The following is a 67,434-nucleotide window of genomic DNA, read 5'->3' as shown; positions in this document are numbered from 1 at the left end:
GGAACTAATAAACGTTAGGGTAGAAATAAATCAGAGGGAAAAACTATTAAAAATCAATAAAACCAAGAGTTGTTTTTGAAAAAAATAAAACTGACAGACTACCTTAAAAAAAGGTGAGGACACTCAAATAAATAAAACCAGGAATGAAAGAGATGACATTACAATGGATGCATCAGAAATAAAAATAATCAGAAGGGACTATTGTTAACAATTATACAGCAACAAATTGAACAACCTAGAAGAAATGGATCGATTCCTATAAATATGCAACCTACCAAAACTGAATCAAGAAGAAATAGAAAAAGCATTTGACAAAATTCAACATTAATTAATGATAAAACTCTCCATAAAATAGGTTTAGAGGGAACTTAGCTCAACACAATAAAGGCCACATATAAAGAACTTACAACTAACATCATAATCAATGGGGAAAAATTGAAATCTTTTCCTCTAAGATCGCGTATAAGGCAAGGGTGATCACTTTTATTACTTACATTTAAAATAGTACTGGAAGTCCTAGCCAGAGCAACTAAACAAGAAAAATAAATAAATAAAGGATCTGAATCAGAAAGGAAGAAGTAAAAAATTATCTCTATTTGCAGATGACATAATCATACATGTAGATTTTATATATAGGGTATACTATATATGTATATTCTAAAGACTCAACACAGAACTGTTAAAACTAATAAATGAATTCAGTGAGATTGCAGGACACAAAATCAATGTATAAAAATTACTCATGGCCAGGTTGTGGCTCATGCCTATAATTCCAGCACTTTGAGAGGCCAAGGTGGGATTTCTTGAGGTCAGGGGTTCAATACCAGCCTATAAAACATAGAAAAACCCTATCTCTACAAAACAATTTAAAAACCTTAGCCGGGTATGGGGATAGCTAGTAGTCTTAGCTACTGTGGAGGCTGAGCCAGGAGGATTGCCTGAGCACAGGAGTTCAAGGCTGCAGTGAGTCGTGATTGTGCCACTACATTCCAGCAACCTGGGTGACAGAGTGAGACTCTATCTCTGAAAAAAATTACTCATGTTTCTATATATAAACAGATAAATTATTTCCAAAAAGGAAATTAAGAAAACATTCCCACTCATAATAGCAACAAAAAGAATAAAATCTTTAAGGAAATTTGACCAAAGAGATGAAAGACTTTCACACTGAAAATTCTAAACCATTGATGAAGGAAATTAAAGAAGACATAGATAAATGGGAAGACACCCTGTTTTCATGGGTTAGAAGGATTAATATGTTTAAATTGTCTATACTACCCAAAATGATCTACAGATTCAATGCACTCCCTATCAAAACCCCAATGGCCCTCTTTATAGAAATAGAAAAAGCAATCTTACAATTCATATGGAACAACAAAAGGCCCCAATTAGCCAAAGCAATCTTGAGCAAGAACAAAGCTGTAGACATTACACATCTTGATTTCAAAATATATTACAAAGCTACACTAATTTGAACGGCATGCTTACAATGGCTAGAAATATTCAAAACAAAACAAAAATAGCATGCTACTGATATTACAACAGATATATAGATCAATGAGACAGAATAGAAAGTCCAGAAATACACCCACACATTTACAGTAAACTGATCTCTGACCAAGGGTGCCAAGATCACATAATGGGGTAAAAATAGTTTCTTCAGTGGTGTTGGGAAAACCGGATATTCACATACAGAAGAATAAAATCATACCTTTATCTCACACTGTATACAAAAATTAATTCGAAATGAATTACAGACTTCAACATAAGATCCCCAAACTGTAAAACTAGTTGGAAAAACAAAGGGAAAAACCTTCTTGGCCAAAAAGACAAAAGATAAGTGTGGTGAGAATGTGGGAACCCTTGTATACCATTAATGGGGGTGTAAATTGGTACAGCCATTATGAAAAATAGCATGAAGTTTCCTCAAAAAATAAAAATAGAACTACCATGTGATCAGCAATCCCACTTCTGGGTATGTGTCCATGGGGATGAAGTCAGTCTATCCGAGAGACGTCTGCACGCTTGTAAGTGGCCTTGCAACATCACCCCCTCCTGGTTTTTGTTCTCTCAGACTTTACCCATCAAGTCTAACTAGCAAACTTAACTAGCCTCTCCACAGGACTCACGATCCCTCACTAGCAGCTGATTCCTGAATCAGACCGCCTGAAGACCCTATGACTGCTAACCCCGTGCAACCTGCCCTGCAATCACAACCCATCGTAAAAGCCCTTGCCTTTAGTCAGTCAGGGATGTGGATTCCAGACTATTTCTCCTGTTCTCTTGACAGACATCTTTCATGTTAAAATTCCTTTTTTCCTTGACAATCCTCGTTGTCTCATTAATTGGCTCTTTGTGTGGCCAGCGACAGGACCTAGACTGGACCCATTTTGGGGTTCAGTAACTCTCGTGCACGTTGCAGTATTATTGACAACAGCCAACATGTGGAAACAATCTAGGTGTCCACTGATGCGTGAACGGGTAAAACGTGAGAGATGATGTAGGGATAGCTACACACACACACCAGAATGTTATTTGGCCTTAAAATAGAAGGAAATCCTGCCATTTGGAATATGGGTGAACTCATTTGGAATATGGGAGGACATTATGCTAAGTGAAAAGAACTAGATGCAGAAAGACAAATACTGCACCATCTCATTTATGTATGAAATCTAAAATAGTCAAACTTGTAGAAGTGGAGAGTAGATTGCCAGTAGATTGCCATGGTGATTGCCAGAAGCTGAGGTGAAGGGAAAATGTGGAAATGTTGGCCAAGGGGTACAAATTTTCAGTTTTGCAATGTGAATAATTTCTGGAGATTTAATGTACACCAATGTGGCATAGTTAACATTACTATGTTGTATACTTGTCATTTGTTAAGAGGGTAGGTCTTAAGTGTACTTACCACAAACATGCACAAAGTGTGTAGTGTGACATGATAAATATATTAATTAGCTTGATTTGATTGTGGTAATTATATCACAATATATACATATATCAAAATTTGAGTTGTATACCTTAAATATATATGATTTTTATTTGCCAATTATATCACAATAAAGCTGAAAAATAAATATAATATTTAATTGGAGTAAATATAATATGTAACAAATTCCAATATATGTCAAATAATTTATATTTATTTATTTATTTATTTTTGGAGACAAAGTCTCACTTTGTTGCCCAGGCTAGAGTGAGTGCTGTGGCATCAGCCTAGCTCACAGCAATCTCAATCTCCTGGGCTCAAGCGATCCTCCTGCCTCGGCCTCCCGAGTAGCTGGGACTACAGGCATGTGCCACCATGCTTGGCTAATTTTTTGTATATATATTTTTTTAGTTGGTCAATTTCTTTCTATTTTTAGTAGAGATGGGGTCTGGCTCAGGCTGGTTTTGAACTCCTGACCTAGAGCGATCTGCCTGCGTGAGCCACCACGCCTGGCCATATGTCAAATAATTTAAAGTATACAAGTTTTAATGTCTAATGTCAAATAGGTGTGCCTAAAATATGTATCAAAATATAAACATCAATACAAACAGCAGAAAATTGTGCTCTAGATTCCCAGACAAATTTGGTAAAAAAAAAAAGTGACAAAATGTCACATATAGAAGAGAAGAAGAAACAATTTATCGCTATTTTAAGTAATGAAGTATAAAAGTTTCCTGGTAAGTATGTTATTCTCCTGGTTCAAAATTATTTTAAAAATTATTTGATATATGGCCAGATTTTATTTGTGAAAAGTCAAATATATCAATAAATAAAATTCACATTACTTTTCTATGTGTTCTTAATAATATTTTTCAATTTTTTAAATTAAAAAGATTTTTTAGCAAAAGTGGAGGCTCTCACTATGTCGCCCGAGCTGGCTCAAGCAACCTCCTTCCTCAGCCTTCTAAATAGCTGGGGTTCCAGGCATGCACTGCTGCACATAGTGAATAATATTTTTTAAATCACAGAACTTTATATGTGTAATAAAACTTCTTTTACCCTGAAGAATTGTGGATTACAGTTATAAACAGTGACAGCGGCCCATCACCTTCCCTCAGGACCAATCAATGACTGAGAAGAAATACAAGTGAGAGATGGTTTTCTTCATGGCACAGGTACCCTGACTTGCACAATTTGCAGGGTCATGCAAGTGCAGGGTAGGCCCTATTTTTACTTACAATGTTTGTGTTTTGTTACCGTGGACTTTTTGCATTATTTAAAAAAGTATATTGCACTCAAATATTATTTATCAAGGTAACGGTATTTTTAGCACCCCTTAAATTTTGTTCCTAAACCTCACTTGCCCCTCACTCTTCTCCCGATACTGATTAGTACACTTTTTATTTAACAAGGAAAGATCACCACTGCAAAAGATAAATGAGGAACATGAAAAATTGATTTAAAAAGGACAACAACACTGGGCACAGTGGCTCATGCCTAGAATCCCAGCACTTGGAGAAGCCAAGGCAGAAGGGTCTCTTGAGCCCAGTAGTTGAAGGCTGCAGTGAGCTGTGATTGTGCCACTGCACTCCAGCATGAGTGACAGAGCAAGACTCTGGAAAAAAACAAAGACATATATATGATAAACATTTTTTAAAAAGTTTAAACAGCATAGTACTCACAAATGTTCTTCTTGTAATGAATAAGAATGTTCATTATGTATGGACAAGAATGTAATGGTTTAGTGTAGGGGTTGGTGTAAATTATTAAATATCAGTTGAAAATAAAAGGAATCCTATCTAGTCTATTTCAGATTAAGAGGGTGCATGCTACTAAGACAATGATGCGGTGGTGAGGATTAACTTGAGAATTATCCAAATGATTGGATTAATGGGTGGGACTATCAGGCTGATCACATAAAAGCTGACTCCGTGTTAGCGACTTATTCCTTAGAGGCTCAGGATTCAGGTGTCTCCTTCAGCATGGCCCAAGACAGCTCTGCCAGCAGTAAGTTCTCTTCACACATGACTGAACTTTCGTTGGTTTGGAGAGGAAATTGGGCTTAAAATCCGGGTGGGTTTATCAGAATCGTGGGAGTTTCATTTTTTAAACCTTTAAACTACTGTACTAGGGTAAGGGAAAACCAGTTCCTCTGACATGATGTTATGAAAATATGCTGTTTTCTGCACACTTGAGCACTGGGAATTTTAGAAAGGTGCAGATGTTTAAGAACTAAAGATAAATTTTTGCCTCAGGAAGGAAGAGGGGAGGAAGGAGCAGATGAAAAGGAGAGAGAGAGAGTCTGAAGGAGAGGAACTATGGCAGACATCACCAAGTTCAGAGATCAGAACGTCTTTGGAATCAAGGCAGTTTACAGATTTCTCTCCAGGCTGAACTCTTCTCCTGAACCTTGGACTTGTCTATCTCACTGCCTCATTGTCTCTATCAAGCATCTCAAATTCAACATTGTCCCAAACCAGACTCCCTACGTTCTCTTCTAAATGATTCCTCCCACTGCTTTCTCCAGCTCAGGAAACACCAGTTGCTCATGTCTGACATCTAGGAAACATGGAATCCAGTTTTCATCCATAACATGCATCCGGCCAGGCCAGACACTCTGTTGACTTTAACTTCCAAATACTTCAGTTAGAAGGACATCGCAGTGATCCAGAGTGGTGGAAATGGACTGAGAAAGGTTCAGATTCTGTTGACTTTAACTTCCAAATATTTTAGGAATTCTCTGGACACTCGGGTCTCCTTCCTGTACTTGAGTAGGACGCTGGCAGGCTCTCGACCCAGGGCCTCTGCGTTTGCCGTGCTAGCTGCCAGCAAAGTGCATCTCCCCAATGCCAACACCGCTCATTCTTTAATCTGCTTCATGACTTTGCTCCTGTCACTCTGTCATGAGCCTTTCTCTACCACTGACTTGAAATTGTGATCTCTTTCTAGAAATAGTAGGTGATACAAAAAGAAAACAATGGTGACTTCACCTCTATTCTTCCCACTTCGTTCTTTCTTGCCATGGGAATAGTCACCATGCAATCTATTGTACATTGTGCTTGTTTGCTTTTTGTCTCTTGGCTCTCCAGAAAGTCAAAGATATCTTAACAGTTTTGTTTACTATTCCTAGAATAGGGTCTGTCTGTTAATAGGTGCTTGATATTTTTTGAACAATTGAAAAACTAGATGAAAATATTCTAGTTTATCCTACCAGGACCTATTTAGTCCTTCCTGGAGGTGAAGAATTAGAAATTAGACTTGAAACAAAGACAAAAAAAAAAAATAATAATATTTAGGGTTTTTTTTAAACTCCAGAAAAGTGGAAGTTGGGAAAAACACAAAATAGATTTAGGAGTAGTCTTCTGAGGTTGCCTAAATAAACCAGATATGATCAATTTCTTAATGCTTCAGGGCAGGCCGGGCGTGGTGGCTCACGCCTGTAATCCTAGCACTTTGGGAGGCGGAGGCGGGAGGATTGCTTGAGGCCAGGAGTTTGAAAACAGGCTGAGCAATAGCAAGACTCCCATCTCTACTAAAAATAGGAAAATTAGCCAGACTCGGTGATACTAGAACTTGTAGTGTCAGCTACTCAGGAAGCTGAGGCCAGGAGCTCAAGTCTGCAGTGATCACACCAGGACACTCCAGGCTGGGTGACACAGTGAGACTCTGTCTCAAAAAAAAAAAAAAATTGGAAAGGGGTGGTGTTATTAGAAATATATGGAAGAACAAATTTCCTCTAGGGCACCTGTCCGGGAGACTATAAGGCAGAGGCAATTTTCTTAATTATGCCAAGATATTATCTTCCTTTTCAGGGTGTTCACACTTGCACTGATGAGGCAAAAACAAGGGCGTACAAATCTTTTGGCACTTGGCACCTCCATACAAATCAAACCGGTAGTTCTGAACTGTACTAGTGGTTACTTACCTTCATTCTTTCAGTGCAAGAAAAAAAAAAAAAAAGACCAAGTTTTACACAGAAATGTCCTTGATGAACCAGTAACAATTATTGATTTTATTAAATCTGGATCTTTAAATTGCACATTTTATACAATTGTTGAGTTGCTAGCATAACTAGCCTCTTTGTTCATGGAACATCATTTTTACTTGAAAGCATGACTGACAAACTATAATTATTCAGACTTGGATATAAGGTAGGCATTTTTACTTAAAAATGAACAAAGCAAGGCTATAGTTTCCATGAAAATAACTGGCAAACTAGTGCTAAAATTTAAGCTTTCATAAGAAAATTAGAATTTTAGAAACTTGCATCTGCCACTGTGTGCTTGACAAAGTCCCAATACACTTAAGACTTTTCTGATGAAATCAGTGGCATGAATGTGATTTCTAGTTACTGTAAGATGAAATGTCAATTGTTGAAGGATTTGAATAACCAGTAAACCATTATTTTAAATTACCAATGCATGAGACAAAACCATGCATAGGTAAAAGATCCATTCAAAATGCAAGATAGACAAATGCATTTTAATATAACACAGTAGGAAAAGTTCACTGATGTTTTTAGACTCCATGAGCAAACTACCCTTTAAGAAAGTTTAAGAAATTTGGTGAGTTTTAATAAAGAATCAAAAAAGAAAACCTTCAGTTTTCTGGGTAGTTGTTAAAATACAACTCTCTACCAATTACATATCTGTGTGAGACTGGATTCACTCCATACGCTTCAACCAAAAGAACATATAACAACAGATCAAAACCAAAACCAAATATCTGAATCCAGCTCTCTTCTACTAAGCTAGACATTAAAGAGATTTGTGATAGAAAAAATTAGCCGGGCATGGTGGCGCATGCCTCTAGTCCCAGCGACTGGGGAGGCTGGGGCAGGAGGATCACTTGAGCCCAGGAGTTTGAGGTTGCTGTGAGCTAGGCTGATGCCATGGCACTCTAGCCCAGGCAACAGAGGGAGACTCTGTCCCAAAAAATAAATAATAAATAAATAAATAAATAAATAACGTGATTTGTGTAAATGTAAAACAATGTTACTTATGTCAGTAATTGTTGTTTGTTTTGGAAACTTGCATTTTTATCAAAATGTGTCATTTTTGTTAAAATGTAATGAGTTTATTAATATTTTAAAATAAATTAAGTGTACTTATTTTAAAAATTTTAACAAGGTAAAAACAAAATCTCCTTGAGTATGCATTAAATTTTAGGAATGTAAAGGAATTGAGACCAAAACATTTGAGAATTACTGATGTAAGGAAATTTTCTAGAGAAAAATCTGTACGACAATTTTCAAGTTTATTTTTTATCTAATCTTCAGTCACACACAATTTAGTGAATTATACTCCTAAAGTTTATGAACCTCTATTGTAGATCTAAGCAAGGTCACTCTACCCTACAGGGTTTATCTTTATCTACTTCATCCTCCGATCATTCCCTTTCCTTTCTACTTCACCCACAGGAATTCCTATCACATCACCTGTCCTTTAGGTATAAGTGCCTACTTACAAATAGCATGGTTTTGTGTAATTTACTTCATTTAGATATTATATTTAGGTAGACCAAATAAATTGTTTTCCTCTCATTTTTTATTGAGATATAATTACATACAGTAAAATACCCCAAATCTTTACTGTATAATTTAACTAATTTTTTAATGTATACTGGTATAAGTATATATGTTTTTAATTGAAAGAATACTGTTCCATAAATCTCATTCTATGCCTGCTTTTCTTGACTTATTACGGTACATTTTCAATCAATCTCTCTTCTCTCTGTAGTCTCCCCATTATTTTTGTCTTATGCATAAAATTCATCATGTGCCAGTTTACTTGAATATTACATACCACATCATGTTTTTCCATTCTGCTGGTGATGAACATTTAAGTTGCTTCAACTATTTGCTTTTACAAACAGCATCCTCCTCAATATATCATGGAGGTGTGTGTGAGATACGGATGGCAGCATCATAATTTCTCATTATACACAGTTTCTGGGAGCATAGTCTCCTTGCCTGATTATCTAGACTGAATTACTCCAACTCTGCCTTCACCCCACCCCCATCATTGCAACCATTTGACTTTCGCCTGGCTTTCTAACTTTTGCAACAAAGCTTCCAATTATGTCTTTAAATTCCAACAATTTTTCCTATTATCCATCTTGAAATCTTGTTTTTTTTTTGAGACAGCGTCTCACTCTGTTGCCTGGGCTAGAGTGCCGTGGCGTCAGCCTAGCTCACAGCAGCCTCAAACTCCTGGGCTCAAGCAATCCTCCTGCCTCAGCCTCCCGAGTAGCTGGGACTACAGGCATGCGCCACCATGCCCGGCTAACTTTTTCTATATATTTTTAGTTGGCCAATTAATTTCTTTCTATTTTTAGTAGAGACGTGTCTCACTCTTGCTCAGGCTGGTTTTGAACTCCTGACCTCCTGACCTTGAGCAATCCACCCGCCTCGACCTCCCAGAGTGCTAGGATTACAGGCGTGAGCCACCATGCCTGGCCTCCATCTTGAAATCTTACTTAAGTTTCTATCTCAGTGTATCATAGGTATTCTCATACATCATCTTTCATATATGTTTACCTTTCATATGTTTTTGTTTGGCATTTGTTTTTATTTGAATCCTAATAATCAAAGTATTTACTATGCTGTATATTATGTGACCCATCTTCATTTTTTTCCTGTTTTTTCTTTTCTTTTTCTTTTCTTTTTGAGATAAAGTCTCCCTCTTTTGCCCAGGCTAGAGTGCCATGGCATCAGCTTAGCTCACAGCAACCTCCAACTCCTGGGCTCAAGCAATCCTCCTGCCTTGGCCTCCCAGAGTGCTAGGATGACAGACGTGAGCCACCACGCCTGGCCATTTTTTTTAATAGCAAGCCATTTTATTCCCCACTAATTTTGGAGGCTATAGTTATCCCAATTTGGATTCTACTTGTCTGTTTACAGATTGGTACCATAGAAAAAGAATGATTTTATACTACTGATGTTTCATCTGGGTGTGTGAATCTGTCTGCTTTGTGAATCTTTATTCTCCTGGGTATATTTTTAGTAAGTTTTGGATTGCCTTCAAAAACCATAACCCCAGTCTGATCATGAGAAAAATGTCAGGCCCTAGTTGGGATTCTACAAATGTCTGATTTATACTCCTCAAAACCGTCAGGGTTGTCAAGAACAAAGCCTGTGGGAAACTGTCAGCCAAAGCCACCTAAGGAGACATGATGACTAAATGTACCCTGGTGTCCTGGGTGGGATCCTGGGGCAGAAAGGACATTAGGGAAAAACAAAAACAAAAAACTGAATAAAGTATGGACTTTGGTTACTAACAATGTACCAGTATTGCTTCGTTGGTTGTGGCAAGCCTCCCATGCTAATATAGAATGTTAGCATTAATAATAGAGAAAACTATTATTAAGGTATATAAGCCCTATAGAATAGGTCATACATGGGGACTACTCATACTGTCTTTGCGTCTTCTGTAAATCTAAAGGAATTCTAAAGCAATATCCTGTTGAGATTTTTGTCTGGAAATGCAGTTTCCTGTTGATGGACATTTAAAATGTTCACGGCCACAAATGCTGTGGCAGCCACTGTGGACTTGCACTGCTCGTGCGCACGGGCGCCAGGGCTCCTCCGGGGCGCAGACCCGGGTGGGGACTGCCGAGCAGCCCACGGTGCCAAGCCCTGTGCTCTGGGGCCAGAGACGGACTTTCCCAGATGCTGCGCTCAAGGAAACTTTAGCTTACTGGACTAAGACAGATTCTGGGTTGAAGAGAAAGATCTTACTTGGCCTTTCTTTCTTTGCCTCCCTCTCTTTTCTGCCTTCATATCTCCCTCTCTTGTTCATCTCCTCCTCCCAGCCCAGCCTCAACCTGTCAGTGTCCCAAAAGGTCCTCATTTGCTTATTCCTTCCCCAAGCGCTAAGGGAGCTGGCCTGGTACAGGAGCCGATAGAAGTCCTTCTATGTGTGTTTACGAGTTTAGGGCTGAAGGGGGATTGCAGGATCCTGTTTATTGAGCTTGTAAAACATTTTTTTGTAAGGCTGGGCGTGGTGGCTCACGCCTATAATCCTAGTACTCTGGGAGGCCAAGGTGGGCGGATCACTCAAGGTCGGGAGTTCAAAACCAGCTTGAGCAAGAGCAAGACCCCGTCTCTACTAAAAATACAAAGAAATTAATTGGTCAACTAAAAATATATAGAAAAAAATTAGCCAGGCATGGTGGCGCATGCCTGTCATCCCAGCTACTTGGGAGGCCGAGGCAGGAGGATCACTTGAGCCCAGGAGTTTGAGGTTGCTGTGAGCTAGGCTGACGCTATGGCACTTTAGCCCAGGCAACAGAGTGAGATTCTGTCTCAAAAAAAAATTTTTTTTTTGTAGAGATGGGGTCTTGCTATGTGGCCCAGGCTGTTGTTGAACTCCTTGGCTCAAGCAATCCTCCTGCCTCAGCCTCCCAAAGTGCTAGGAATACAGGCATGAGCCACTGCACTCGGCCCAGATTTGGGATAGGACATTTCAAGATGTCCTAGCTCTAAAATTATGTAATATGGTATTTTTTCCTATTGGAAAATTCTATTGAAAGTATGATATTCCTTTTTTTTTTCAAGTATTTTTGTTCTCCATGTAGTGTTTTTTAAATATCTTGTAAACTCACGCTGTTTGCCTGCTCTTGAACAATGCAGGTCAAACAAAAAAAAATATATACCAAGGAATTTTGACCAGGAAAATGGAAAAGGGTTTCATGGCATCTGTATCACAAACTCTTAACTTCTGTAGGTTAATCACTGTGATAATATATTAAGATGTGTTTTCTTGACTCATATTGTTTCCAATCCAGATGAACAGAACACACCAGTCTTTTACAGTTTTTCAAAACAGAAGACCCTGACTTTTCCCAGTCATGGCCTTCAAATCAACTGGGGACATTGAAAACTCTCCACTGTACATCCCAAGACGGTGTACTTGTCTGAGGGCAGCTCTCCAGTGGCGCCAGTGGGCTCCAAACAGGAAGAGGAAACGAGAGACACGCTTGAACCTGGAGTTTGAATGTATGAACTAGCCTATTTAATGCTTTATCTCTCCTAATTTTTCCACAGAAAATGTGGCAACAAATTGTAGGCGCAGTCGCACCAAATTCACAGAGGATCAATTGAAAATCCTCATCCATGCCTTCAATCAAAAACCTTACCCAGGCTTTGCCACCAAACAAAGACTTGCTTCAGAAATAAACACTGAAGAGTCAAGAATCCAGGTAAGTTACAAGTTCTGTATCTCCAAGATTGGAAATGGAAAGGAAGCAGGAAAAATTATTAATATTATTTGAGCACATATCATGTGCCAGTGCACCAAGGGCTGTGTGTGGTTTATCTCAACTGCACTCAGATAAACTCACAAAGGTGTTGTTCTTAGTTGTTGTTAAAAGTTGTTCTCACTTTGAAAATATAGGGATGCAGTGTGCAAGTATACCTTCAAATGGGAGGGAATGCATGAGCTGGTTTTAAACACATAGTAATTGTAGTAACTATTTATCAATTAAAAATAATAATTAGAGCAAATCCTACTGGGATCAGATTGTGAAGGTGCCAGATGCCAAGCCTTGATCTAAGACTTGGGACTTGACAGCATGTTGACATAGGTCAGTGATGATCTTGGGCTGAGGTATGATAAGAATCACTCAGGTGGAAGGAGCACTTGAGCCCAGGAGTTGGAGGCTGCAGTGAGCTATGATTGCACCACTGCACTCCAGCCTGGGTGACAGAGCGAGATGCCATCTCTTAACAAAATTTTTAAAAGGCCAGGTACAGTGGCTCACGCCTGTAATCTTAGCACTCTGGGAGGCTGAGGTGGGAGGATTGCTTGAGACCAGGAGTTCAAGACCAGCCTGAGCCAGAGTGAGACCCCATCTCTATAAAAATAGAAAAAAATTAGCCGGGCATGGTGGCACATGCTTGTAGTCCTGACTACTCAGAAGGCTGAGGCAGGAGGATCGCTTGAGGCCAGCAGTTTGAGGCTGCTGTGAGCTAGGCTGACACCACCGCACTCTAGCCTGGGCAACAGAGTGAGACTCTGTCTCAAAAAATAAATAAATAGGCCGGTATGGTGGCTCACACCTGTAATCCTAGCTCTCTGGGAGGCCGAGGAGGGCAGATTGCTCAAGGTCAGGAGTTCGAAACCTGAGCGAGACTGCGTCTCTACTAAAAATAGAAAGAAATTAATTGACCAACTAACAATATATATACATAAAATTAGCCGGGCATGGTGGCACATGCCTGTAGTGCCAGCTACTCGGGAGGCTGAGACAGAAGGATTGCTTGAGCTCAGGAGTTCGAGACCAGCCTAGCAAGAGCGAGACCACGTCTTTACTAAAAATAGAAAGAAATTGGACAGCTAAAAGTATAGAAAAAATTAGCCGGGCATGGTGGCGCATGCCTGTAGTCCCAGCTACTCAGGAGGCTGAGGCAGGAGGATCGCTTGAGCCCGGGAGTTTGAGGTTGCTGTGAGCTATGCTGACGCCAGGGCACTCACTCTAGCCTGGGAAACAAAAGTGAGACTCTTTCTCAAAAAAAATAAATAAATAAAAATAAATAAATAAAATCTAAAAGAAGAATCATTACTTTGAAAAAAGGCAGTGATGAAGCTGAAATTACATTAACATATTTAATTATCTCATCTTTTCCTCGTTTAGATATGGTTTCAGAATCGAAGAGCTAGGCACAGATTCCAGAAGAAGCCAGAATGTGAGGAGGTTTCAGAATCAAGCCAAAGCCTTGGACAAGGTCACCTTGGGGAGGAGAATCGAACTAAATCTCGTGCTTCTGTTCTGTTCCCCAGCACAGTCTGTCTTTTATGGAACCAACTGCCACTATGATTAAGAAAATAAAGTGTCCTCCTTGAGAACTTCCTATTTAGGGTTTGGTGGCAAAGGGTTCAACAGGGCCCTGGAAGTTCTTGAGCTATCTGGATTTTCCCTGCTGACGTTCTGCTGGGATCCAGAAGCCCAGACGTGTCACCCTGGGTCTCCTCTAGGACCTTCTGCCTGGGATGGGCTGGGGACAAGTCTTCTCAGGGGAGAGTGAACAGGTTCCAAGTTAGATGGAGATGAAGGATCCGTTTGAGTTCTAGGTTTGGATGTGAAAACTGACCCTCAGAATGTTCCTTGAATCCTACAAACTTCGCTTATGTCTTTCCTAGGAGGAGAAGCCCGACGGAGCCGCACCTGCTACAGTGCCACTCAACTGCACGCTCTCGTCCAGGCATTTATCAAAAACCCTTACCCTGGGATTGAATGCAGAGAACAACTTGCTAAAGAAATTGGGGTTCCAGAATCAAGAGTCCAAGTGAGTAATAAGGAGTCCAGACTGTTCCATTTCCTAAGGATCTAGATATTCAGGAAGGGACGCTGCACTGGCCCTGGGCGGTTCCCTCATGCGCAAGACACATTTCAGGGCCTTTCATGAGCTGTTTTTCTGCCCGGTAGCTTCTCCTCCCAGGTGCTACATGGCTCAATTTCACGTTCCCTATTTTTTAAGACATAGGGTCTGGCTATGTTGCCCAAGCTGGTCTTCAATTCCTGGGCTCAAGCAACCTCCCACATCAGCCTTCCAAGTACCTGGGACTACAGGCAGTTCCAGTGTGCCCGGCTCCTTTTCTCTCTTTTCTACCTGTTGCGATCAATGTTGTGTCCCTCGGGCCCTGAACAGTGCCTGGCACATGACATGCAACAAGAATTTGGAGGATGAATGAATCTTACTTAACATTTGAACACAAGCCAGGCATTTAACCGAAGTCTTTTTTTAAGACAAGGTCTTGCTCTCTTTCCCAGGCTGGAGTGCAGTGGCTTGATCATAGTTCACTGTGACCTCGAACTCCCCGTGCCTCACATCACAGATTGATGGAATTATATTTCACTTTAGGGTTTTTTCAAGAACAAATCCTCAGGCAGGCTGCTAAATGAGCTAAATGTTAAATTTCTCTGAGCTAAATGTTAAATTTCTGAAGTGGACATAATTATAACCTAAGGGATAATTAGAAGGGCTGAAGGGATGAACTGGACATAAAGACTTCAGTCAAGGCCAGGTGTAGTGGCTCACACCTGTAATCCCAGCACTTTGGGAGGCCGAGGCAGAAGGAATCACTTGAGCCCAGGAGTTTGAGACAAGCCTGGGCAACACAGCAAGACCCTGTCCCTAAAAATAAATAAATACCAAAGGAAGAATAGGGATCTTAAAAATACATAAATAAATAAAATAAAAGTAAAAAATAATGGTCTTGGGATTAGGCCCCCAAAGAAATAGCTGTCTCTGTCTGTCACAACAAGAAAACAAGCAACGAGGACATCTGCGTGACATTATCTGCTTTGTCTCTGTTTTACCCACTTAGATTTGGTTTCAAAATCGAAGATCTAGATACCATACCAAGAAACGTAAAAGAGAACCTGACCAATCCTTAGAACAAAACCAGGGACAAGATCTCTGAGGGAGTCCAAGGTAAGCATCCTGTGGTTCCCAACTTGGTCCACGAGAGGAGCCTCCAGGGCTACTTCATGGTAGGGTCGACAGCTCCAGGGAAGTGAGGTGTGTTCCCACCAGGTGCCTTCAGGCTCTATAGAGTCAATGGTCACCATCCCTGAAGACTCTTTTCAGGGTCTGTGGACCTTCTATGGGATTCCAGCACCCACTTTTCCAACTGGAGTCCAGCAACTCCATTAAGATTTTGTTCACTGATGTCTCCTTAGTGCCCTGGACATAACAAATACTCAATAAGCTTTTGTTGAATGTGTGATTGAGTGAATGGAGGAAGAAATCCTTCTTCCAGGGGCAGGCTGGGGCATGGCTTCCCCAGGAGGTAGTAGGTTCCATATTGGATTAAAAACACAAGAAAGGGTTAACTTCTATGTCTGTCCATAGAAACTGACCTCTGAGATTTTTTTCTCCTATATTTCCTCCTTAGGTATAGAAGATGCTCAAAATGGCACCAGCCTCACCAGAAACCCTCTTATTTCTCTGAAGCCAGAACATGGTGGACACAAACAAATTCAGTGTATTTATTTTTTATTTTCTGCAAGCTAAGGAAGATAACAGGTGGATGGCACAGTGTGTTTTGATATCATCAACTTGGGCCCCAGATTTCTCTTATAGTCTTGTTAGTCACCTGTCATTCTCCGGTGACTGCAAATGGAGCCTTCTGGGCGCAGGAGAGGGCTTCAGGAAGCAAAGACAGACACTGGGCACCACGCAGCCCGGAGCCTGTGGTCAGCAGACCTTAACAATGAAAATAAACTTAATGGTAATCATTTTTCAGCCATCACAGTATTGGTTGATTCAGCAAAAGTCATCAATGGATGTTAAATCTTTAAAAGTTTGATGAAAAATGAGATGTATATATCATTTCAAAGAATTTCCTCACATATACTCATTTATTACAAAAGGAAAATTAGTAATTTTTCAGTGGCAAAAACTGGCCAATTCCCCTTAACCAAGTGGCTGAGGTTCACTTCGTCAGTAATGGCACAAATCAACATGAGGTTCTTCCTGATATGATACACTAAGGAGGACATGATGTATTGTCTGTTGTATTACTGACTAAAAGTGAGTAAGCTGAGACTAGTCATTAGAAAACGTGAAGCAAACACTAATTTAATGACAGTTTACAGAGTAACATTCCTGCACTTGTCAATAATGGATTGAATAATGAAAATAGGCATGAAGAAAAAGTAGGCTAAATAAAAAAATATTTTAAAAATATAGGCATAAGAGTTCAAGACAAGCTTGGGCAACACAGCGAGATGCCGTCTCTACAAAATAATAATAAATCCAGGTGTGGCGACTCATGCCTGTAGTCTAAGCTACTTGGGAGGCTGAGGTGGGAGGATCTCTTGAGCCCAGGAGTTCAAGGTTATAGCGAGGTATGATTAGGTCACTGCACTCCAGCCTGGGCAACAGAGTGAGACTCTATCACTAAAAGAAAAAAATGCTATATTGGCTATATATTTTATTTGGAGACATGTTTAAAATGTTGGAAAAGAAAGAGGGATAAGTAGATATATCTTCTAACTCTGAGTCTCTGCCTCCTCCCCACCTCACTTGAGGTTTCAAAAGAAAGTTAGGATAATTTATCTCAACTGGAAATGGGAGAAAACACCTAGAAGTTTTGGCTGCAACTATTCTGAGCTTCCTGCTTCCTGGGATCTGTGCACAGGATGCATTCCTTCTCTGCTGCTCTCTGAGACGCAGCGCCTGCCTTCCTCCTGCCAAGCGCGGCATGTGCGCACTGCTTGGCAAAGCCTAGGCCATGTGTGGGCCTTGGGGTGCAAGGTAGCCTGGAAAATGGCAACTTTAGCAGTTCAGTCATTGCCGCCCGGGGAGGCTAGAGGAAGATTAAAATGGATGCTAGTGAGTACAAACCTCTCCCATGTTTTCTCCATTATCTACACCTCTGAAGATGGACTTTTTCCAAACATCAAATTCCAAGTGACATCAGAAACCACATCCTCCTGGCTAAGATAACAGCCATCTCTCATCCAAAGGGAAACACACATGGTGCCCTCTTCCCAACTGGGGAAATCCACCCCTCTCTGAATTCTTCTTAATTATTCCTTTCATAGTTCAGCTACTGCCTTGTCATTATATCTTGTAATCTTAGGGATTCAATGAAAATAAAACATCACATATATGACAGCGGGGGGAAGAGAAAAGCATAACGTGAGCTCTGACAGCACGAGCAGGAGAGGGATGCGTCGGTCTTTACCTGGCGGAGAGGCGCAGCCTTTGCTCCTGAGGAGACTGAGCCTTAGGAGCCCTGCTCTTTAGGAGCTGCCCTTAAACATCCCAGTCACTTTGATCTCTGGACTGAGAAGCAACACCCAGAGAGCTCGCTCAGCTCCAGGCGTGTGCCCCTGTCGCATCAGACTGACAGCGATGCCTCCCTGCGAGGCCGCCCCATGGGGAGGCTGCACGAGTGTGCCGGGCCGCTGCGGCAAAGCGCGGCAGCCGGGGCTTGAACCACAGCAAATTATACCCACGGCCCTGGGGACCGGAAGTCCAAGATCAAGCTGTCGTCAGGGTTGGCTCCTTCCGAGTGCCACGAGGGAAGGGCGTTCCGAGCCTCTCTCCTTAGCTTGTGTCGTAGACGGCTGTACATATTCTGTGTCTTCATTCAGGTTTTCTTTCCTCTGTCGTGTGTGTCCAAATTGCCTCTTCCTACAACACGAGCCATGTTGGATTAGGCTCGCCCTAAAGACCTCATTTTGGCTTAATCACCTCTGTAAAGACTTGATCTCCAAATATGCTCACATTCTGAGGTAGCAGGGTTTAGGGCTTAAAAGTGACTTTTGGAAGGAGGACACAATTCAGCTCAGACTGGCCAGGATGCAGCCTCGACTTCTATTTGATGCCACACTTACGTCCCCTTAGGGAGACGTCGTGCTCTTGAATATTAATGCTTATCCCAAAGAGTCCTTCACCTGATCAGGAAGTAAATATTTTGCAAATGGGTCAGAATAGTGGGAAATGTCACAACCACTTCCCCCCCTTGGTTCCTGGATGAGCGTCATTTGTCTAGGGCAGAAATAACTCCTTAAAGAGGTTCGTGCAGGACAGAACCTAAACCTCCCCAATTGCTGACTCAGATGGTGCCACAACTGAACCTCCGACAGGCCATCTCCATTCTCTAATTCCAGGTGATCAAACATTAAATCCAATGAGCATATCCACTGCTTTGAATCTTTTGCTTTAAAAGGAATTCCTTGGTCACAGGCAACAGGACGGGGGATGTGGTGCTGGGGAGCAAGGCTGTCAATCAGAGCTGACTGTGGCCCCAGTGGATGTTCAGCCTTGGCTGAAGGCGGGCATGTTGCTAAATGTCCTACAATGCATAGGACAGCCCCTACAACCAAGGATCATCCCATCTCAAATGTCAGTTGTGCTAAGGTGGAGAAACACTCTTCCAACCATGACAGAGCTTAGCCAAGAACCCAAAGTGTGACCAAGTAAAAACGATTGCTCATCACTCTTTCTTGTTTTCTTGGACACAGATCCCCATCTTTACACAGACAATTGGGAAAGGCAATGCACAAGGCAAAGGGAGAGGTAAAGGAATGATTATGTGAGCCCAGAGGGAAGCTCTGGGAAAGCAGATTTGCAGGCTTGAGCAGTAATGGAGGAGTGCATGAGGGAGGAATTTGAGTTATATGTAGAAGAAGTTGAATTGAATCTGAGTGTCCAGGAAACTTTGGGGTACTGAAGATATGTTGTCTCTATGAGACTCAGTGTTTTTTAAAACTCACATAATTACGGCCAGTTTATGTAAATTATCATGTGGGGACCCACCTTGCTCCAGCAGTGCAGGTGATGCCGTCGTGGGATGGAAGGAACTTTGGCATTGTGTAGGGCAGAGGAATTTGTAGAATAGAGGAAGGGCAGAGGAATTCTTCCAATTGTCGGGAATTTACTCGGGTGGGGCAATGAGCTAACCGCAAACCTTTGCTTCTGGTCATTGCTTGCTTGCTACACCGCTGTATGGGGAGTTATGGGATGAGGTCATTGAAGCACGGGCGACTGGCCCATCAGGCAATAGAGGGCAACCAACCCGCCAATTATTTCAAAAGGCAATAGTGGGCAACCAATCATTTTGAAGGTCAACGCATGATCCATGCGTAGTCGGCTTGTGCGCAGCTTGTGCACCATGGGGATAAAAGGCATGCCGTTGTTCCGGTCGGGGTCCTTGCCTGCGAGAGTGGCCACTGCGTTGGTGCTCTGGGGCTTGGACCTTGGCTAGCCAGAAAATAAACCTCCTCTTGTGTGATTGCATCCTCGATGTCTCTGCTTTTCTGTCCGGTGGGGCTGTGGAAGGTCGGTCCCTAACATTTGGGGGCTCATCCGGGATCTGCCTTCCCCACAGACTACCGGATAGAACTCAGGGCTGAGGGAGGAGTGTGAAAATCCACCCCGGACTAGCCGGGTGTGGTGTTGGGCAAGGGACGCGGAATCCCCTTGCAGGACCCCGAATCAGGATGCCGGCACAGGACCTAGGCGGACGCGCTGGTGGGTCGCCGGTCGGAGCCAGGTAGAGACGTCCTCTGGCCCCGTTGGGACTCCGGAGCTGACCTTGTAGCCTAGGGCTCGGTCAGGAGGAGCTGGAGCTGACCTTGTAGCCAAGGGCTCGGTCAGGAGGAGCTGGAGCTGACCTTGTAGCCAAGGGCTCGGTCATGTCCTCTGGCTCCGTTGGGATTCCGGAGCTGACCTTGTAGCCAAGGGCTCGGTCAGGAGGAGACCGGGGAGTAGGTCTGGACTAGGTTAGGTTGTCTGTTTACCTCACTGTTCACTTGTCTGTTGTCTGCTTTGTTTGTCGCCGGCTTTCTGTGTGTGTGTGAGTGACTGTGACATCTCTCGTTGGCTTGTTGGAGTCTCTGGGTTCTATGGTTTCAGCCCGAGAACCCATCAGGGTTGCATGGGTTTTCAGGCTGGGGCCGTGGAATCAGGGGACCCACGAAAAGATCCGCAGGGGTGACTAGAACCTCCAGGTGAGTATTCCCCTGCATGGGCTGGCAGCGCACAGTGGATCTCCTGCCGCCCGTGCCAGGAGTGGCTATGCGGGAGGGGCACGGCCGTTACCTCCGTAGGGAGTGTGAAAGGCTAGGGATTCAGATCCTTGTCCCCAGTGCCCCAACTGCGGAATATTGGTTTGCACATCTGCCTATTATCGACTAGCCATGGACAGGCTCTAACAACGCCGTTGTCCATCCTGGTGAGCCATTTTAAGGATGTCAGGGCAAGGGCACACAACCTGTCCCTAGAGGTCAAGAAGGGAAAGTTTGTTACCCTTTGTGAGGCCGAGTGGCCCACGTTTGGAGTGGGGTAGCCCAGGGAGGGCTCGTTTGATGCCTCCTTGATCGAAAAAGTAAAAGGGGTGGTATTTGGCCACCACGGCCACCCTGATCAGATCCCCTATATTGTGGTCTGGCAAGACTTGGTTCTAGACCCGCCACCCTGGCTGAAGGCCCCCCTACCTGCCCCGAGGGGAAAGGCGGAAGTTCTGGCAGTTAAAGAGGCCAGAAAGGAGAGGGCACGCGGTCCGGTCCGTTGGGACGCCAGTGTTGCCGGACTCCAATCTCCGAGAATCCGAGAGACCTAATTAATCTTTTAGACTCTGTTCTTTTTACTCACCAGCCCACCTGAGATGATTGCCAGCAGTTGCTTAAGGTGCTCTTCACAATGGAGGAAAGAGAAAGGATTCAGGGGGAGGCGCGGAAGCTGGTCCCGGGGAGGACGGAAGACCTACTACAAACCCGCCAACCATCGACCGAACTTTTCCCCTTGAACGGCCGCTTTGGGACTACAATGAGGCTGAAGGTAGGGAGCGTCTCCGGGTCTACCGCCAGACTCTGATGGCCGGTCTCCGTATGGCGGCGCGAAAGCCGACCAATTTGGCCAAGGTAGGAAATGTTCGTCAGGGGCCGGAGAGCTCGGCAGCATGCTTAGAGAGGATCATAGAGGCCTTCCGGCAGTACACCCCCATAGATCCCACAATGGAGGAGAGTAAGGCAGCTGTTATGATGGCGTTTGTCAATCAGGCGGCCCCCGACATTAGGCGCAAGGTGCAGAGAATAGATAGATTGGGCGAGAAGACTCTGCAGGACCTGTTAGAAGTGGCAGAGAAGGTCTATAACAATAGAGAGACGCTAGAAGAGAGGTTAGAGAGGATCAGGATAGAAGATAGAAAATTCCAAGCTGGGGAAGCACAGAAAGCAAACAGAGATGGCTAAAATCTTGCTAGCCGCCACAAGAGGGGGGCAGATAGGGTCAGAGGATAGGGAAAGGCCCCGGCGGGAAAGGCTAGGCAAGGATCAATGTGCCAATTGCAAAGAGCATGGACATTGGGCCTGAGAGTGCCCCAAAAGAAAGGGGGGCAAAGACTTGGAGGTCCTGAAAAAGTCACGGTTGCAGGACAGGTGATAGACAAATAGGGAAGATGGGGTTCGGTCCCCCTCCCCAAACCTAGGGTAACTTTGCAAGTGGAGGGGAACCCAGTCAGCTTCCTCATAGATACAGGAGCAGAACATTTGGTACTAACGGAAGACACAGGAAAATTGTCCAGTAAGACCAGTTGGGTGCAGGGGGCAACAGGAGCCAAACTATATCGGTGGACCACGTGGCAGAGATTGGATTTGGGTTCAGGACAAATGAGTCACGCCTTTATGGTCATCCCTGAGTGCTCCACGCCACTACTGGGAAGAGACATTCTTACCAAGCTTAAGGCTCAAATTCATTTTGAAGAAGAGGGAGTAATAATAACTGATAATAAAGGCAATCTCATCAACAGCCCCCGGGTCACTCAGATCCTGACCCTGACACAGGCAGATGAATATAGACTGTACTAGCCCACAAAAAGCAGAGAGGAAGGCATGGAGCAATGGCTCTGTGTATTTCCCATGGTGTGGGCCGAGACAGGGGGCACAGGATGGGCAAAACACCAGCCGCCTCTTTACGTTGAGTTAAAACCCGGAGCCGAGCCAGCCCAAGTCAGACAGTACCCCATGTCCCAGGAAGGCAGAGTGGGAATTACGCCCCACATTCAGAGACTCCTGGACAGTGGGATTCTCCGGAAATGCCAGTCGTCCTGGAACACCCCCCTGTTGCCGGTGAAGAAACCGGCGGGGTAAGGACTATAGGCCTGTGCAAGACCTCAGGGAAGTCAATGCAAGGGCCCTGGATATCCACCCTACAGTCCCTAACCCCTATACTCTGTTGAGCTCTCTCTCTCCCATGCTGTCTTGGTACACCGTCCTAGACCTAAAGGATGCCTTCTTTAGCCTGGCGGTGGCGACACGCAGCCAGGAGATTTTCGCCTTTGAGTGGCAGGATGACAGAGAGGAATTCATGGGCAGCTGATGTACAGGAGACTGCCCCAGGGGTTTAAAAACTCGCCTACCCTGTTCAACGAGGCCCTCCATGATGACCTTGGGTTTTCGGAAAAGGCTCGACCTCTGTATGAAGGGTGTACAGCGGGGCGAGCATGGGAGTGGACTGTGCAAATGGAAGACGCTTTTCAGGCCCTGAGGGCAGCCATGCTGGAAGCCCTGGCCCTAGCACTCCCTGATCCTACAAAAGAGTTTCACCTGTTCATAGACGAGAAGAGGGGAAATAGTCAAGGGAGTACTCACGCAGGCCCTGGGACTCTGGAAGAGACCAGTGGCGTACTTGTCAAAAAAAAAACTAGATCCGGTGGTGGTGGGGTGGCCAGCGTGTTTGCGAATTATCGCGGCCAGGGCCCTGTTGGTCAAAGACGCTGATAAGCTCACCCTAGGGCAGCGGCTGCAGATCACCACCCTGCACGCCATAGAGGGGGTTCTGAAGCAGCCACCGGGACGATGGATCACAAATGGGAGGCTGACTCATTACCAAGGACTTTTGCTGGACACACCCCGCATCGAGTTCCGGGCCCCTGCCACCTTGAATCCCGCTACGCTTCTGCCAACTCCCGGTGCAGCCGCACCTGAACGTGATTGCCTTGAGATCCTAGCCGAGAGCCAGACGACCCGTAGAGACTTGAAGGATCGCCCCCTTCCAGGTAGCGACCTGACCTGGTTCATGGACGGAAGCAGTTTCATCCGGGACGGACGCAGGTACGCAGGGGCGGCCATAGTAGATGACCAAGGTAAACTTGTCTGGGCGGCACGCCTTCCGCAAGGGACATCTGCTCAGAAGGCAGAACTAATAGCGCTGACGGAGGCTCTTAGCCGGGCCCGAGGAAAAAGGCTGATGGTGTACACTGACAGCCGCTATGCCTTTGGGACTGTGCACATACATGGGGCCCTCTACAGGGAAAGGGGCTTCATCATGGCAGAGGGAAAGGAAATTAAGCACATGCCTGAAATACTCCACCTACTAGAGGCTGTTTTGCTGCCAAAGGCAGTGGCGGTAGTCCATACCCCGGGACACCAGAGCGGGGATTCCGTGGAAGCACGGGGCAATCGGAGAGCGGACGCTGAAGCTAAGAAGGCTGCAGAAGACACTCCGCAGCCAGACATCCTGCACCTTAGCCTGCCACCCCCAGGCATGGGACGGTTGCCTCCTCTGCCGGACTGTAGATGAGGCTGGGCCTCAGAGCAGCTACGTGAAGATGGCTGGTTGCGGGACGAAGGGCATCGCCTAATAGTGCCAGAACTCTTAGGACGCCACCTGTTAGAACACCTGCATCAGACCACACATCTAGGGAAGAGAAAGATGCTGCAACTGCTGGACACTGCTCAACTAAGGTTCAAGTCACAAGGACGGGTTCCAGATGACATCGTCAAAAGTTGCCGAGCCTGTCAGGTCATGCAGCCGGGGAGGACCAGAGGGACCCATGCAGGTACGAGGGAAAGGGGGAGGCAGCCAGGACTATTTTGGGAAGTGGATTTCACAGAGGTCAAGCCTAGAAAATACGGGTACCAATATTTACTGGTCATAATAGATACGTTTTCCAGATGGGTAGAAGCCTTCCCTACGAAAGGAGAAACAGCTTTGACAGTAGCTAAGAAAATATTAGAAGAAATGGTCCCCAGGTATGGACTGCCGGAAGGGATAAGATCAAATAATAGACCTGTGTTTATCTGTCAGGTTAGTCAAGGGCTGGCCCAGGCTATGGGGATAGATTGGAAATTATATTGTGCATATAATCCCCAGAGCTCTGGGCAGGTAGAGCTAATGAATAGAACAATAAAGGAGACCCTGACTAAATTGGCCCTGGAGACTGGCGGAGACTGGGTGACCCTCCTTCCCTTCGCCCTGTTCCGAGCCCGGAACACCCCTTATCACTTGGGTTTAACCCCTTTTGAAATCATGTACGGCACACCCCCTCCTGTAGTTCCTAGGATGAGCCCTGAGGCTCTTCTGGGACATCCCAAAGAAGTGTTGCAAGCGGTGCAGGCTCTGCAACGTGTCCACAGTCAAGTATGGCCGGCCCTCCGTGCTATCTACCGGCCTGAGGAGGAGGGTGCCGGACACCGTTTCACCCACACCAGCCAGGGGACTGGGTGTGGGTGAAACGGCATAACAGCAGAACCCTCGAGCCGAGGTGGAAGGGCCCCTATCAAATTATTCTTGTTGCCCCCACTGCTCTTAAGGTCAATAGAATAGTAGCGACCTGGATACACCACTCCCACGTGAGACCTGCTAATAAAAAGACCAGGAGCGGTGCCAGGACCAGTGGAAAGCAACTGCAGACCAGAGGAATCCTCTGAAGACCAGACCTGACCCGCGTGGTGGCGACAGCCCAGGACCGCTGACCCAGACTTGGACTGGGGTTGTGGCATCTAAAGATTGAACTGGGTGACAACATGGACGGGTCGCGGTGGGGGTTGGTTGTTGTGTTTTTGGGATGTTGTGTTTTTGGTCTAATGTTTTTGGGATGGAGACCTACAGCTGTACTTACCGCCCCGAACCCCCACCAACCCCATAACCTTACATGGGTCTAAAGATTACTGTATAATGGTGTTAGTGTTCCCAAAAATAATATACCACACTGAGGAGACAATGTATGAGGGCATAGTAGGGCGAAGAGTCACCAACCTAATTTTTAAAAGAGAAAGAGAGCCCTTCACAGCCATAACCCTGGCTACTCTTTTGGCTTAGGGGCAATAGGAGCAGGAACTACTTCTCTTCTCAGGCAATGCAGCAAAGAGGGTTTAATACTCTGAGGGCAGCTGTTGATGAAGATATTGCAAGGATAGAAGACTCAATTTCACACCTAGAAAAGTCACTAACCTCCCTATCCGAGGTAGTGCTCCAGAACTAGAGGGGGTTAGATCTAGTATTCCTCCAGCAAGGAGGACTGTGTGCTGCCCTCAAAGAAGAATGTTGTTTCTATGCAGACCATACGGGAGTTGTTAGAGAATCTATGGCTAAGGTCAGGGAAGGGCTTGCCCACCGCAAACGGGAATATGAACAGCAAGCAGGTTGGTTTGAGTCTTGGTTTAACAGTTCCCCCTGGTTAACAACGCTACTATCCACCCTACTAGGCCCACTCATTATGCTAATCTTAGTCCTTACTTTCACGCCATGTGTAATTCATAGACTAGTAGCTTTTGTGAAAGAACAGATAAACACTGTCCAGCTACTAGTATTGCAACAACAATATCAGCAGCTGTGGTCAAGTGCTATAGAACTAGAGCACCTAAGAGACCTTGAGGACGAGCAGGAGTGCTCGTCTGCTACCTAGAGAAAGGGGGGAATGTAGGGCAGAGGAATTCGTAGGGCAGAGGAAGGGCAGAGGAATTCTTCCAATTGTCGGGAATTTACTTGGGTGGGGCAATGAGCTAACGGCAAACCTTTGCTTCTGGTCATTGCTTGCTTGCTACACCGCTGTATGGGGATTATGGGATGAGGTCATTGAAGCACGGGCGACTGGCCCATCAGGCAATAGAGGGCAACCAACCTGCCAATTATTTCAAAAGGCAACAGTGGGCAACCAATCATTTTAAAGGTCAACGCATGATCCACAGTGATCAGCTTGTGCGCAGCTTGTGCACCATGGGGATAAAAGGCATGCCGTTGTTCCGGTCGGGGTCCTTGCCTGCGAGAGTGGCCACTGCGTTGGTGCTCTGGGGCTTGGACCCTGGCTAGCCAGAAAATAAACCTCCTCTTGTGTGATTGCATCCTCGATGTCTCTGCTTTTCTGTCCGGTGGGGCTGTGGAAGGTCGGTCCCTAACAATTGGAAATTGTGACATTCCTTCCCCTTGTGACCTCTGTAAATGCCCTGAAGTTTAGAGACCTTGTTGCTTTCTTTACTTTCCCTGCCCTTTGGTAATGGCTAGGAAGGTCAAACACACACACAGTGGGAGGCCCAGAGAAAGGAAAGCAAGGCAACACATTGACAAATGTATCATTTGTAAATTATATAATTTATATCACATATAAAATTATATATAATCGTATAAATATATATATAATCCTATAAATTATATGAATGAATAGATATGAATGAATTTATATCATTGCCTGTGTGTTATTGGAAGACAATGCACCAAAATATCAACAGTGGAATTATGGACATATTCTGATTTCTTTTGGGGGGAGAGTTGATGTCTCCTAAAAAAAGAATCAATACAGTGATGGAAGGGCAGGAGTGCAAGAATTCAGGCATTCTGTGTGGGGTTACTCTGTCTCCCTTTAAGGTCCATAAAAGGAGCAAACTGAGCCCCACGGGGAGCCCTCGGGAGGGCGGTGTTTCCCCATCGCCCGGCCCTGCCTGCGGCGGCGGCGCGGGCACTGAGCGCAGCTCGCGACGCCTCGCCCCACGCTCCCCGTGGCCGCGCCACGAGCTCCCCCCCCACGCCCCGGCCTCGCCCCGCCCGCCCCGCCGCGAGCTCCTCCCCCCACGCCCCGCCCGCCCCGCCCCGAGCTCCTCCCCCACGCCCCGCCCGCCCCGCCGCGAGCTCCTCCCCCCACGCCCCGCCCGCCCCGCCCCGAGCTCCTCCCCCCACGCCCCGCCCGCCCCGGCCTCGCACCGCCTGCCCCCGCCCCCGCCCCGCCCGCCCCGCCCGCCCCGCCGCGAGCTCCTCCCCCCACGCCCGCGCCCCGCCCGCCCCGCCACGGGCTCCTCCCCCCCACGCCCCGGCCTCGCCCCGCCCGCCCCGCCCGCCCCGCCCGCCCCGCCGCGAGCTCCCCCCCCACGCCCGCGCCCCGCCCGCCCCGCCCCGAGCTCCTCCCCCACGCCCGCGCCCTCGCCCCGCCCGCCCCGCCCCGAGCTCCTCCCCCACGCCCGCGCCCTCGCACCGCCCGCCCTGCCGCGAGCTCCCCCCAACGCCCGCGCCCTCGCACCGCCCGCCCCGCCCCGAGCTCCCCCCCCACGCCCGCGCCCTCGCACCGCCCGCCCGCGCCCTCGCACTGCCCGCCCCGCCGCCGGTCGGTCGAAAGCGCGTTCTCGGTGGACGCGGACCTTCATCTGGAACCTGCTCCCTGGCGACCTCGCACTTTCTGCCTGTCCCCTCGCTGCCTCTCCGCGTCCTGGCTGTCGCCGGGCGTCCGCGCGGGCGGCGAGGCGGCGCGGGGTGCGCGGGGCGGGGACGCCGCACTTGCGGGACCGTCGCGCCTCCGGTGCGGCCCCGCCGCTCTGCGCCCTGCGGCGACGGAGCGCAGCCCTTCCTCCCGCGCCCACGCTGGGCGCGCGTCTCCGTCCGGGATGTGCGGGCGGGCGCGGGGCGGGCGGCCAGTAGGGAACTTCACGTGCGCCAGCAGGCGCCGCTTCCGCAGGCGGGACGCGGGGTCCGGGATCCCACCGCCCGCTGCAGAGGTCCCACAGTGCCCGCTCCGGCTGCAGGGATCCAGCTGGAGCACCAGGGCCCTCCGCCGGCTAGTCACCTGCCGCGAGCCTGTCACCTGCCGAGATAGAGCCTGTCACCTGCCGAGAGAGAGCCTGTCACCTGCCGCGAGCCTGTCACCTGCCGAGATAGAGCCTGTCACCTGCAGCGAGCCAGTCACCTGCCGCGAGCCAGTCACCTGCCGCGAGCCAGTCACCTGCCGCGAGCCTGTCACCTGCCGCGAGCCTGTCACCTGCCGTGAGAGAGCCTGTCTCCTGCCGCGAGCCTGTCACCTGCCGAGATAGAGCCTGTCACCTGCAGCGAGCCAGTCACCTGCCGCGAGCCAGTCACCTGCCGCGAGCCAGTCACCTGCCGCGAGCCTGTCACCTGCCGCGAGCCTGTCACCTGCCGCGAGCCTGTCACCTACAGCGAGCCGGTTACATGTAGCGAACTGGTCACCTGTAGCGGAGCCTGTGACCTGTAGTGAACCGGTCACTTGCAGCGAGGCGGTCACCTGCCTCGACCCTGTCACCTGCTGCGGGGCCATGGCGGTGGTGACGGTGCGTGGGCCCCAGTCCTCACGCACCAGCCGGCCAGGGAGGGAGGGGGATTCGCTCCCGGTCGGGCGGCTCCCGCCTGAAGGGTCCTCAACTGAGGGGGTGGGGGCAGGAGGTGGAAGGCGGCCGCGGGGGAGGGAGCGCCCGGCTGGCCCGGGAGCGCTGCGCTCGCTCTCCGTCCGGTTCTCCTGGGGTCTGCAGGGACCGGAGGGGGAAGTGGGTAGCGCGGAGCGCTTGGGTCTCTGGGCGGCTGTGCGTGGGAAGGGGCGACGGCGGAGGAGGGGGAGGGGGAGGGGCAGGAGGTGGGGGAGGGGAGGGGGAGGAAGAAGAGCGGGAGCGACGGAGCCCAGCTTTATTTCTTTTCTGAACAGTACTTTTCTTCTTTCCCCTTAAATGCTAAAAGGCATGTTTTAACAAATCTTGTGCATATATTTCTGATTGCTTTTCTCATCTTTCCCGCACGTCTCTACCTAATTTTGCACCGCACGCTGTACATCACCAGGCTTTTCTTATCTCTTTGCACCCACGAATCCTCCTAAATTCCGTTCATCTGTTCACGTGGCCTATCGATACTGGGTTCTTTATAGACCGTCTGCGCCTTGGCTGCCAGGCTGTGTTGTACATCTGTGAGGCTGGGTTTATGGTCTTATTCATATTAATAGCACCAGCAACACTTTAGAGTGCTTTTCAATTTACAAAATCACCCTCAGAGACCATTTCATATACTGTGTTTTCTCTGTGACCTTGACCTCATTTCCTGCCATTCCTGGAAGGATGTTGGAATACACTTGATTCAATGGTAGCAAATTTTATCGGTGACCAGTTACAAACACGTGTGGAAGCCGAACAATGGTACATGCATTGGTTGGTTTTATTTTAACATGTTTACAAGGGAAAGGCATTCATGAATTCAAGGGTGTAGGATCCGCAGTTCTCCCCACTTTCTTTCCATATCCTGATTGAAAATTGCAGAGTTTCTTGACCTCTCTGTGACCACCAGTTGCAGGTTTTTCCCAGGAAGCTCGAACCCAAACTGGGGCCTTGAACATTCCCAGGCACTGATAAAGATATCTAGGTTTTTGCCCAAAACACTAAAAGAAACTGGCCCTGGCATCAGCCAAATTCCTTAAACCCTCCCCAAAACTCCATGTCCTGACCCTCTTGCTGTGGACATACTTAGGTGGAACATCCTTTCTTCTCTTACTGTCCACCTGAGGGTGCACTGCAGCACTCTGTCAGTTCCCCCATAAACGCTGTGGACTGATCACCCTGGGGTTCAGCCTCTTTCTGGGAATCCGGCTGTGCCCATGCGGGGCAGCTTGGAGCACTGCCTTGTGGGAACTCCCCTGCTGCCACTTTTGGGGCAGCTCCAGCCTCAGGTTTAGCAGGATGAAACAAAGGAACACACAAAAAATGTGATTTATTTATTTTTAGTGTAATTTACATAACATGCACAATTTACACAACAAACAATTTATACAGCGGCAAAATGCATCAAGGCGCGCTGCACATCAACACAGTGGCGCCCTGACTCTCGGGAACATCTGAACCTCCCACGGACTGCTGGGCCCACCTCCTGCTTCTGAGTCAATTGCTCTGAAGTGGGGCCTAAGAATTTTCATGTCTAATCAGTCCCTAGCTGCTGATGTTGCTGGTTCAAGAACAACATGTTGAAAACCACTGTATCAAACATCGAAAGCCCATGCTAGTCTTGTAGGCGAGAATGATGAATATCAGCCTGAATTCTGGGAGCCAGGCGTCTGAAGCAGTTAAAGCAGATATTTCCCCATAATAAGTGTTTCTTGTTGGGTCTGTCTGTTCCTTCTTCATTCTGATTAGAGTGCAGGACTTTCCTTCCGTGGATGAAGCAGGGGCTGAGGGGGCTGCCGAGCAGGTCCCTGCAAGAGGCATCTTCTTACTCCCCCTGAGGAATCACTCCCGCCCGTGTGCTAAGTAGCTGAGAGTTCTCTGCCTTTTTCAAATGCCTCAAAAACCTCATTGTGCATGTAAAAGAAGATGTACCCTGAGCGAAGCCTGGCTTCCTGAATCCGAGCCTCTGGGATTTCCGAAACCCGCAGATCATTGCATGTGAACCAGGACTGCTGCTGAAAGTCGTAAGTGTCGCTGACGTAATGGCCGGAAGCAACAGAGTTCCCGATGTGGCTGACCACACTGACGAGCCTGTAGGCCTGAAGAGCACCTGTCATCTTCACATTTCCTTTTGGCTCCTTGGCTTCAGCTTCTGTGTTCTCCATCTCTAACGTGGCTTTGTTTCCGGGGCTCTTAGCAGAAGCCAACGCACCAAGGGGACTCGCGTTAGCCTTCTGAAGTCTTAATTCTGCGGATCTACCGAGGGCCTCCTCGGCATGTTCCTGGGTGTCCGGCTTCCTAGAAGGACGCCCGGGAGGTGGAAGTAATGCCTGCTGAAGGGATTCCTCATTGGTTCTCCTCTCAGTACACTGCTGGAGCTCCCCAGCCGTTCCTTGAGATCCTTCTGGGATCCTGATTCCCTTAGGCTCATAAAGGCCACTGGGAGACTCAGTGATAGTGTCCAAATCTAACTCTACAGATGTATTGGTTTCCTCATATTTCTTAAGTTCTGGATTTCCAGGCGCCTCTTGGAGACGGATCCCCGTGAGATGTGTGCCTGGGCTGCCAGCAGGCTTGCCCTCGTCCTCACAGGCCGCGGGGAGCCAGTCGTCTCCCTGCTCCACCACTGAGTCAGCCACTGGCAGCTCCTTTTCACTGACCGTTTTATCTTCAGAGTTTACCAGTTTTGACTGTGGCTGGGAGCCATTTTCCAGATCTCTCTGATGATGTTCTTGATTTACTGCTTCACGGTTTCTCTGGAATCTTTGTAGGTCAGCATTCTTCTCTGGTGCAACGTGTAGAACCAGAGAATCACTTGATTCTGAGGTTGGCTTCGCCAATAGTGTCAATAGGCTGATGATCTCAGGACTTAACTCCTGAGAACCTTTCAGGGCCTTGTGGTCCCCAACAGGCACGCTCAAGGGAAGAGGTGATTTGGTCCTTTCATTGCAATGAGAGGATAAGTGTAAATATTTGGGAATATAAATTTGCTGGTCATTCTTCACCAGCAACCAAGCATCGTTGAAGCTGTAGCGTTTCAGATGAACAATTAGGACCCTGGGGAGCCTACTAAATCTGTGCATTGCAACGGAACTATTGTGCTTGCACATCTCACAGTGATACTCAAGTTCTTCTGCTTTAAAGAAAAGATCAAAAGAATTTTGAACAGACAAAGGAAGCGTTTTTTCTTCCTGGTGCAGGTTGATGGAGAGATAATTGTTCAGTTCTGTCTTGAGAACGGTGTGACTACAAGCTTTGCAAGTAATAGAGAGCTGCAATTCAAACTCGAAATTAGCAACAACAGGACAAACAAACACTTTGGTGACAGCGTTACCAACATACATCCGTGGAGATGAATTTTCAGCCCCAGGTTCCCTCACAGCCTCCAAACGAGAATTTAATTTTTTAACGTCCTCTTTCAGCTGGTCTAAACACTGACCTAAAAACTCATGAGCATCATTCTGCACGTTGCCAGAGAATATCTCAGCAACTGCTGAGATGGCATTTTTAACATTTACAAGTAATTCTTTCTGGGTCTCTCTATTACAAATGTCTTTCAAAGCGAACAGCATGCTGAGGGACATAATAAGACTATCAGAGGGGATTTTCTCCCACGGGAGACCTTGCATGAGTAAGTCATTAGCAAATGATGGAACCGCAAATAGTGATTGTAAAATTGCATTCATGTAACAGGTGTTTCCCAAATTGGGGAAACCTTTCCACAGTTTCTCAGTGTGATGGTCAAAGGACACTTGGGTGTTATTCCATCTTGGGTCATCCTGGCTATGCTCTTTTTCCGATGGAAATGCCCAACCTGTTTGGGCAGAGAAAGTCTGGGTGGAAGGAACAGTCGTCTCTTCATTGGGATTTCTATTAGAGTTGGGCTTGAATGAAGATCCAAGTTTCAAATTTCTATCTTTTTCTAAGTCTTTTAAACTGGATGGTTCCTTCTTATTGCTTGTTACATGCTCGGAGGAACCCACCTTCAATTTCTTGTTTAGCGTAAGGTCACTTTCTTTCAGACAGTCGTCATTCGTCTCTACATAAGGTGATAGCAGTTTTTTCCTCTTTTCACCTCGATTTTCTAAGAATGCTTTGTTGACAAGTGTTGATGATTTTGGCTTTAACAAAGGCATTTTCTGAGGGAAAGGCATTCCATTTCCTTTTTCAGTATGAAAGGATCTATAACTTGGCTCATAACACTTTTTGTAAAATAAAGTTTTGTCAGTTCCTTTCTTTGCATTCCTGCTTTTGGATTGTTGAAATTTGTTTTGATGGGCTAAGTCCAGGAACATCTTCAGCTGTTCAGCATCGTGGAAGGATAATTTGTCAATAAGCAAGGCGATATTGTTTTGCAAAGTTAAATGCAGGTGGCTTTGTCTTTCTTCACAATGTCTAAGGACCACACTTCTAATATTATTACTCAACTGAAAAACCCTTATTGATTCTGTAGATTTGAAAATTACCACTAGTTTAATGTCCTTTTCTCCTTCCTCTGTTTCAATGAGTGCTTCTTTCAACCCAGTCGTTCCAGTCTTCTTGCTCCAAATTTGTATGAATCCATGTATCCGCAGAGGAGACATCCTTTCTCTACAAATAAAACACTTGCGATGTGATCTAAAGGCAAAGAAAAAAAAAAGCAAACACATACATTTTAACCAAAAATGTATTAACAGTGATGTTTTATGGAAAACCATACATAATAAAGATAATACTCTGGACTTGACATTTTAGTGTGTCTGGTCATTCTTCAGCCAAGAGCACACCAAGAACCCAGGGCAGGCTGCCACACTAAGTAAAAGACTGTTTGGCAACACTACTTATATTATGAAGCTATACCAGTTTTCTAGAAGACATAGGCTCGGAGCACATGCTCTCTCAAGGGAGCTGTTAGGAGGGAGGAGGCGTATAAGTGGCCAACAGACACATGAATGTGCTCAACATCACTGGTCACGAGGAAAATGCAAGTCAAAACCACACCTGATGAGACAGAACTCCCAGCAATATTTGGAATGGATTATAGAAGAAAAATCGGGATGCTGTAGGAAGAATTGGAAGGGAGGAGAGCAAACGCTGGACATGCAGTCAGTGCTGTCGACACGGGAGTAGGACGTGAACCGATGTACTAGATCAGCAAAATTGTGAGGAAAGATGAGAGAGGCAGAGAGAGACAGAGTAAGGGAGAGAGAAACATGAAGAGGGAGATGTGTATCTAAAACAGAAACAGAGAGGTTTCAGAAAGGATAAATAAAAAATCTCTCTTAATTTTGTTCCCTCCCCTCACTTTGTAGGTTCATTTCTCTCCAGGCAGTCAAAGAATGCCATTTCAGACATGCTAATTTCTGAAAAAGCAACCAAGTCCCAATGAAAGCAACACAAAAAAACCACCCTTTGCTTACCCAAAGTTTCTCCCAAGGAAATATCAGTCAGAATTCAAGGAAATTTCAGCTTTGAAGATCCGTCTATGGCCACATCACAGGCAGAGTCCTGAGTGCCAAGGCTGTTATTAGAAAAAATGGCCAATCTAGCAACCAAACTTTATTTAATCAGTCCCATCCATCTCTAGTATCTTTGATTGTATTATCTTTCAGGAAAAAAATCCTAGGAAAACCAATCTTCCTCCAAACACCTGTAAATTAATTCAATCCAGGAGGAAACCTTGATAATGGGATTATCTCCAAAGCTTCCCTAAAAGTGCCCCTCCCTGATTAGATCACCATTAGATTAGATTGCTGTATCCATAGACCTGGCATTGATTAGTTTTCTTGGAACTCTACCACGACCAGACCTGCTAATATTTACTGCTTGAGAAACCTTGTACTTTATGAGTCTCTAACTTAACAGCTAGTTCTAACTGCTCAACCTAGAAATTTAGGCATCTTTACCTTTTTTTTTTCTTGTTACAAAGAGGCAATATAGAAAGAGTGCATTAAGATCACACATTATACATTCTGAGTGCTAGGATTCAAAGCCTAGCTTCACCACTTACTGCTCCTATAACACAAAACTTAAAACTCAACCCTCTTGAGTCGTAGTTTCACATAAGTGAAAATGGGATGGGAATAATAATTGCTATTCATACTTCTTAGGTTATGATAAGTCAATGGACTAAAATGGCTTGCAATTGTGCCTTCACAGCAGTGTTAACATTATTATCAATGGCATATTTTTATCACTAATTCTAAGAATGTATTAAACCATAGGGATGGATGCTTCACCTGGAGAAAATTAGGGATCTGTCATGGGAGGAAAGGGGGTAAGTGGCTTTTACTACAGGCGTATTGTTTGTTGCACTGAATCACTCTATGTGATTTACATGCCTCATTACAATTTAATTCTGCAAGTGACCATATGACATCCAATTTTAGTACTATTTAACAGGTAAGGAAAATGAGGCCTGAATATATTAGATTAAGGGACTTTTTTGAGTCACTTAGCTGAAGCAACAGGGATGCACAATCAGAAATTCCTGCTGTCAGGCCAGGCTTGCAGTGGCTCACGCCTATAATCCTAGCATTCTGGGAGACTGAGGCAGGCGGATCGCTCAAGGTCAGGAGTTTGAGACCAGCCTGAGCAAGAGCGAGACCCTGTCTCTACTAAAAAAATAGAAAGAAATTAACAGCCAACTAAAAATATACAGAAAAAATTAGTCAGGCATGGTGGCACATGCCTGTAGTCCCAGCTACTTGGGAGGCTGAGGCAGGAGGATCGCTTGAGCCCAGGAGTATGAGGTTGCTATGCGCTAGGTTGATGCCCTGGCACCCTAGCTGGGGCAACAGAGTGAGACTCTGTCTCAAAAAAAAAAGAAATGTCTGCTGTCAATAGAGACTCCTATTTCTTCAATATAGGCCAAGAACTGTGTCAAATCCAGCAAACCATGTCCAAAAGAGAAAATCTTCCATGACTATGATTAATGTGTGTTATATTTCCTAATAGATCCTAACATAATACCTAAAGTGGAAAAGAGGGCCCCCTCTGTTTCATTCTGTTAGTCATTTTGCTGCTAAGAAATTGCTTTAGTGCCTCTTTAGAGAAACTTTACCCTCACTGGACCTTAAATTTAATGAAAGGGGGAATGAGAAGGATTAGAGGTCATCTGTTGTTCCCTCAGCTGAAATCAAAACATAGATAGCCTTCATTTGCATTTTGAACGCGTGTTCCTTTCTGAAAATGCCAATATCCAATATCACAGAGACCACAACGCTACCCCCAGATCAGGATCCAGAATCAGGATTTCCTAATCCACAATTCATCCCACTAATGGTGAAAAATGAAACTCCCCTCATCACAGTATCTGACAATATCTCTAGGGCATTAAATATAGCAAAACATTCCCCACAACACACACAAATGCACACACCCCACCACCCCACAAGCAAACTTGGAAAAATGGGATTGAAGGAGACTTACAGTTGGAGTTGGAGCTGGAGTTGGGGTTAGGGTTTGGGTTCGGAGAGCTGCTCTGCAGGAGACTGGAGGCTACTACTGAAGGCTGAGTCTGGCATGACCATTATTTATAGTCCCAGGTGGCTCCACCCACTTCACAGGTAATTTCCTGGATAATCTTTTCTTGATTAGATTATCTTCCAGAGTGGGAGTTTAAAATGTTCCTCTAGAAAAGGCAAGCTAGTAGAGCTATTTTACTTTATTTGAATTTGTGATTTAATTTTTAACATTTTACTTTGAAATCTTTGCCAATATATATAAGAACTGGATGATTGGCCGGGCGCAGTGGCTCATGCCTGTAATCCTAGCTCTCTGGGACCCTGAGGCGGGCAGATCACTCAAGGTCAGGAGTTTGAAACCAGCCTGAGCGAGATCCCGTCTCTACTAAAAATAGAAAGAAAGTAATTGACCAACTAAAAATATATATACAAAAAATTAGCCGGGCATGGTGGTGCATGCCTGTAGTCCCAGCTACTCGGGAGGCTGAGGCAGGAGGATTGCTTGAGCCCAGGAGTTTGAGGTTGCTGTGATCTAGGCTGCTGCCACGGCACTCACTCTAGCCTGGGCAACACAGTGAGACCGTCTCAAAAAAGAACAACAACAAAAAAAGAACTGGATGCTTAGTAGAAAAAACTCTCATGATGTCTTCACCCAAATTCACAAATTGTGTATTTTGCCAAATCTGTGTACTTTCTCTCTCTTTCTCTCTTTCTCTCTTTCTCTCTTTCTCTCTTTCTCTCTTTCTCTCTTTCTCTCTTTCTTTCTTTCTTCCTTTCTTCCTTTCTTCCTTTCTTCCTTTCTTCCTTTCTTTCTTCCTTCCTTTCTTTCTTTTTTTTTTTTTTTTGAGACAGAGTCTCACTCTGTTGCCTGGACTACAGTGCCATGGCATCAGCCTTGCTCACAGCAACCTCCAACTCCTGGGCTCAAGTGATCTTCCTGCCTCAGCCTCCCAAGTGGCTGGGACGACAGGCATGTGCGACCATGCCCGGCTAATTTTATATATATATATATATATATATATATATATATATATATATATATATATATATATAGAAAGAGAGAGAGAGAGAGAGAGAGAGAGAGAGTTTTTTTTTGTTTTTTTAGTTGTCCAGCTAATTTCTTTCTATTTTTTTAGTAGAAAAAAATAGAATAAAAATAACGGGTTCTCACTCTTGCTCAAGCTGCTCTGGAACTCCTGAGCTCAAATGATCCTCCCGCCTCGGCCTCCCAGGGTGCTAGGATTACAGGCGTGAGCCACCGCACCCCGACCTTTTTCTGTCTCTTTACATGCATACCTAACCAATTGCGAGTAGATTGTTCCTTTGCTCCTTAGTTCTTCAGTGTATATTTCCCAAGAATACTGATATTCTCTTATATAACTACAAGAGTTATTGAATTCAGCAAATTTAACATTAATATAATATTATTTTATCCTCTCCATATTAAATTTCACCTACTGTAACAATAATATCCTGCAGAGAAAACTTTTCCGGTAGAGGATCCAGTCCAGAATTATATGTTCTGTTTTGTTGTATATTATATCATATCATATCATATCTGCTATACATTACATATTATTTTATATATAATGATATAAGTCATTCCTTGGTATCCATGAGGGATTTGGTTCTAGGACTCCTCCCACTCAGATGCCAAAATGCACAGATGTTCAAGTACCTTATATAAATGGTATAATATTTACATATAACCTATGCATATTATCCTATATACTTTAAATTATCTATAGATTACTTATAATACTTAATAAAATGTATATACATCGTTTCGTTTGACTGGATTCAATGTAGTACTCAGCACATAGCAAATTTAATTTTTGGTTTTTGGAACTTTGTGGAATTTTTTTCTGAATATTTTTGATTCACAGTTGGTTGAATTTACAGATGCAGAGAGATCTAGATACAGAGTGTCAATTATTAATGAGATATTATATTATAGCATAGCATATCTGTTGTCATGTATCATTAATATCCTTTAACTCAAACCGATTCCTTAGCCTTTCTTTGCCTTTCATGGCATTGGTATTTTTGGAGGATATAGCTTAGTTATTTCATAAACTATCTCTTAATTTGTGTTTGTCTGATGTTCCCTCAGGTTTAGATTCAGGTTAGACATTTGGCTGGAATATCTCAGAAGTGATTCTTCTGTGTTCCTCTGAGGATATCGTATCCAAACACACATGATGTTATATCGTCCCTTATTAGGGATGACTTAGTTAAAATAGTGTCTGTGATTTCCACTGTGGACTTATCATTTTCCTTTGGTAATCATTGTGTAATTTGTAAGGAATACTTAAGACTTTGTAAATATGCCATTCCTCATCAAATCATCCACCCAGAAGAAGGATTTTTAAATAATATCACTTAACAAAACATTCAATGAATATCTTACTATATATCATCATTTCTGCAGGTTAGACTGCCATATGTGTATCTCCTGGATTAAATGGATAAACAATAAAATTTTTAGTTGCTTTCAAATTGGTGTTTGAAACTGTGCACCAATCTACACCATCTTGCCGATATGTGAGTGTGTATTTCCATGCCCCCTGGGTATTAGAATTGTCTTCTTTTTTTGTCAGTAGGTTATCAGAAATATATCTCATTTGTAGTACCAATGAGTTTAAGCATTTATCCCTATGTTTTTGATCATATGTATTGTATTGTTGGTTGCTCATTTATGCTTTCCCTAGGATTTCCAAGGATTATCTTGTTATTCATTAATTTTCTAAATTTTTTATTTTTTAGAGACAGGGTATCACAGTATTGGACATGGCAGGTTTGAACTCTTGGGTTCAAACTATCCTCCAGCCTCAGCCTTCTGAGTAGCTGGGGCTACAGTAACACCACTGTGCCTAGCCCTTTTATTAATTTATAAAAATTCTCTATAAATGAAGAACACTAGGTTATTTTTATTTGCATAACAAACAGTCTTAACCATTTGAAATTCATATTTTAATCTTACATTATAATTTCTAGGTAACTGATTTTCTATTGATACTGTAACATACTGGTACAAGATAATTTAAAATTTGCTTATAAGCCGGGCGCGGTGGCTCACGCCTGTAATCCTAGCACTCTGGGAGGCTGAGGCGGGCGGATTGCTCGAGGTCAGGAGTTCGAAACCAGCCTGAGCAAGACCCCGTCTCTACTATAAAGAGAAAGAAATTAATTGGCCAACTAATATATATATAAAATTAGCCGGGCATGGTGGTGCATGCCTGTAGTCCCAGCTACTCGGGAGGCTGAGGCAGGAGGATGGCTTGAGCCCAGGAGTTTGAGGTTGCTGTGAGCTAGGCTGACGCCACGGCACTCACTCTAGCCTGGTCAACAAGCGAGACTGTGTCTAAAAAAAAAAAAAAAATTTGCTTATAAGTGTACAAAAATGTATTGATGTTTTAAAGATATATTTTTGAGTGAAAAATCTTATAAAATGTTGTGTGTAGGAAGATACCATTATCATAAATTTAACATATGTAGAATATGTATATATACTAGAAAGTAAAAGGAAAGAATAGGTATTCATTAAATGATAAGAGTAGTAATAATCCCCAAATAGTGTGATGTGGCGGATATTGTTAATATCTGTCTTTTGGCTTTAATGTAGTTTCCACTGGCACCCTAATTAATGTTGACTACCTGTGCCAGGTTTAGTTTTTTGAGTTTTTATATTAAAAAATAATCGGGGAAAATTGACTGTGCACATTCCTTCTCCTTCTCTCCTCCTCCTTTTTATTTTTTCTTTTCTTTTTTAAAAGAGGGAGTCTTGCTCTGTCACCCAGGCTGGAGTTCAGTGGTGATCATAGTTCACTGTAACCTTGAACTCCTAACCCAAGCTTAAACAATCCTCCTGTCTCAACTACCCCCACAGCTGAGATTACAGGCACCAGGCACTGCTCTCCAGCTTTGCATTCCCTCTTATCGTAGCATTTCTCTCTAGCGCACACAGAAACACAACGCATACACATCCTATTTTTCAACGTGTAACTTGTCTAATAAATATGCAGTTTCAAAAAGTCCACTTTACAGTTCTTGTAGTTCCCCTACTTCGTCACGGTGTAGTGTTTTTATTTTTTTATTGCAATGCATTTTCGATTTTGACGTTTTTATAACTGGATCCCTCATGATCCAGACAGAGTTCTCCGCTCCCAGAGGAACACACCTCACACAGCACCTACACCACCTCTTCCCACGGACTACCGGAAATACAGCCGAGACTCCGCCCCTTCCGGTGTCGCTATCCCGTAGTCTTCCAGAAATGCAGTTTCGGGCTACCCGCAGCGCGCCTGCGTAGTGCCGTGCGCGGGTCCTCTCAGCCAAACTCCGCGAGAGGCGCGCTGTGGTGCTTTTCCGCTGCGCGGGATCAGGACGCATGCGCGCAAGTGTGGCTACCCTGCTCGAGGACCGCGGAAGTTACTGGCTTAGGCGGGTTGGGGCAGGAAGGCTGGAGTTTGTGTTCCCGTAAAACCTTCCTGGGGATAGGTTCAACCTGCTGGCTCCTCTATCTCAAGCAAGGTGCAGTGTGGGAAGGTGAGCTGGTGCCAGGAATTTTTGTTTGTTGGTTTGGTTTTTTTTTTTGAGACGGAGTCTCACTCTGTTGCCCAGGCTAGAGTGAGTGCCGTGGCGTCAGCCTGGCTCACAGCAACCTCAAACTCCTGGGCTCAAGCGATCCTGCTGCCTCAGCCTCCCGAGTAGCTGGACTACAGGCATGCGCCACCATGCCTGGATAATTTTTTCTATATATATTAGTTGGCCAATTAATTTGTTTCTATTTATAGTAGAGACGGGGTCTCGCTCTTGCTCAGGCTGGTTTCGAACTCCTGACCTCGAGCAATCCGCCCACCTCGGCCTCCCAGAGTGCTAGGATTACAGGTGTGAGCCACCGCGCCTGGCCCGAAGAGACAGTTTTGATTGTCACGACTGGGAGGATGCTCCTGCCAGAGAAGAGGCCAAGGATGCTGCTGCTCAAGATCCTACAATGCAGAGAACATCACCCTCTTCATCTCCCCACAGTAGTTATCCAGCACATGTCAATCATTAGTGCCCAGGTTTACATGCAGAAGTTTAGATGCTGCAGACAAAGGTCCTTGCCTTATGGCATTCTACTGGGCCGGCCGGCGGGCCTGCCTGCCTGCCCGCCTGCCCTCCCTCCCTTGGTTCCTTCCTTCCTTCCCTCCCTCCTTTGGTTCCTTCCTTCCTTCATTTTTTTTTTTTTTTGACAGAGTCTCGCTCTGTTGCCCGGGCTAGAGTGCCATGGTGTCAGCCTAGCTCACAGCAACCTCAAACTCCTGGATTCGAGCAATCCTTCTGCCTCAGCCTCCCAAGTAGCTGGGACTACAGGCATGCGCCACCATGCCCGGCTAATTTTTTCTATATATTTTTAGTTGTCCAGCTAATTTCTTTCTATTTTTCAGTACAGACAGGCCTCACTCTTGCTCAGGCTGGCCTTGAACTCCTGACCTTGAGCGATCCTCCCAATTGGGCCTTCTAGAGTGCTAGGATTACAGGCGTGAGCCACCATGCCTGGCCTCCACATTTCTAATTAAAGTATTTACAGGTATTATCTGTTCATCCATCCAACTTTCTTTTTATTTTTTAATAACAATAATAATAATTATTATTATTTGAGACAGAGTCTTGCTCTGTGCCAGGCTAGAGTGCAGTGGCTTCATCAAGGCTCACTGCAACCTCAAACTCCTGGGCTCAAGTAGTCCTCCTGCCTCAGCCTCCAAAGTACCTGGGACTATAGGCATATGCTACCATGCCCAGCTAATTTTTCTATTTTTTGCAGTGATGGAGTCTTGCTCAGGCTGGTCTCCAACTCCTGGCCTCAAGCAATACTTGTACCTCCTACCTGACTGCTAGGATTACAGGTGTGAGCCACTGTGCCCAGCCTCCATCCAGCTGTCTTTCTGTATACTCGCATAGAAAGATGACTGCAACTTCATTGTCTGCTGTTGAAGATAGTAAGTTCTGGGAACTAGGGTTTGCAATGATTACTTTTGTCTTTGTACTTTTGTGCAATTGTAATTATTTTAATAAGTGTGGTTTTATCAAATAACAGTGATTTTCGTCAAAAATAAAAAGATGGGAAGTTCATCTGCTAAGAATATTAAGGATGTTTAATAATAACTGGTGGTAGAGAGATGAATGAGTTATTTTCTTTGCACTTCTCCCTCTTTTCTCTCTTATAACATTTGTAAACAATCAAACAGATATCAAATACATATAATAAAATGGTCCAGGAGCTGTGACACCAATGTTTGTAAAGGTACATCAAGAGCCAGGCATGATGGCATGCACCTGTATTCTAAACTATTTGGTAGGCTCAGGCAGGAGGGTGGCTTGGGTCTAGGAGTGCAAGTCCAGCCTTGGCAACATCTCTAAACAAAAAAAGAAAGGAATGAAAGGAGGGGGAACTGGAACCAATCCTCCACATATACCAATGGGTGGCTGTGTATATACTTGTACATGTGGCATGTCCACACACATATGTGTATTATGAACTAATGTGTAATAATTTCTTCTCAAAAGAAAAAGGAAAAAATTTGTAAGAAAGGGCAACATAAGTGGGGCAGTGAATAGGGATAGAGGGTTGGATCTTAAAAGTGAACATGAATTCTTGGGAAGTCATTTGGTACCCTGGTTTGAATGGAACAGGGGTATTTTTTTTAGGAATAAGAATGCACAAGATTAAGTGTGCTGTATGGATCCAGGTGATAAAAGATTGGGTGCCAAGCTGGCATTTCTCACTTCCACCTTTCATATTTTTTCTGTTGGTGTGGGGTAGGGAAATTGTAGGTTTGTGCTGAAGAGCAAAATTACTGCATTTTACATGGTTGGCAGCAAGGGAAAACAGAAGTCAAAAAAACAAAAAACCCTGAAGTCTAGAACTTAGATTCTGGTCATTAAAGTGCTCACAGTTAATGAGAATCAAATGTAGGAACTAATAAGTAAAAAATATTGATGTGTGTGTCAAGTTGCACTGGGGCAAAAAAAAAAAAAAAAAAAAGGAGTATAGACCCACCAATGGGTATCTGTCAAAAAGTTTAATTCCATGACACGACTGTGGGAAGATTCACAAATAATGAATTCTATATTCCGTTTTAGGAAATGACCAGGAAGTTGGTAACCATATAGAGATGCATGAAGAAAATAAGGAGAGACTTTTGAATCAAGTAAACTTCATCTATAGGAAAATATATACTAAGAAAGGCTATGGATATGAAACATTGTAAAAAGCATTCCATTGAGACAAAAAGTCCATGAGTATGTCTTAAGTGGAAAGAGTTTGAAACATAATTTAGATGTACTTAATTGTAGAAGAAAGAACCTTTTTGAATTTAATGGAGGTGAAAAATCATTCAGTTATAATTCATCTAAATAAAAGATAAGAAAATTCATACAGTGAAGAAAACGTATGGATTTGGTGACTGTGGGAAAGTGTTCAAACAGAAGTCATACCTGATGGGACACCAGAAAATATATACTAGAGAGAAGCTCTATGGATGTAATGAGTGCAGGAAAGCCTTTGTTGATTGTTCATCCCATGCTAGGCACATAAAATCCTATATGCATGAGAGACCCTATAAATGCAATTTCTGCCTGAAAGCCTGTGGCAGAAAACATACCTCATTATACACCAGAGAATTCACATTAGCAAGAAACCTTATGATTTTAGTCAGCATGGAAAAGCCTTTATTGATAGTCCATCTCTTTTTCAACATATGAGAAATTATATAAGGAGAATCTCTATGAATGCAATCAGTGTGGAAAGGCCTTCAGGTGAAGCTCAACTTTCTTGGAGCATGAGGGAACCCATACAGGAGAGAAGCCCTATGACTGTAAAGAAGGTGGTAGAACGTTCAATAAGACATCCCAGCTCATTATTCATCATAGAACTTATACTGAGGAGAAATTCTATGCATGTACTGAATGTGGGTAATCCTTCACTGATCATTCCACCTTCAGGCATCATATTAGAACTCTCACTGGAGAGAAACCTTGTAAATGTAATGAATGTGGAAAAGCCTTCTGCCATGTGACTGGTCTCATTTGACACAAGAGAATCCATAGTGGAGAGAAACTATATATTTCTAGTGTATATGAGGAATCCTTCTGAAATAGCTTGGTCCTTTCTCAAATAAGAGAACTCATACTGAAGAAGCCCTGTGAATGTGATGAGTGTGGAAAAGTCTTTGCTCATAGTTTGTCCCTCAGTCAACATGCAAGAACTCATACAGACAAAAAAAATCTTGTGACTCACTAGATGTCAGAATTAACTAAATGTTTATTAGACACTAAATGGTTCATATTATAGATTACCTTTAGTAATTTATCAAGCTTAATGAAACTTATACATCTTCAAACTCTATTATATTAGAAGTCATTTTGCAAGCCTAATAGCCAACTACTATTAAATGTTTATAGAACATACTTATGTTAGGCCTATTTTTTGTATAGTATAAAGGTTTAAAACATACAGTAGGAAGAAAAGAACAACAGAATAATACTATATGCACTTCAATAGAGTATCTTATAATGTTATATATAAGGTCAATAGTTACTTCTTAGTATTTTTTACATATGAATACATATATTGATTTTTAAGAAATCAGAAGGAAACACATTCATTTTATGATTATTCATTTAGAATATTACATGCAAAGGTGGTGGGGAAACTGATTCACTGGGGTAAATGGAGATATATTACTTTCCTGTTAGCATTTGTGTGAATACTGCATTTTTAAAATGCCTAATCCAACACTTAAACCAAAATGTTACTTGCTTCCTTACCACAATGTTGCTTGATATTATGTAAAATCAGAATTAAATCTCCATAAATGATTACAAAACTCTGATATATACAATACTGAATCTGATCAGTCTTCTCAAGTACACTTTATGAATTTAAAAAGTAAATTGTATACATGTTTCTAAATATTTATTTTAATTGCTATTTTGGACCATGAGTTGCAACTATCATAAAACAAAAGTGATCTTTGGGGTCAAATAGGTGTTATCTGTCAAAGTTGTTACCTCCTGCATTTGTATTACTTCATCCAAGCACAAGAAGAAGGTTAGTGAGCCTTTTTTGCATGATGTTTGGAATAAATGGACAGTCACACAATAAACACTATTTTGTGGCCACAGAGCACTTCTTTATTGAGCTTTCTTTTCTGTCTCAGTTGCTGTGCTTGTCTCTTTATTTTCTCTTCTTATATTTTTGGTGTCATCTGAGCAATTCCAAAATTTCTGCCTAGGCGCTGAGGCTCCAAGAAGTCAGTGTGTGTCAGGGTTGAGAGGAAGATTCCTTGAGCTATGCTGATCATATTGAAGGTTTACTCAGACGTATGAGAAAGTTTAAAGTAAATGACATTCATTTTAGTGGAAAAACATGTTTCTAGGGACAATTTTCTGAGACATAGACATAGACATCAGTAAAAGCCCAATTTTATCAAGGCCAATACTGCCTGTATTTACAGAGAAACTCTATCTAGAGCATTAGCATTAGACTTCATTCTCTTATTATTCCATATAATTCTCAAATCATCAAAATTACTTTGGCAAGAAGACTTCTAAAACTTTCTTTCAAAAACTTTCCAAACCTGTATTAATTAGAATTCCTTGTGTTGGAAATGAAAGAACACTCAAACAATCTTAAGCAAAAAAAGAAAGTCCATTGGTTCATATCACTGGAAAGTCCAGTATAGCTACTGGAAAGGAAGAAATTGTGATAATTTTTAGAGATTAAATGATTATTTAGAAAACCAGAAACAAAAAAGATTAAAACTCATGTTTATATGACCGATACAAAGAACTATATTTTTTAGATCAATGGCATTCCAAAAGAACTACAGTTAGAATGAAAATGGGAGATTGTTTCATTCAGAATAGTTCCATAAAATGTAAAATACTTAGGAACAAGTTAATAAAAAATTATGGTTTCTACATTCTTTGCAGAAACTAAATAAACATATTATTGTGTTCAGTTCAAATAATATCTTAGGAATGTGTAGAAAGTGTCCTGGAGAAAAGAGCCCTGCAAATGCATCGTGCGGGCGACGGGCGAAACGGCAGATCATTTCAGCAGCAACTGGGCTCTATGCAATGCCGTAGAAAGTAGACATCTGCTTCTTTCCATATTTTAACACAGATAAATGAGGTAGCTTTGCACACATTTGGATTTTTTTTTTTTTTTTTTGAGACAGAGTCTCACTCTGTTGCCCGGGCTAGAGTGCTGTGGTGTCAGCCTAGCTCACAGCAACCTCCAACTCCTGGCCTCAAGCAATCCTCCTGCCTCAGCCTCCCGAGTAGCTGGGACTATAGGCATGCGCCACCATGCCCAGCTAACTTCTTCTATATATTTTTAGTCGGCTGATTAATTTCTTTCTATTATTAGTAGAGACGGGATCTTGCTCTTGCTCAGGCTGGTTTTGAACTCCTGACCTTGAGCGATCTGCCTACCTCCACCTCCCGGAGCGCTAGGATTACAGGATTGAGCCACTGAGCCCAGCCAGCTTTGCACTCATTTGGAAGAAGATGAACTAGCATTAGTGTTTTTGTCACTAAGGAAGGCTGGGAAGTGTCATATGAGATTGTCCAGGCAAACCCCCAAACTTTGGAAATATGAGGAGATGGAGTCCAAGCCTCATTTGGGTGTGGAGATAGTTGTATCACAAGGCCACCTGGAGAGAGATCAAGCATCCCTAGGTATGTCCTGGAAGAAACATTGATGGATTCAAAAGAATGAACAAAGGAGAGGATTCTGATTTAGGATTGATATTTTTAATCAGAGTAGGCTAGGTGTCATGGCTCATGCCTATAATCCCAGCACTTTGGGAAACTGAGGCAGGAGAACCACTTGAGTTCAAGACCAGCCTGGGCAACATAGTGAGACCCTATCTCTTAAAAAAATAGCCAGTCATGGTGGCATGCTTGCCTGTAGTCCCAGCTACTCAGAATCAGGAGGCTGAGGTGGGAGAATCACTTGAGCCCAGCAGTTCTAGGCTTCAGAGACCTTGATCACACCACTGCCTTGCAGCCTGCTGGGTGACAGAGCCAAACTCTGAGACTCTGTCTCTTATTTATTAAATTTTTTTTTTCTGTTGCCCAGGCTAGAGTGCCATGGCGTCAGCCTAGCTCACAGCAACATCAAACGCCTTGGCTTAGATGATCCTTCTGCCTCAGCCTCTCAAGTAGCTGGGACTACAGGCATTCGCCACCATGCCCAGCTAATTTTTTCTATTTTTAGTAGAGATGAGGTCTCGCTCTTGCTCAGGCTGGTCTCAAACTCCTGACTTCAAATGATCTGCCCACCTCGGCCTCCCAGAGTGCTAGGATTACAGGCAAGAACCACCACACCCAGCCCATCTCTTAAATTAAAAAAAGAAGAAAAAAAGCACGTGGCTGCTAAAATTCCTGGGTATTGCTGTTCTCCCTGCCAAAATTCCCCACTTGTTGGTCGGTTAGTGTCAGTAATAACATTTAACATTTACATAGTTCTCAGCCTATTCTAAACACTTTTCATAAACTGAGTTAATATATTGAATCCTTCCAAAACCCTACAAAATAGATTTCATGTCTAAACTATTTTACAGATAAGGAGATTAAGTAATTTACCCTTAGCCAATTTGATCCCTTGCTGGCTGTTGGCCAGAGGTGAAAGACACAGCCAAGCTCTGAGCACAGGCAGTCCGGCCTTATGTCTTAGCTCATCTGATTTGCTCCATGTCACGTCTGCAGTCACGACCCTTCGTGCCTTATGCCTGTCAGGCGCACTGCAGCGACTGGCTGTGGGGTGAGGGCTCTGGGGTTTCACTTGTCTGTGCGTTGAGGTGGGGCTGTAGGGATCCAACAACCTTGTGTGGCTGGATCCACCTGTTCCTGATGCTCCCAGGTCTTAACGCTGGCAGGGGCCTTCAAACTTTTTAAACAGGGGGACAGATCGTTGGAGGGCCGTTGGAGAGTGCAGCGCACATTCCACACATGCGCACTGTGGGCCCGGGACAAGCTGGCTGCTAAGCAGGACAGGCTGCGGTGACAAAAACACCTGGGCGGGCGGGATAAATGTCCTTGGCGGCTGCATGTGGCCCGCAGGCCGTAGTTTGAGGATCCCTGGAATAAGGGGTGAAGAGGAGGTTGTTGGTATGCAAATATAAAGCTATAAGTGACATTGTAAGGCTCCTTCATTTATTTATACTCATTAATTTATTTATTCCACAAATATTTGAGTGGCAAAAGGTAAACAAGACAAGACTCTTATGGCACTTCTTAAGAGGTGACTTGAATAAATGGAGAAACATATATTCACAGATGTGTGACTCACTGGCAATAAAGAGTGAAGTTCTGGCCGGGCGCGGTGGCTCACGCCTGTCATCCTAGCACTCTGGGAGGCCGAGGCGGGCGGATTGCTCGAGGTCAGGAGTTCGAAACCAGCCTGAGCAAGAGCGAGACCGTCTCTACTATAAATAGAAAGAAATTAATTGGCCAACTAATATATATAGAAAAAAATTATCCGGGCATGGTGGCACATGCCTGTAGTCCCAGCTACTCGGGAGGCTGAGGCAGGAGGATTGCTTGAGCCCAGGAGTTTGAGGTTGCTGTGAGTGAGACTGACGCCACTGCACTCACTCTAGCCTGGGCAACAAAGCGAGACTCTGTCTCCAAAAAATAAAATAAATAAATAAATAAAGAGTGAAGTTCTTCCAAAGTAATTTACAGAGCTACAAATTTACTCCAGGGCATGAATTCTGCTTAGAGCGTGATCACCAGAAGCCTCCTGTGGGCAAAGGAAGTCGGTGTCTCCTTGGGGGATGGCCTCTGTCCCCCATGCTGCTCCTGGGAAGGGGTGGCCCCGGGTTTCACTGATGGCTGGTGGGAGCAAAGCAGCTTTATTGGGCCGACAGGTCTGAGGGCCTCACCAGGCCTGCTTGTTCAGGATGTATGTCTCTTCTCCAGACCTGCCTTCTCAAAGCTCAACGCATACCTGAGAATGAGCTCTACTAGGCAGCATTGTCACCAGGTGCTTTCATTTTCTATTGCTGCATAACAAATTGCTACCAAGGTCTGAGCTCAATGAGGCAGCCGTGTAGCTGCGCAGTCCGTGGGTCGCCAGTCTGTAGACGCAACGTGGTCAGGGTGTCTGTCCCGGGGCTGCCAGCCTGAGAGGGAGACATGGGCCAGGGCTGCGCTCTCATCCGGAGCACAGGGTCTTCTTCCAGGTCATTCAGCTTGTTGGCCATGGATCCCTCTCAACTTGCAGGGGTGGCTGTCAGGGCATTGCCGCCTGGCCCCTTCATTTGCAAAGCTGGCAACTGAGAACTCCTGTGTCAGGCCCTCCCTCCTGCTTCAGCTGTCTTCCGCCGCAGGACTGTCCCTGTCACAGGTGCACACGATTAGGCCAGGCCCCTGAGGAGAACCCCCTTTCGCAAAGCCGAACTGTGCCGTTTGCTTAGCCCATCAGAGGAGTGAAGCAAGCCCTTCGCAGTCCTGGGCATTTTACAGGCACCTATACCAGGGGCGGCCATCGTGGGACCCACCTTAGAGCGCTGCCTGCCCGACTTTACTTTATGCCAGTCTCTGTGCTGAGCACTGTGCATGCGCCAACTCACTGAGCCTTCACAGCAGGACTTGTGGGGTCAGGATCCTCACTATCCCCACTTGGTAAACGAGAAAACTGGGGCGCCAGTGGTTATAAACTTGCACGAGGGCACACAACTAGAAAACCGTGGTGGGGCGCAGTGGCTCACCCCTGTCATCCTAGCACTTTGAGAGGCCAGGCGGGAGGATTGCTTGAGCTCAGGAGTTCAAGACCAGCCTGAGTAAGAGTGCAACCAGTCTCTACTATAAATAGAAAGAAATTAATTGGCCAACTAAAAATATATAGAAAAAAGTTATCCAGATATGGTGGCGCATGCCTGTAGTCCCAGCTACTCGGGAGGCTGAGGCAGGAGGATCGCTTGGGCCCAGGAGTTGGAGGTTGCTGTGAGGTAGGCTGATGTCACTGCACTCACTCTAGCCTGTGCAACAGAGCAAGACTCTGTCTCAAAAAATAAATAAATAAATAAAAATAAAAACGGAAAAAGAAAAATGATTAGGCCAAGTTAGATAATACGGAGAAAACATCGAGATGGTGGCAGAGGGGGTTCCAACATATGGGAACTCTTGACTTACCTGGGGAAGAGCCCGCTTAGGGGATACAGCCCCAGAGCTGGGCCTCCTTCCTGGCTGAGGGGCGGTACAGACCACCGCGCTGCCACTGCGGGGGCGGGGGCGCAGGCCTGCGGGGCAGGAGGTGGGGATGTCCAGGAAACCAAAGACAAGAAAAGCGCATGTTGTGCATCTGTGATGTCTCGTGGCTGCATGGAGCGGGAAAAGCCGGACCCTGGGGTCCGCGTGCTGCCCCGCAGGCTGGAGTGCAGCCGCGCACAGCGCAGTCCGGCGGGGACGGAGGGAGGCAGGCGGGCCAGCCGGCCATACACCTGCCCAGGCCACACACCTGCCCAGGCCGCCACCTGCCCAGGCCACACACCTGCCCAGGCCACACACCTGCCCAGGCCACACACCTGCCCAGGCCACACACCTGCCCAGGCCACACACCTGCCCAGGCCGCCACCTGCCCAGGCCACACACCTGCCCAGGCCACACACCTGCCCAGGCCGCCACCTGCCCAGGCCACACACCTGCCCAGGCCGCCACCTGCCCAGGCCACACACCTGCCCAGGCCGCCACCTGAGCCGCGAGCACCATGCGGGCGCCGTGGGCAATAGTAACGCAGTGGTAAGGATTTTTGTCTCTCAACACATATCTAAACACAGAAAAGGTGCAGTAAAAACACAGTATGAAAGATAAAAACAGTTCAGCTGTATAATGCACTTACCGTGAACGGAGCCTGCAGGACTGGAAGTTGCTCTCGGTGAGTTTGTGAGTGCTGAGTGAACGTGAAGGCCTGGGACATTACTATGCACGGCCATAGACTTTATTTATTATTTGTTGATTTATTATTGAGACAGAGTCTTGCTCTGTTACCCAGGCTAGAGTGCCCTGGCGTCAGCCTAGCTCACAGCAACCTCAAACGCCTGGGCTCAGGCGATCTTTCTGCCTCAGCCTCCCAGGTAGCTACAGGCATGCGCCACCATGCCTAGCTAATTTTTTCTATATATTTTAAGTTGTCCAGATAATTTCTTTCTATTTTTTTTTTTTTTTTAGTAGAGACAGGGTCTCACTCTTGCTCAGGCTGGTCTTGAACTCCTGAGCTCAAACTATCCACCTGCCTCAGCCTGCCAGAGTGCAAGGATTGCTGTAGACTTTATAGACACTGTACATTTAGGCTACACTAAATTTACTTAAAAATTATGTAATGGTGCTATAATATTACTTTGACTACAATATCATTAGGCTATAGGAATTTTTCAGCGCCATTAGAATTTCATGGGACCACCATCATCTGTGATGCGTTTTGTCATTGACCAAAACATTGTTATGCCGCACATGACTGTACAAGAAGCTTCTGTTTTCAGAAAAGATGAGGATAGAAACTGCTCTTAAATAATAGCAGTGGTTGATTTGGGGGGGTTGGCGGGGGATAGAAAAAAAATACAGTATACTTTAAAACTGCTAAGAGAGATTTTGTGTTCTCACCACGAGCAAAACAATAACTATGTAAGGTAAAACATATGTTAAAGAGATTTAGCCATTCCACTATATACGTATATGTATCTCAAAACATCATGTTATACACTAATTATATATCATTTTTACTTGTCCATTTAAATACAGAGAAATACAAATAGAACACCGGAACGTTCTATTGTATTACTTGTCTGTTACTGCCACCTAGTGGCAAAACGTAGAAATTGCCACAGACATTCACAGGCACAGATAATAAAACACTGGAAGGAGGCACAGGTGCCTTGAGGAATGCAGTTATTATCTCAGACGTTGCACTATATAAGTAAAATGCAAACGTCTCAATGGGCTTTTTAATTCGCCTCCCTATGTGGGTGACTAGTATTTCTCTGCATAATGGGAGAAATCTTTATTTTTCAGAGAAGGGGGTTTCAAACAGAGGCGAGTCTGCCCCGCCCGACAGACCTGTGGCAGTGTCTGGAGTCGTCTCTGGTCTTCAGCGCCGGGCGCGGGCTGCTGTTGGCGTCTGGTGGCTGAGGTCAGGATGCTGCTCAACACTCTACAGTGCACAGGATCCCGACAGCAAAGAACTATCCAGCCCGGGCAGCAAGGGTGCCGAAGCTGAGAAGCCCCGGCTTGGGGCGGTAGTTGAGGGAGAAAGTGCCAGAAAGTGAGCTCACAAGCACTTCCACAGGATCGCGGCTCCACTCCACATCCAAGTCCACTTTGACAGTTGTAAGAGCTGGAAGGAGTGTGAGCCTCACTCTAAGCAAAGTAAATGGTCTGTGTGAGGAGGTGTGTGGAGAGTCTTGAGGATATTTAGAAGTTTCCCGAGCCCAGGAAGTGACGATGGCTTGGTTTTGAGGTTGTGGCACAAAGAACATGGGAAGAAATGGGCAGGTGGATTGCTGGGCATCAAATGGCAGGACCCAGGGACAGGTGGGTGAGGCGCAGATCTGGGGCGACCACTGACTTTGGCCGCTGCAGGGGTGCAGCTCGTGGACGTGGGCAGCTCTGGAAGCCAGGCGGTGTGGGGGTGTCGTCATGAGCTTCGTTTGGGGCAGGTTGAGGCAACTCCCGTGAAACATCCAGTAACTAGTTTGTTACGGGCTGAGTTGAGCCCCCCAAGTCCATATGCTGAAGCCCTAACCCCAGCACCTCAGCATGTGATCGTCTGGGGATGTTAGATCTTCAAAGGCAAAGATATTGAGGTGAAGTGAGGCAATTATAGTGAGGCCCCATCACATATGACTGATGTCCTTATAAGAAGAGGAGATCAGGACACAAGACCCCCATGGAGGAATGACCCTGCCAGGACACAGGGAGAAGACAGCTGTCCCCAAGCCAAGGAGAGAGGCCTAAGGGGAAGCCAAGCCGGCCCACACCTTGCTCTCAGACTTCCAGCCTCCAGAACTGTGAGAAAATAAACGTCTGTTGCTGAAGCCGCCCCGTCTGCGATGCTTTGCTGTTGAGCAGCCCGAGCAGACGAGCGCCGCCCGCGGGCGCGTCCGATAGCGAGCGGGGCTGCGCGGCGCTCCGAGCCGCCCGTGCCCGCCGGGCCGCGCCAGGGCTGGAAGCCAGAAAACAGGCGCCAGAGAGAACCATACGCATCATAACGAACAGACGCTGCTTATCAAACATCTGCTCTGTGCAGTGTATCATCTAATCTTTATTAAATCCTTATGAGACATAGACGATTAATGAGTGCCTGGATTATGTACGGGGACATTAAGCTAAGAAAACAGGCCCGTGACAAAAGGGCAGATACTGCATGGCTCCATTTATATGAGGCACCTGGAGTAGTCGGATTCTTAGAGACAGACAGTGGGATGGTGGTTGCTAGGGGCTGGGCGTTATTGCTTAGCTGGCGCAGAGTTTCAGCCCCACAAGATGAGGAGACTCACAGAGGTGGCGGTCGCAGGACATCATGAGTGTGTGTAATGCTCCCGAGCTGCACCGACAGGGTTAAGATGGTGGATTTTATGTTATGTGTACTTTACCACAATAAAAACATTGGAGAAAAAATTATTCATTAAGAACTTTAATTATTTCCAAGGGCTAAAAAATTTTTTAAAATCCCGAGAAATTTACAAAAATTAAATTAAAAAGAAAAGAAAAACTATAATAAAAAATATAAAGAATTTTGTCTATATGGACAATGTACTTTCTGCAGAGCAAATTTAAGCTGCTCTCTCCAACTCAACTGAATTTATAAGCCAGGATCCATCCAGTCTACAGCTCAGAGGACAAGTTCTCATGTTGAAAACAAGGGACATGATACATATTTCAAAACATCATGTTTTACATGGTAAATATATATAATTTTTATTTGTCAACAAAAAAGTAAACTTTTTTCTTTAAAGAGGGCTATGAAAGCAGGAACAGACTGGGGTAAGATGGCATGGTTTGCTTTAGCCAGTAGGTTGGTAGAAGGAAAACCTGTGGTCAAAGCTACAACCTGAGTTTACTAAAGCTAAAATGAGACAAAATTACACAGTGTTACATTAGCAGGGATGGTGGGTTTAGTGCAGTCCTTACATTCAAGGAAACCACTTTATGGTAGCAAATAATATGCAAAGAGAAACACAAGTGTAAAAATGCTTAGAAAGAGAGGCAGCCTAGCATGGCAGTTAATATATAGGATCTAGGTTTAAATTTCCTGAGACTAGATCCCAGCTCTGTCCCATTGAGCTGGATCTTCACACACTTCACATTTTATACCTCACTTTTTCCATCTGTGAAATGGGATAATAGCAACACCTTCACCATAAGACTCTTCGTGAGGATGAAATGAGTTGATATATACAAAGTACCTAGAAAGGTGGGCAAACATTTTTTGTAAATGCCCCACCCCCCGAAAAGGGCCAGGATAGCAAATATCTGAGGCGTTTTGGGCCACACTGTCTATTTCGTGACTACTCGGCCCTGCTGACGCAGCACAGAAACAGCCAGAGATGACACGCCCACAAGCGGGTGTGGCCAATAAAACTTCAGTCATGGAAACCGAGATTTGGATTTCATATAATTTTTATGTATCATGAAATACCATTTTTGTTTTGATTTATTTTCAACCATTTGAAAACATAAAAACTGTTCCTAGCTTGAGGACCCTACGTAGGAAAACAAGTGCTGGTCCACATTTGAGTTTTGCAGACTCTCGTCTAAGCTGCTCGGGGCTCGCAGAGACGGATGTGTCAGGGTTGGATGAACGGAACGAAAGTGCAGAGGGAACTCCTGTCGGGAGAACCAGAGCCTGCAGGGTGGCTCCTCTGTAGACGGGGAGAGGACTGAAAGGGGGCGCCCTCACGCTGGAGGCCTAGCGGGGGCAGCCGGGCAGGACACTCTCACCCGCAGACTCATGTCGCCTGGTCAGCTGGGCTTGGGAAAAGAACAAATATAACATTTAGAGGATTTCACCCCAAAGAATCCAGATTCCTGTTTGTTTTTTGTGACTCAAATTGTCAGCATTCCTATGTGGCAACCCCAAGTCAGAGCTGAAGAGCAGGGAGCCCCTTCAGAGGGGAGGGGAAGGGTCCCCCCTCTTCCCAGCAGACCTCCCGCCCTTCCCCCTGCCCTATCTCACATCCACCAGCTTCACTGTCCACCCGAAGGAGGTATTCGAAGCACTTAGCAACTGGGTGAGCCCTGGCCAGTGCTGACAAGGCCCTGCCGGGAGCAGCTGCTGCAATCTGCTGCTGGTGTAGGCATCTGATTTCCTAAATTTTACTTGATCATAGGCATGTCTCAGATTTATAATAATAATTTTAAATGTAGGGACATACCATAGCCACGACTTACTGTGTTTCCCCGAAAATAAGACCTATCCATAAAATAAGCCCCAGCAGGATGTCTAAGCATTTGCGCAATAGAAGCCCCACCCCGAAAATCAGCCCTGGTGACGGCGTGGCCACGCGGCGCGTCTGCACAGCCCATGCGTGTCGGCGCGGAGCGGGAAAGACGCCGAGCAGCCCTTCTCATCCGCCCCGTGACAGCTCTGTGGCTCCACGGGAGAGATGGGGCCGGTGGGTCTAAAGTAAACCGAGTCGCAAGACATTCAGGATGGGATTCGGGGTTTGCAGAGTGATGATGATGCTCCAGAAGAAGACGATTTGAATAAATGTAGATTGTTGTGCCGTATTTAAAAAGATAACACATCCCCTGAAGATAAGCCCTCGGGTGTCTTCTTGAGGAAGAATAAATATAAGACCCTGTCTTACTTCCGGGGAGACACGGGAGGGGAGCCCAGGACAGCGCTGGGGAGGAAGCCAGGCTGTAGTCTCCACGTTCAGGGCCTCAGCCCTGGCCCTGGCGGGGGGGCCTGGGGGCCTGGCTCGCCTGCCGGAGCCCAGCGAGGGGCCTGCGCGGGTCAGCGTGGCACGCGCTCAGAAGAACGAAGAACGCCGGCGCAGGTTCGGGGGCTGCTGCAGCCACCCTGCGTTCCCGGAAGGGTGTGCCCAGGGGGTGACCTTGGGCCAGGCCTGAGCAGCCCCCCAGGAGCCGTGAGTGTGGACGGCCGCCAGAGGTGGCGTGTGGGGAACGCCAGCTAACACTCGGGGGAGCCTCCTTCGGGCCCTGAAAGTGAAGAACGCGGGCTCCAGCCCATCCCGGTCGCCGCATGGCAAAGAGGGGGACAGGGGAAGGTGGCGCGTGGGGAACGCCAGCTAACACTCGGGGGGAGCCTCCCTCGGGCCCTGAAAGTGAAGAATGCGGGCTCCAGCCCGTCCCGGTCCCCCATGGCAAAGAGGGGGACAGGAGAAGGTGGCGCGTGGGGAACGCCAGCTAACACTCGGGGGAGCCTCCCTCGGGCCCTGAAAGTGAAGAATGCGGGCTCCAGCCCGTCCCGGTCGCCGCATGGCAAAGAGGGGGACAGGAGAAGGAGGCGGCGGGGAGCGGGCTCCGCCCTGCCGGGAGCTGCCGGCCGGGCTGGGCCCCCACAGGTCTTGCTGTTTATTTCCGTTCAGCGCAACGTGGTGATGATAATTAGCAACAGTGTTGTGCGCTTGAAAACTGTTAAGGGAGTAGATTTTTGGTGTTCTAGCCACCAAAAAGAAAATAATAATAATAAGTACGTGAGGTGATGGCTGTTGATACTAGTTGATTTAGTCATTCTACAATGTATACATATATAGAAACATAGTGTCATAGACCAAAAAATATACAATTTTATGTCAAGTAATAAGTTATAATTTTAAAAAAGTAAATTAATTGAGTCCTTACTCTGCCAAGCAGCATGGATACAGACTTTCTATCCTCCTGGAGTTTACATTCTAGTGGCCAGGAGGACAATGAAGAAGAGAAAGTGGTAAAATATACAGTGTATTAGTGTTGTTTTCTTTTTCTTTTCCTGAGACAGTCTCTCTCCATTGCCCTGAGTAAAATGCAGTGGCGTCAGCCTGGCTCACAGCAACCTCCAACTCCTGGGCTCAAGCGATCCTCCTGTCTCAGCCTCCCGAGTAGCTGGGACTACAGGCGTGCGCCACCATGCCCGGCTAACTTTTCTTTCTATATATATTTTTAGTTGTCCAGCTAATTTCTTTCTATTTTTAGTAGAGACGGGGTCTTGCTCTTGCTCAGGCTGGTCTTGAATTCCTGAGCTCAAATGATCCACCCGCCTCGGCCTCCAAGAGGGCTAGGGTTACAGGCATGAGCCATGGCACCGGGCCGTATGTTAGCGTTGAATGCTAAGGACTGTCAAAGCCCCCGCCAAAGACCACCAGGACGACAGCTGTGGTTGCATCAGTTGGCTTAGGTTGAAATGAGGAAGGCACAAAACAGACACAAAACAGGAAACTATAATAACAGCTTATAAAACCCTATTCCAGGATTTGGATTTCTGTTAGGCAATTTTTAGGAGAGTTTAGGGAAGCAGGCTGTGTTCCAGATCTGATGTTGTCTGAGGTGGACGTTCGGGAGAACGTTCTAGGAGGTCGCTGGTGTTTAGCAGAAGGTGAGCTGTGAGTGTTTGCAAAGTGGCCGAGGCTGCTTTTCTGTTTCTCAGAAAAACGGACACGAAGCAGGGAAGGGAGTCAAAGCAAAGGCGCGGGAGCCCGGGGGGCAGCGGGCGGCGTTCCTGCGAAGCTGGCGGAGTCTGGCAGGACGTGGGCCGCCGGCCACGCTGTCTTCCGGGAGGAGGAAGGCAGGGCTGTGCGCAGGCACTGGGGGCCTGTGTGGCGGAACCAGACGAAGGAAGAGGAGAGAGAGGCCAGAGCAAAGTGAGAAAGCAGATGAGGGGCGAGGAAAATGCCAGGCCGTATCGGTCATGGCGTCAAAATAAAATTAGATCGAATTAAAAATGTTCAAGTTAACCGTGGTGGACATTATGTTGGGCAAGATAAACTGGCACAGAAACACAAATCCCCACGGTGTCACTTGCACATGGGACCTAACAAAGCAGAACAGGGAGACGGCAGTGGCCTTATCCTGTTGCTATGGAAACCACATCAGGGAGGGGGGAGGTGGCTGTGCGAGCTGGACAGACGCGGGGACAGACGCGGGGACAGACATGGGGACAGACGCGGGGACAGACGCGGGGACAGACGCGGGACAGACGCAGGACAGACGCGGGACAGATGCGGGGAAAGACGCGGGGACAGACGCGGGACAGACGTGGGGACAGACGCGGGTAGAGACACGGGACAGACTCGGGACAGACGCGGGTAGAGACACGGGACAGACACAGGACAGACGCGGGGACAGACTCGGGACAGACGTGGGGACAGACGCGGGGACAGACGCGGGACAGACGCGGGGACAGACGCGGGACAGACGCGGGGACAGACGCGGGACAGACGTGGGGACAGACGCGGGGACAGACGCGGTACAGACACAGGACAGATGTGGGGACAGACCCAGGGACAGACGCGGGACAGACGCGGGGACAGACGCAGGACAGACGAGGGACAGACGTGGGGACAGACGCGGGACAGACGCGGGTAGAGACACGGGACAGACGCGGGACAGACGCGGGTAGAGACACGGGACAGACGCAGGACAGATGCGGGGACAGACTCGGGACAGACGTGGGGACAGACGCGGGGACAGACGCGGGACAGACACAGGACAGACGCGGGACAGACGCGGGACAGACGCAGGACAGACGCAGGACAGACGTGGGGACAGACGCGGGGACAGATGCGGTACAGACACAGGACAGATGTGGGGACAGACCCAGGGACAGACGCGGGACAGACGCGGGGACAGACGCAGGACAGACGCGGGACAGACGTGGGGACAGACGCGGGACAGATGCGGGTAGAGAAACGGGACAGACGCGGGGACAGACGCGGGACAGACGTGGGGACAGACGCGGGGACAGACTCGGGACAGACGCGGGTAGAGAAACGGGACAGACGTGGGGACAGACGCGGTACAGACACGGGACAGACACGGGACAGATGCGGGGACAGACGCGGGACAGACGCGGGGACAGACACGGGACAGACACGGGACAGACGCGAGACAGACGCGGGACAGACACGGGACAGACGCGAGACAGACGCGGGACAGACGCGGGACAGACACGGGACAGACGTGGGGACAGACGCGGGGACAGACGCGGGACAGACGCGGGACAGACACGGGACAGACGCGGGACAGACGCGGGACAGACGCGGGACAGACGCGAGACAGACGCGGGGACAGACACGGGACAGACGCGGGACAGATGTGAGACAGACGCAGGGACAGACGCGGGACAGACGCGGGACAGACGCGGGACAGACGCGGGGACAGACGCGGGGACAGACGCGGGACAGACGCGGGACAGACGCGGGACAGACGCGGTGACAGACGCGAGACAGACGCGGGACAGACGCGGTGACAGATGCGGGTAGAGACACGGGACAGACGCGGGACAGACGCGAGACAGACGCGGGACAGACGCGGGGACAGACGCGGGACAGACGCGGGGACAGACGTGGGACAGACACGGGGACATTCGCGGGACAGACACGGGGACAGACGCGGTGACAGACGTGGGGACAGACACGGGACAGACATGGGACATTCGAGGGGACAGACGCGGGACAGACGCGGGACAGACGCGGGGACAGACGCGGGACAGACACGGCCGGAGCTCGAGACCGTCCTCCTGTGCTGGCCGTTGGTCCCTCTCTGAAACGGAGCTGGTGCTCGTCCCTTCCTGGCAGGGCCGGAGGTCCCCATGAGCTCCTGCGCTGAGGCCAGCCTCCCTGCTGTGTCCGTGCACCAGTGACGAGTGTGCTGCACCAGGGTGCCGGCCGAACGTGTTCATGCGAAAACATGCGCCGACTTGGGCGCGGACCGCGTGCCGGTTTGCAGGGCTGCCGCGGCAAGGCGCCGCGCTTAGGGGCGGGAAGCAGAGATGCGCTCTCCTCCGTTGTGGCTGGGAGTCAAGAGCGAGGGCCAGCTTCTCCCGAGGCCCCTCTCCTCGGCTTGCGGGTGGCCGCCTTCTCCCTGGCTCGTCTGTGCATGTGCGTGGTCCCCATCTCTTCCTGTAAGGCCACCAGTCGGACGGGATGGAGGCCCACCCCAGTGGCCTCACTTTTAGCTTAATCGCCTCTTTGAGGACCACATCTCCAAGTGCAGTCACATTCTGACGTCCTGTGGTGCGGATGTCGCCATGTGACTCTGGGGGAGGGGCACAATTCAGGCTGTAACAGAGACAAAAAATAAAGCAAAACACTTGTTATTTTTCTGCATACGCTATGGGAATCAGTCCAGCAAATTGACTTCATCGGACACTTTCTGTGTGCCTGATACCATGATAGGAACCAAAGAAAAGAAGACACTGTTTAAGAAAATGAGCTTGCCAGACTGGTTGGTTCCCTGCCTCACCCCTGCAGCTCACAGCCAGGGAGAGGCAGGTCAAGAAGAAAATCTAGGGCCATAATCTGCAACCCAGATCACTGCAACTCGGGTGTTTGTAGGTATGGAGATGGGCACTTCCACTGCCCCATCCTCCCTTAATTACACGATGTCTGTATGCCTGGACTCGGCCTGGCCTTTGGCCCGGTGGAAACTCCACAGAATTCTGGGGAGCAGAGGGTCCATGTGAGCTCATTCGCCCTGAGCGCTCAGGCCCGTCCACGAGCAGATTCCTGATCCCAGTCTTTATCAAACTCCGTCCACCCCGTGCTAGAAAACCCATTTGGCCCATTCTCCAAACCTTCTGTAGGGCAGAGGACGGGCAGAGGAATCTGTAGGGCAGAGGAAGGGCAGAGGAATTCTTCCAATTGTCGGGAATTTACTTGGGTGGGGCAATGAGCTACGCAAACCTTTGCTTCTGGCCATTGCTTGCTTGCTACACCGCTGTATGGGGAATTATGGGATGAGGTCATTGAAGCACGGGCGACTGGCCCATCAGGCAATAGAGGGCAACCAACCCGCCAATTATTTCAAAAGGCAATAGTGGGCAACCAATCATTTTAAAGGTCAACGCATAATCCACACGTGATCAGCTTGTGTGCAAGTTGTGGACCATAAAAGTAAAAGGCATGCCGTTGTTCCGTTGGGGTCCTTGCCTGCAAGAGTGACCACTGCGTTGGTGCTCTGGGGCTTGGACCCTGGCTAGCCAGAAAATAAACCTCCTCTTGTGTGATTGCATCCTCGATGTCTCTGCTTTTCTGTCCGGTGGGGCTGTAAAAAGTCGGTCCCTAACACTTCTGCCTTCTTCCTGGTCCAACCCACCAGTGCACCCCAGGAGGCTGGGGGGCCTCCCGCCTTGCCAGCCCCTTCAGGTCACCTCACACCCTCCTGATCAGCCTGCTCCCCAAAGTCCCCAAGCCCACTGTCCGCAGGTCCCGATGTCTCTACCTTCCACATCTGCTGCCTGCAGCTCTCTCCAAATGGACGCTGTCTCTTTGTTCTTGCAAAAGACTGAGCGAGATTTGCAACTCATCTCTGCGCCTCTTTTCAGCACTCAGTTGGGCTGCCATATTCTATAAAAGATAACATCTTACTGTGATTTGAGTGTCTTTCTTTTGCAAGAGAGGGGGTCTTGCTATGGTGCCCAGGCTGGCTTTGAGCTCCAGGGCTCTGAGACCCTCCTGCTGCAGCCCCAGGAGTAGCTGGGACTATCCATAGGCGCGAGCCACCACACCCACCTCCGAATGTCTTTAGCAGTGTCACTCACTGGCTTACCCTTTAAACAAAAAGCAAAAACTAAACAAACTAAAACAACAACAACAAACAGTTCTTGGGCTCAGGACCTTGGCTGGGAGCAGCACCTAACTAATATTAAACAACATTTTTGTGTCTTTCTCTTGCATCTCTATTTTTATTTTCCACTTATGATAAGTGAAACTGTTGTATACACTCATAATAATTATTTAAAATTCCCTTTAGAGAGAATATTTATTTCCAGTATTAGAGTAATTTTAAAGGAAAAAGTATTAAGTGTCTAGGAATCTAGCAAAGACTCATCAAGCTGGGACATGAAGGGCTGTATTTTTATAGCTTTAAATAAAATTTTACTTAAACTTTTAATTTCCTTTTATTACTTATTTTTTAACTGACAAAAATTATACATATTTATGATGTACAACATGATGTTTGGAAATATGTATATATTTACAGAAAGGCTAAATCAAGCTATTTAATACATACATCACCTCACACACCATTTTCTTGTGGTGTGAACACTTAAATCTACTATTTTAGTGATTTTCAAGTATACAATACCTTGTTAACTATAGTCACCATGTTGTGACCAAAATCTTGAGCTCTTGCTCCTGTCTAACTGAAATCTTGTGTCCTTAGACCAACCTCTCCCCCAAGCCAGCCCCTGGTAACCACATTCTACTCTCTGCTGCTATTGAGTTCGACTTTTATAATGTCGAACTCAATAGTTCGACATAGTGAGATAGTGAGATAATGCGGTGTTTGTCCTTCTGTGTCTGCCTTTTTTCACTTAGCATAATGTCCTGCAGGTTCATCTGTGTTGTTGAAAAATGACTGGTTTTTGAAGGGCTGCATTTTTGGAAACACTGTGCCCATGGATCCATTTTCTACCCTAGCTACTAGGGTGGCCTTTTAAAAATGCAAATAATGCCTATATCACTCCTCTAGTCAAAAATCTGCTGTCTTCAGGATAAAATCTACTTTCCACACATGGCTTATGCAAGAGCAGACCTAGAACTTAAGTCCTGGTCTCTCAATGCGATTCTCCACTCTGGGAGTCTGGGCTTATTTCTGGGCCGGGCAGGGAAAACACAAAGGAGCCTGGAATATCTTGTTCTGCCTGAAAGCAAGGAAAGAAAGAATTAAAAAAAAAAGTCAAAAAGATACAGAAACCAGTGTGAAGGGATTCCCACTATCAAAACTGGGACAGTTCCAGGGAAAAATAAATTCTGTAACAAACTGTAGCCCATAAACTAAAGTTAGAATCCATAAAATCAGCACTGAATCAACACATTTGGGAGAAAAGAGAGCTCAGCCTCACAGAAGAATTGCAACAATCAAACACAGAAGGAGGGGTGGAATTAGAAACTCACCATTTGGCAACCATCATGGTGTTAACTACTTCAAGCAAGAATCATCAAAGGATACCAGACTGCATGGGCTGACATCGCCATTATGGGAACAGAGTGACTTCAGGAGGCTGAGCTGGGACGCCCTGAGAAACAAGCACAACCACTGGTGTGCCACGATGCAAGTCTGAGACTGAGCACGAGGAGACATCAGACAAACCCGTTCTGCAGAAACTCTGTTCCATATTCCTCAAAAATGTCCATGTCTGGAAAGTTAATGCATTAAGTGGCACACTAGAAGAAAGAATTTTTCCCCTGGGGCCATGGTGTTTTATTAAAACAAAACAATCCTTTCTAATTTGTTATTTTTTATTGTTTTCTGTGTGTGAGTTATATGCAATGCAATCAATCCATGTTTTTAGAATTAAATTGTCAATATTAATTGTAACAATAAGAGCATCAACAAGTACCATGTTTCACCGAAAATAAGACCTACCCATAAAATAAGCCCCAGCAGGATGTCTAAGCATTTGCGCAATAGAAGCCCCAGCCCGAAAATGAGCCCTAGTGACGGGCGTGGCCACGCAGCGCGTCTGCACAGCCCATGCGTGTTGTCTCGGAGCAGGAAAGACGCCGAGCAGCCCTTCTCATCCGCCCCGTGACAGCTCTGTGGCTCCACGGGAGAGATTGGGGCCAATGGTTCTAAAGGAAACAGTTGCAAAAAATTCAGGATGGAATTCAGGGTTTGGAGAGTGATGATGATGTTCCAGAAAAAGACGCCTTCACTACATTTGAACAAATGTAGATTGTTGTACTGTGCTTAAAAAAATAACACATCCCCTGAAAATAAGCCCTAGGGTGTCGTCTTCTTCTTTTTTTCTTGGAGACACACTCTCACTCTTGTTGCTCTGGCTGGAGTGCCATGGTGTCAGCCTAGCTCACAGCAACCTCAAACTCCTGGGCTCAAGCGATCCTTCTGCCTCAGCCTCCCAAGTAGCTGGGACTACAGGCATGAGCCACCATGCCTGGCTTATTTTTTCTATATATTTTTAGTTGGCCAATTAATTTCTTTGTATTTTTAGTAGAGATGGAGTCTTGCTCTTGCTCAGGCTGGTTTTGAACTCCTGACCTTGAGCGATCCGCCTGCCTGGGCCTCCCAGAGTGCTAGGATGACAGGCGTGAGCCACCGCGCCCGGCCTAGGGTGTCTTCTTGAGGAAAAATAAATATAGGGCCCTGTCTCGTTTTCGGGGAGACATGGCAGTCCACGCTGGAGGACTTCTGGAGGAGTGCGCTGGGCATGCGCGTGCCTGCTCAGAGCAGCTGCTGTGTGCTTTCCATTTTAAGACGCTTTCATTGTTTCATTTTCCTCGGTTTTTTCACTTACGGGCTGCCTCTGGCCATCAGTAGCATGCGACAGTGTAACTGACCCTGCGTACTGTTCTTCACGGGATATAAAATAACGGTGCCTCCCCCGTGGGCAGCACCGTCCCGGCGATGAGACACGGTCGCTGTCCCCAGGCAGGCGGCTAGTGGTTCTGAGAGCACCAGGCCTCCGCCCTGCTGGGGGCAGCGCTGGCGTGGAGCGGCGCCCGCCCGGGGCCAGGGGAGCCCCCGCCAGCCACGCCCGCTGCTGCACCGTCCCTCCCTCTGCGGGGGAGGCCGCTGTCTGGCCGTCGTGGCACGAAGCCCTGGCCTCATGACCACGCGTCTGTGAGTGATTTGCGGTCCAGGGCTCCTCAAGACCAAGCCTGTGTAATTTTGTTGTTGTTGTTGTTGTTGTTGTTTTGAGACAGAGTCTTGCTCTGTTGCCCGAGCTAGAGTGCCGTGGTGTCAGCCTAGCTCACAGCAACCTCAAACTCCTGGGCTCAAGCGATCCTCCTGCCTCAGCCTCCCGAGTAGCTGGGACTACAGGCATGCGCCACCACGCCCGGCTAATTTTTTCTATTTTTAGTAGAGACGGGGTCTCGCTCTTGCTCAGGCTGGTTTTGAAATCCTGACCTCGAGCAATCCGCCCACCTCGGCCTCCCAGAGTGCTAGGATTACAGGCCTGAGCCACCGCGCCCGGCCAAGCCTGTGTAATTTTATGAATATATAGAAGCATGTATATAGGTTCCGTTGTCCCTTCTCCACGCGGTGATAGCGACCTTTCCCACTGTTACAAACCTTGCTTTCCCTTCACTGTATGTCCATTCCTCCAGCTCCTAAAGAACACCCTCAGAGCTCTACACAGCCGCACAGTTTCCATTGAATGCATTCATGTATCAAAGCTTATTTGGCCAGGCCCCTTTTGAAAAATATTGAGTTTTTTCCCCCCCTCAAACATGTGCTATTTCAAAATACGGTATGATAAAACACAAAGCGGGTGGAATTTAAAATTTTTGTACGACCAGGCAGCAGGATGCCCAGGCTGGCACTCGCTGCCCTCCACTCTGCTCATTTCAAAGTACCTGTCTGCGTGGGCCTTTGCCGCCCTCTCTGAATGTTTCAGCCTGTGTCCATTCTGCTTGGGATGATGACATAAACCTTCTCTGACCCTAAACACCTTAAGTTTATTCTGCACAGATTCTCACCTCTAAACTGCCACCATCTACTAAGGAGGATGGTATTTTAGAGCCAGAATGGCCATGCTTTTGAAAAAGCAATTTGTGAGAAGGCCCATAACTGTTAGAAGAAAACACTGACAGTTTATACAGTTTTATGGGAAAGAAAAATAAACAAACATTTGCCCGAGCAGATGTTCAATGCTTCATGTTTCATAGACCATCTGCTTCTTTTTTCCTGAGGCACAAAATTGTTGAGAATCTCTGCAACCGTCAAAAGTTCTGTTGAGAAGCTCCTGTCCTTAGATTTTTTTTTTTTTTTTTTTTGAGATAGAGTCTCACTCTGTTGCCCGGGCTAGAGTGCTGTGGTGTCAGCCTAGCTCACAGCAACTTCAGACTCCTGGGCTCAAGCGATCCTCCTGCCTCAGCCTCCTGGGTAGCTGGGACTACAGGCATGCTCCACCATGCCCGGCTAATTTTTTCTATTTTTAGTTGTCTGGCTAATTTCTTTCTATTTTTAGTAGACATGAGGTCTCACTCTTGCTCAGGCTGGTCTCAAACTCCTGAGCTCAAGTAGTTCACCCGCCTCGGCCTCCCTGAGTGCTGGGATTACAGGTGTGAGCCGCCGCGCCCGGCCTGTCCTGAGATTTTTGAGTTGGGCTGAGTAATGGCGGCATCTTGACGGTCACAGCCATCCACTTCAGAATGCACCACCCCAAACCGTCTCCACCTGCCACTCCCCACTCCCACTGATGGTGCAAGTGATGCCCTCTGGGTCTGGGGTCATGGCTGAAATTGGGCTTCCTTTGTTTCCTCTTAGTCTCTCCCAGTGGCAGGGACTCCTGGGTGGGAGGAAACAGGAGGCCCATGTCTTCCCAAGCAAGAACAAGCAGCCCCCTCGCACTTGTGTTTCTTTGGGAGAGATACTTGGTGCTTTTGTAGAGAAGCTCTCATTCCTTGTAGCAGGGGGTTTCAGAATTGTATGTGAGCGCTTAACCTTGTTCCCTGCATGCACTGCGTCCTCCACCAGCTCGTGTTGGAGCAAGAGCAACACTCAGCTGAGCATGGAATGGGACGGCGGGGCCACTAGCACCTGTGCAGCTGCTCCAGGAAGGACCTGGGGTACTTTTCTGTGGGTTTTGTTTTTTGGGTTTTTTTCCCCCCTTTTTTGAGCAGCTTGGGTGGCCCATTTTATCTTTTACTCTTCTGAAAAAAACCATATCTGAGGGGACCTTGAGTGAGCCGGCAAGGCGAGGTGGGGGGTTGAAGACTCTGCCCCTCCCATCCTCAGCCAGGCTGCTCTGAGATCAGCCACTCCCCCTCCCCTGGGGGTACTCAAGGGAAGCTGGTAGCAAGGCTGTTGCCATGGAAACCACTGCAGTGGGTTGAGGGACAGGGATGTTTGTGAGAAAGGCTGTTGTCATGGAAACAACTGCAGTGGGTTGAGGGACAGGGATGTTTGTGAGAAAGGCTGTTGTCATGGAAACAACTGCAGAGGTGGGGGGAACAGAAGGGTCAGGAAGGGGCAGAGCCAGATGTGGAGACTGGAATT

General features: G+C 46.5%; 2 protein-coding genes across 2 annotated transcripts; one reads left to right on the top strand and one right to left on the bottom strand.

Moving 5' to 3' along the window:
- Nucleotides 1–11,776: 11,776 nt before the first annotated feature.
- DUXA (double homeobox A) lies at nt 11,777–17,875 on the top strand. The gene is given in 9 exon segments (XM_075993457.1): nt 11,777–11,924; nt 11,967–12,127; nt 13,562–13,685; nt 14,071–14,213; nt 15,256–15,335; nt 15,337–15,362; nt 15,826–15,866; nt 15,869–15,894; nt 17,707–17,875. Coding segments are annotated over 9 exon segments (918 nt in total).
- Nucleotides 17,876–30,660: 12,785 nt separating this feature from the next.
- On the bottom strand, nt 30,661–33,384 carry USP29 (ubiquitin specific peptidase 29). Its single transcript, XM_012748591.3, has one exon. It carries the CDS (start codon nt 33,382–33,384, stop codon nt 30,661–30,663), a length of 2,724 nt encoding a protein of 907 aa, XP_012604045.2.
- Between the last annotated feature and the right edge of the window lie 34,050 nt (nt 33,385–67,434).

Source organism: Microcebus murinus, chromosome 16 (genome assembly GCF_040939455.1).
Source record: "Microcebus murinus isolate Inina chromosome 16, M.murinus_Inina_mat1.0, whole genome shotgun sequence".
Classification (NCBI taxonomy): Eukaryota; Metazoa; Chordata; class Mammalia; order Primates; family Cheirogaleidae; genus Microcebus; species Microcebus murinus.
This window is presented reverse-complemented; position numbering and strand designations above follow the sequence as displayed.

Bases quoted from the DNA above. Each gene is read 5' to 3' on its own strand.
- USP29 (XM_012748591.3), bottom strand. From the start codon at position 33,384: ATGTCTCCTCTGCGGATACATGGATTCATACAAATTTGGAGCAAGAAG.